General features: G+C 42.6%; 1 pseudogene; it reads left to right on the top strand.

Moving 5' to 3' along the window:
- Positions 1-17,244: 17,244 nt before the first annotated feature.
- Positions 17,245-45,416, top strand: LOC147692850 (uncharacterized; annotated as a pseudogene).
- Positions 45,417-72,089: the final 26,673 nt, after the last annotated feature.

Raw genomic sequence — 72,089 nt, 5'->3', positions numbered from 1 at the left:
CCTCAACCTACTGCTATAAATGTAATTGAACGGAACAGTAGAGGAATATGGTAAGGGTGAGTTAGAGAAAGGGAATGTCTTCATGATGGAGGGCATTTTTGTCAGCTTGTAGAAAACAAAACGCAAATGTTTTCATCCGAAGAACAGATGAGTTCATTTAAAAGTCCTGATATTACAGAAAGGCTATGGGGATACAAAATCAACAAGTTGTGAACAAGAAGTAAAACAACCTTTTTGACACAATGTTGTTAATATATTGTTTGACACTAATTTGGAAAAACACACGCTCTTTGGAATTTTAAAGCACGCTCAAATTTAAACTGTAAACTAGAAAGGGGCATTAGTTAACCTTCCGCAATGTCTAGCTTTAATTAAAATTAAAACAAGAATCATTTCAATACAAAGTATTAATATTTAGAATTAAAAAAAAATCTTGCGTAATGTCTTAGAAAGGACAGGCAGAATTTAATTTGAAGCGATGATGTGACCTATTTTGGTTTCTAAGTCGTGGGGCTTGGTAGATTTGGTGCACTTTTGAGACGCGTTTTTGCTTAAGTTAATTGTACTCCATTCACAAACATCAAAATGTACTTGTATATCTATGCACAGAGGTCTGTGCATGTACCTTTTTAACTAATTCACAACTCCTTAGTACGTAATTCTGCTTGCACAGGGAATTACAATGGGACACCCAAAACTTGCACACATAAAGCTTGCATCCAGGTTTACTGCCATAGATTTACGAATTTGAAGATCTATGCTCATTTAAAATTGTAAATGCATCAGTGAATAACATTACTAATGTAGCATATAAGAAAGCAAGTAATTTTGGGCTTATGTTTCATAAAAGTATTATTATGCTACATAAATGTATAAAATATAATATTACAAACAGTAGGAATAGGAATGTCAGTCAGTCAAAAAGCTTTATTCGGTTAAATGACAGCCATAAAAGAACAGATACAATTTTAACAATAATACACATAATACAATTTTAACCAACCCAGATGTTAGCCAGGAATAAATTTTCCAACAATATTACGAAGTCGAACTGCAGCAGAGATATACTTATAAACCATGAAACAAGTGAATTAATTGTTTAGTTCAAATTCATTCAAATTCAAATTCAAAAAAAGCTTTATTCGATTTCAGAATGAATTGCTAAAAGCATACAGATTAAAAGAACATACAATCGGAAAATGCCACGTGCATTGAATATGTTAAAAAAGGCAATGTTATTACAATCAAAAAAGATTCCTAGTTGATAAAGCTAATTGTTAAAAATTCTAAAATACAGTTATTTACAAAGAGTTTATTACATTGAGTTTCTAAACTTGACCAGTAATTTCAGAAAGCTGGATGTAGCGGGGGCCACAATGTCATTTTCTAGCTGTTGCAGTCTAACAAAAGCAATTCTGCATGAGCGGTGGGCCCACACTTTGAGGATTGGTTTCAGGATAATCCTCCTCGGAACAGTGTAAAATTTACAAAATAAAACACAGTGTAAATTGGATTGGAGAGATGAATCATCGCAGGGGCAGGTGGGGATTTCCTGATGAGTAAGCAGTAGGGGACTGCTTACGAAACATGTCGACTAGGTAGCAAGCTATTGCTCTACCTCACAATCCCCTTTTTAACGTTCCCAGCTAGAGAAGTGAATAAAATATATTTTTCTACTAAGCCAGGGAATTTTTAACTTTTTTGTATCTTTTCTTGCACTCACTTGTTAGGTCCCTACACTTTCACTGACACCCCTACACCTACACATAGCCTCTGTCACAACTTAAGTGCTCCCGCGTAGTTCGTTTGGTCGCAGCACGCCCCGCCCCGTTATAGGGACGGGAAGACCCCTATGATGAAGCATGACACTAAAGGACTTTTTAGTGTGTGAGGGGTATTTTAACAAGCACACTGTGCTCTCATCTTTCTATTCCTAAGAGAGAGCCGTATACCTCACCGGACCCCATAAGAAAAAAACATTATAAAAATGTATCACCTCTTCACATTGATAGAATCACATTATTTATACGATTTCCCTTGACCAGTTATTACAGGTTGGGAAGGTAATTATACGAAAAAAGGTTCCAAACCTGAGACGTGATAATAACATTCTCAAGTATCAGTTTAAATCGCTTACAAGGTACAGTTGGAGCACTGGCCTAATGGTGATTTGTTGAAAGGCCAGGACTGAGTTTTTAGATTTTTCTATGTGCCATCTTTGGTTAACTAGATGGTCCATAGCCAGTTTTTTCAATGTTTTCCTGGGAATCGCTTCCATAGTGGACAGGCTCAAAAAATACTCAGGATGGCCGATCTCGGTCATCAAATTTCAACATAGGACAGCCATTTGATATTCCTGACACCATCAAGAGTAAGACAGTCAGAGATTAACTTACAGTTAAGAGCTGTCTCGGAGGTGACCCACACCTTATGCCATAACGGAAAGGCACAATCTTGATGATATCTGAAATGTAGGGCAGACCCAATTCAATGTGAATGAGGTAATTTGCTGTAGATTTGGGGACCCCCAGCAAATATCTGAGGTATTGATTTTCAATTAATTGGATAGATGTTATATTTTCGATACCCCAGATGCCTGATCCGTAAATTTATTTATTTATTTATTTATTTATTTATATGCTTGTATAGCGCGGGAATTCGACCCCCGAAGGGGTATCTCCGCGCCTGTGTTCATACCAACGGCCATAAATAAGTAGAGGCTGTTGAAAACAGGATCAATTCAATGATTATATTGTCAAAAACAGATGAGTCTTTAGAGATTCCCTAAAGGCTCCAAGATTGGAGTCTTGCCTGAGAGAGAGGGGTAAAGTATTCCAGATGGTGGGACCCCTATAAGAGAGAGCTCGACCGCCCTGTCTTTCCCTTTACATCCGCGGCACCTGAAGCAATGATTGATTCTTAGATCGTAAGGATCGACATGGCTCATGCGGTTTAAATATTTCTGACAGGTATTTTGGACCAGAGCCAAACAGGCATTTATGGATGACACAGCATATTTTAAATTTCACCCACTGGCGGATAGGCAGCCAGTGGAGTTTGTTAAAGAGAGGCGGGGCAGGGGATGTAGCTGGAACATTCAGGATCAACCTGGCTGCAGTATTCTGGGCTACCTGTAGCCTATCGAGTTGTTCTTCATTGGCAGAAAGGAGCAATCTGTTACAATAATCTAATCTGCTAATTACAAGCGCTTGGACCAGCGTTTTTCTGTGACTGTCCGCCAGATACGGGAATACCCGCCTCAGGAGCCCAATGACTCTGAGACAGGTTCCTGCTACCTGGCTTACATGATCTTTTAGTAGTAAGGACTGATCTAACTGTAGCCCCTAGATTTTTTACTACCTGTTTGGGACATGGAGCAGGTCCTAGGTCAGGAGGCCACCACTCAGGTGACCAAAGAAGCGAGGCTGCTCCGAAGAGCATGACCTCCGTCTTGCCCACATTACATTGCAGGCAATTGGAGGTCATCCATTCGGATACAGCTCTCATGCCTGCAGCAAAGGTGTTTTTAACTGCTGGCGACAGTGTTTCGAAAGGAAACAAGGAAACAAAGGAAATGGCCGCGGATATACATTTGGCCTTGTATATTGAGATCAGTTTCTTAACTGGTCTGCCCCCAAGTTTTGCAGCAAAATTATGCAAGGCTCCAACCGCCCTAGAGAAAGCTAATTTTCTAGTTTTTACTGCAGTATGCCAAGTACATTTCCTATCAAATAATATTCTGAGATGGGGAATTGGTCTGTTGGCTCTATCCTCCTGCCCTCAAGGAATATCGGGCAGGGTGCTTTCTTGGTACCGAGCCCACAAGCCATAGTGTATGTTTTAGGAATGTTTACTTTTAGTCCTTTATCTTTCATATAGTTTGAGAATTTTGAGACTGCCCTCTGCAGACCTAGCCTGGTTTGCGACATGATGGAAGCGTCGTCAGCATATAGGAGTATGGGGACAGGGTGGCCCTGAGACGAGGGGTGATCATACTGGAGGCCCTTGAGGTGGTTGCCAATAGAGTTTATATATAGGGTAAAGATAAGGGGAGCTAAGATGCACCCCTGTCTCACGCCCCTTTTGATGGTAAATTTTGACGAGCACTCACCTCGTTGACTAAAGCGCACCCTGGCCCCGGCACCCCTATATAATTCCTTGATGAAGTTAAGTATTGTTTCATCAATGCCCAGGTCAGATAGTGTCGACCATAGTTGGTGGTGGTCGACACAATCGAAAGCAGAACTCAGATCGATAAAGGTAATAAAAAGATTCCCTTTCCTGGCCTGAGTGTACTTGCATATTAAAAGATACAGGTTTAAACTCTGCTCAATAGTTCCCATACCAGTGCGGAAACCATACTGGAGGTTAGATATAATGTTACCCTCCTCTGCCCAGAATTGGATTCGCTTTAGAATTTTGCGGCCTGCTACCTTCATTAAGACATCAAGGGGTGAGATGGGCCGGTAGCAGTTTGGGTCTTGTCTGTCCCCCTTTTTGAAGATAGGGACCACTATAGCCTCAGTCCAGGTTGGTATAAGCCCAACAGAATTAGCGCTATTCATGACGTTGGTTAAACAAAGGGGCCCAGAGATGGATTTCATTTTTAAAAACATCAATTGGAATTCCATCTGGGCCTGGCACCTTGCCTGAAGGGCTTTCTCTAAGTGCCACAATAACTTTGCCGCAAGTGAAAGAAATACCCAGTGGGAAAGCTCTCAGGCAAGAGGTTCCTTTGTCGTCAGAGATAGCACCGGATGGGGAAGTTACAGGGTCAGTAAAAAATTGCATTATCATAAAGATGTTGAAAATGGGTGACCCAAGTTTCCCCGTTAATGGCAATATCTATCACCGCCGCGTTATTATTCCGAAAAAAAGGGGGCGTTGACCGCCTTCCAGAAGGCGGTTCAATCCCTTTTTTTGGAGGCAGTAATCAAGGCCAGCCATGCCTCTTGCTTCAATACTTTTTCCCTATTTTTAATGGCTAGACGGTAAAGGTGACTTGCTTGTTGGATTTCACCCGGAGATCTAGGCGAAGCATGTAATACCTTTTTTAGGGTTTTTAATGCAGTAGTGCAATTATTATCAAACCAGCCTTTAGGGCGATTTGACTCTGGGCGATACTGTCTGGTCAGTAGCTGTTTTAAGGTTCCTTGTATCTTTAAAAAGGAGCCCAAGATTTTTGATGGCTCCTCAGTGGGAGACAGGCAGATATGAATTTCTTCCCTCATTGTCGAGATTAGATTTACTAGTAGCGCCGCAGGATCAATCCTATCCCATTTGAGGGTATAAACGTTGTTACAGGCAAGGGTGACCGGTTGTTGATATGAAATACTGTTGTCCTTCCGGGGCTGCTCTTGCTCGGACTTTAGTATCGAGAAAGAGATTGGTTAATTATCACCATAAATATCATCCAAAGTTTCCCATGATGTTACTAAGTGGGCATGTGTTCTGGAGAGGATTGGTAAAGTCTATTATTGAATTATACCCCCTCCCGTGATAGGTTTGCTGAAACTGTTTGGGTGGTGAGCAAAACTCGTTAATGAAGGACAGGTTAAAATAAAACAACAAGTTGTTCGATATATCTCCCGGTCTAGTGTGGGTGAAATGGCTCGAGTTGTCGTCATGTGTGATCCCGAGGCCGCATATGCCCTTCGGGCCATTCTGACAGACATTACAGTTAAAATCACCCACCCAAGCCAGGAAGATCTCCCCACCTAACCATTCCTTTAAGGTAGTGACACTGTAAATCAGTTTGTTTATGACTCTTTCCAAATTACCAATAGGCACATTATTATAAAAATTAATTAAGATCATGTTAATAAATTTGCCCCATCTAAGCACTAGAATCTGCTAATGTTCGGTGGGCAAATGTTTTAAAATTGTAAGCCCGCTGACAATGCTGACGTACATACACAAACCTCCACTGTTTCTACCCTGAGGGTTTTGCGAGGCTGGTGAGTGGAAGGTCTGGAACCCCAATAGGTGGGCAGGATCTAAAGCCCAAGTTTCCTGAAAACAGAGTATAGGGTAATTATCAACTAGGTCCCGCCATGACTGTTGACCAAGTTTGTTTACCAGGCCTGCCACATTCCAGGATAAAAATAAGTGGGAGGAGATTGTCAATTTGTGGATGGTATGAATGGGGATATCTCCATCTACCTCAGGTGTACCGGGGGAGAGAATATGATGGGAGGAAGTTCAGACTGTGTCCTAGCGTCCACTAGAAGTTTAGCTGGATCCTTCTCTAGCGGACAGTGGGACATCCCTTCGAGGAAGAATTCCCCGGATACAATGTTGGTGAAAGATCTAACAAGTGTTAATTGGGACCCATGACCAGCTTGATGATCGGAAATATAAGGTGATGATTCTAATACCTGACTCGGCTGGGTATCCATCAGCTGTCAATCTAGATTGTCCAGACCTGACAGTGGCTCAAATGGGTTACCAATAGGAATACTCCATCGCGAATTGTAATTCGGATGTTGATGATGACTAAAGTTGGGAAATGGGGGCCTATCTCTTCGGAATGAAGGAAATAGTGAGGGTATCCTAGGAATGACAGGTCTAGAGTTTAGGGGTCGGGGATTACAGTTAGAGCCATGTGGAATGTTGTGGACTTCTTGTGTTAGGATGGAAGTTGACTGGGTCAATAAAGCTTTAGGATAGAAGTAGCTCAAGTCACGGGCTGATATGACGCCTTCACCTCTCTCCGAAAACCAATCTGAAATATGGGTGACAACTCTAGGGGCCCGAAGTTGACTATTATGATATCCCCCTCAATATCTTTAGGACCCACCCAGCCACATCTCCTGACAGATAGTATATCCCCGTTGATGTTCGGGGGCAAAGGTCTATTGGTGCACAGCCAATGTATGACTTTGTTTTTGAGATTAGTGTGGCCTTCTTTTTTACCTTCCGCCAGCACTGGGACCCCGGTCAGAATATTAACCTAATGAGCTGCTACCGGGGGTAGATCTATGTAGTGTCCGCTGTTATTTGAACCCATGTGTGGTGGGGGTATCTTCCTCGCTGCTATCTTCTTACAAATGAGCGAATTTTGCGGATCTCGCGTTCGCGAATTTTGCGGATTTGCGGATTCGCAATCCGCAAAATCCGCGAATTCCCGCGAATTTGCGGATTTTTTTTTTTTTGTGTTCGCCCGTGTTTCTGCCAGTTCGCGAGGGTTTTGTACACTTTCGCAAATTGCGAACTTACCTGTCGGGTCGCAAGTTTCGCGAACTTGTTGTTTCTACGTGTCCAGCCTGTTTGGGACACTCTTCTTCATCACTGCCACTCTCTGTCACCACTGCCACTCTCTGACTACTCATGCCACCCTCTGGCCCACCCATGCCACCCTCTGTTTCATCACCACACCCTCTGGTTGTCCAGTGTACATTATTTTCGGCAAAGCAAAGCACACCTTCCCTGCCTCAAGTGACCTGAATTAATTTGGGGCTGATTAATGTGTCACAGAATATTTTTTTAGCTGGCACCTGCTTCCTTAGTGCGCCCTGATTAGTGATCTTTTGCACTTGCTAAGTGCTTTCATTGTTGCAAAATTAGTTACAACACCTGCCCTGCCCCAACTGACAATAATGAATTAGGGGCTGATTAATGGATTTTAACTTCCAGCCTGGCTCCTGCTTGTCTCCCTTAGCTGTAATTCAGGACCTTTGTGGCATATGTGTAACTATTCTGAGGTTCAGAGCAGGGTCACATAATAGTTTCAACTGGCAACTGAACTCTGGAGGGGCCCCTCAGGAAGCACTACAGGAAATGGCTACTAATGATGAGCCTGAACTTTTGAACCTGGTAAGTAGTTACTTTCAGTTTTGCTAAGATCGTATTTCTGCAATTTTGCACTTATTTGCGGGGCGCGAACTCACGCGAACTCACGCGAACAGTGCGAGCAGTGCGAGCAAAATCCGCTGCTCGCGGATTTGCGGATTTTGCGGGAGATTCGCAAATCTCGCGGATTGCGGATTTCCTGAAAATCCGCAAAATCCGCGAGCGGAACGGATTTTCCGCCCACCCCTACTTGGCGCGCTGATCCCCGGTGCGGCTTCCGGCCGCTAAGGCTGCTGGGATATGTAGTCTCCCCCCTCCGCTCGGCGGCCTCGCAGAGATGTCCTGGATGTGAGGCGGCGGGAGGCGGGAGGCGAGCTGTCTCGGTTGGTGTGGGCAGCGCGACCGTCAGGAACCAGGTAGCCAAGTCTTTTGCCAAAGTCTTTTGCCAAATAAACAATCAGGATTCCCCGCTCCACTGGAGATGGTGCCGTACTTTAAGCGCCGGTTGGCACGCTGATCCCCGGTGCGGCTTCCGGCCGCTAAGGCTGCTGGGATATGTAGTCTCCCCCCTCCGCTCGGCGGCCTTGCAGAGATGTCCTGGATGTGAGGCGGCGGGAGGCGGGAGGCGAGCTGTCTCGGTTGGTGTGGGCAGCGCGACCGTCAGGAACCAGGTAGCCAGGTCTTTTGCCAAAGTCTTTTGCCAAACAAACAATCAGGATTGTTTAAAAGAAGTAAATGACATCATGCAGGTTGACACTTTCTAATATTTAAAAATCTTAATAGTGGTTTTGAAAAGATACGTCTAGGATTAAGATACAATTTACAAAAAACATAAAGTGCAGAGTGCTTTGTGCTGAAGTTGAGTTACATGGGTACGGGTCTAAATTGGGGTCACAATATACATCGTGTGGGTATGAGACCAATAAGTAAACAATACCCATCCTGAACCTGATCAGATAAAACATCTTTGCTTGGTTGAAATGCAAAGAAAGATAGGATTCAATTTGTGGGGAGCTAATTAACAATAAATGCTCTACAACCCTTTCTTTTACCAACTCTAGGCTATCTCTTTCGTGCTTCAAGAGAAAAAGAAAATCACTTTTGAGCTTAACCCTAGGAATTACTGATATATTTCCTGGACGTCTAAAACAATCCTGCAATCCCAGCTTCTCCAATTAATCTTGCAGTTTAGAGAGCCATGGGATTTTTTTAGCATGGTCCAATTTCAAACAATCTAAAATTATCTCGCGATTCAGGGCTGGTTCTTCTTTTACCTAAATGCTGGGCCAAAGCATCAACGGTGCTAATTGTATACGAAAGGATAGTGGAGTGATGCCTAGTTCATTATGACACATAGTGGCAGGGGTGCTTTTGGGTAATGTCAACCCACGTTTTAGTGTTAAGTTCTCTGCACTTTGGAGGCCCGATGTGTTTGAGCAGCCCCAAACTCCAGCGCCATATAATGTAACAGCGCATGTTCGTGCCTTATAAATATCAACAATTACTTTTATGGGGCGAGAGCTTATCTTTTTTGTAAACCTAAAAATGGCCTCCATATTTTTATTAAAGCCCCCAATCCTGGCATTGACTAGGTGAGACCATGAATTTTTTTCATTAAAAAGGATAACCCAAATAAGAAAAGGTTGGCACCTGGCCTAATATTTCATTCTTTCTGTAGAAGGTTTTGATCCTAGAGGGAGCCTTTCCTGCTACCAAGACATGTGACTTGGCAACATTTGTTTTTAGCCGAAGATCACTCATAAATTCATTAAAACTGGTTAACAGCCTTTGTAAACCCACCCCAGTTCTTGACATTAGGACACAATCATCTACATATACCAAGGCTGGTAAAGTCCAGTGGCCTAATGTGGGGGCATTGACATTTCCAATTCTGATATGGCTTTCTAGGTCACCTAAATATAAGCAGCATTTGAAGGGGGCGAGTACGCATCCCTGTCGGACCCCACAGTCCATCTTTATGGATCCAGGAAGCTCTCCAGTTGTCCTTAGCTTACTCTCCCTGTGACACCTTGGTGCATTACAGCTAATAAATGGACGATTGAAAGGTTAATGCCCATGAGGAGCATTTTTTTCCACAGTTTCCCCTCTGAACCCAGTCAATGGCGGATTTCAGGTCAATAAATCCCAAGTATAGGTACCCTGATTTAGCCATGGTGTATTTACCGATGACCAGGTGCAGGTTAAGACACTGTTCTTCTAGAGTGCCCAGGCCTTTCATGAAGCCATACTGAACAGCGGAGAACTTCCCATTTTCTGTAACCCAAGTCTCAAATCTCTCCAGTATTACTCATCCCATAATCTTGCAGGTGCTGTCGATTAAAGACAAAGTTCAATAGCATTTTGGATCAGATCTATCACCCTTCTTGAATATGGGAACTATTGTGACTGATCTCCATGACTCTGGTGGGCCCTGAGCTGCAGAACATTGTAATATATTTGTTAGTAGCGGGAGCCACAGCAGGGTATTTGCTAAAAATAGGTGAGCGGGTACGCCGTCCGGCCCAGGAGCCTTATTCTTTACAGTCTGGGGATGCGCCCTATTTACCTTATCTAGATTTGGGGGTTCGAAGGGGCATGCCACAAGTTGGAAGTGGGCTCCACAATATTTCTCAATGCTGTTACTATAAAGGCCGGAAAAGTGTTTTACCCACAATTCTGGCATGATTGTTACATCAATTGTTGCCATTTGTTGTGTCACTCATCATTAACAGTTTTCAAAAAAAGTTTGGAATCTTAGCTCTGAGATGCAACATATAATTTGCCCCATGCCTCTTGCCTGATTTCCTTCTTACGTTTCTCCAGTACGCATTAATAATCTGTGCGGGCCTGTCTCACTCTCACCCTGTCTCGTGGTTTGATTTTTAAAATCTTGATTAGTTTACTGTGTAGTTGGGAGCATTCCCTATCAAACCACCTTTTGTTTTTCTGTAAGCTATTTGACTGATTTTTAGTTAAGAGTGCCTTTGTTGTCTCAATTATTGCATTATACGATCTGATCATGGATGTGACACTTACATTTTCATCCAGACAGTCCAGTACTTGCGCAAGATTACTCTTTATAATCTCTCCAGAATTGTATCAGGTTTGACAGTTAACCACTTCCGATTTAACCCCTTATTTTTAGGGTAAGATAAGGAGACTACCTTGACTGGTGTCGTGGGAGGATATAGTGGGGTCAATAATTGTGGTGTTAAAGGGTAGTGGTCACTAAAATGATTTTTAGATATGTTAAAAACCATAGTTTCAGACTTACAATGATCAGACAAAAAAATTAAATCAATCAACGTTCCCCGACCTCTTCCAACATAGGTTACCACATCACAGTTTAAAAGCTCAATAAGGTCTAAGGTTAAGAAAAGTGAACATTTTGACAATAAAAAATTCTAAATGTTTTCACAAGGAGTGTGCTCAAAGTGATAACCGCCCACCATATCCCCTATTTGATGATGGCAAGCCTCACGTTTAGACAATAATCACAATTTACAAGTAAAATCACCCCCGAAAGTATTACATTGTCCATTTTTAACTCTTCAATGTGTTTCGTAAGTGCAATTTCGAATTCCTGGGTAATAGTATTATTTGCACTGTTAAAATTGTTATGATAAAAGTTAATAACCACAAGGGTTAGGTTTCTCTTCAATATAATGATTATAATCTGGAAATGTGGGGAATCCAGCTGTAGTTTCCTAACTCTGTCATTTAATGTTGTAGAAATCAGAGTTAGCAGGCAACCTTTATCATGTTCACCTACAGATGGTCTAGCCGATGTGTGAACAGAGTAAAAACCATTTATATAAGCTGATTCCCGCATCCACGTTTCCTGAAGACAAATTATGCAAAATTTAGTGACAAACCCAGTCATGAATGCCTAATTTTTTTGACAAACCCACTACATTCCCGAAGAGATTACCATATGTAGATGTACTGATATGTGGAGTATCTTTATTCTCTACACAGCCAGTATCTATAACACAACCTTCTACTGTCATCATGTTTGTTATTATGGTGGGGTTCGCAGTATCAACTGGCTCAACAACAGGACATACTGGCACAACATCTAATATTCCATCATTAAATGGACTAAGGGAAATGGACCCTGAATAGTGGGTCAGGTTCAGTAAACATTCCTGATTGGGATGATACAGATTATTTGAGATATTAATATTAGGGAAAGACAGGGGGCTGCTTGAGCATGCAAGACAACTATCTCTTTCCATGTCGGTTAAGGCTTGCAAGGGGATTACATTTAAATCTTGATCACCAGGCTCTCTAAGCAACTGATCATTAGTCAATCCACTTATTCTAGAGGAGAAAAGGTATTAGAAGTTGGAATCTTGAATGGGGGAAATATAATGCCCACATTTGTCAATGGCCTATAGAAATAACCAAGTGGTACAGCTCCAATAGTTCCCCCCATGTTATTGCTCCAAGAGAGTTTATCCGTGAGCCAATGCACAACATTTTTATCTCTGAAATTTACAACAATCCAGTCACCCATTTCTGTTTTAGCCTGAGAGCCCACCCATGACACTCCTTCTACATTGTTAATTTTGCCATTTAGAACATCGCAGCCTGGCCAATCCAAAGTCTTCGCCAACCAGTACACCGTTTTGTTTTTAAGCTGTTTCCAATCTTCTGTCTTATTGTGAGACAGAGGTGGGACATTTTCAAGAACGACGACATAAAGAGTAGCTTCTGGAGGTAGGTGGAGTGTTCTTGGACTGTTATTTACACCAGCTGAGAGGGTGATGTGATTCCTGCCAGTGGGATTATTGTCGCTTCGTTCCATGTTTCGTTCCATGTCTGCTAATGAGGGTCCCGGCCGTACTTCATCAGGTTGTTTTGATAAATATCTTGTACTCTCTGCATTAGTTGCCACACCGACCCCAGGGCCCAGTGTCTGAGAGAGTGGAATAGCCTGAAAAAAGTCCAAGTTTGTATTCGAGACAGTATTTTTAAAGTCTCTGGGCCTGTGTTGACCTTTGAGATACTGGAACTGATTCATGCTTTTAGCAAAACATCAATGCTATTTAATACCCCTACCAAGGGTCTAAAATTGATTTGATAATAGCCTCCATCGAGCTTGTGTAATGGGTAAATAATACCTTTTCCCCCATGCACTCGGTGTTAGTACGGTCCTTACTAGCACCTGTTGCCCGTGTTGCTGGCTTGCATGTTGAGGCCAGTGTCATGGTGAGCCTTAGCTAGGCTTACCAGGGCTAGGGTTCGCCCTTCTCTGTACAAGTCCTCAGACCAATAGAATAGAAGTTGGCACAGAAACTGGAACATAAAACAAAGTATTTATTAACCTCATGAGGTGGAACTACATTCACACAACACCCTTCGGTAGTGTATGAAGTAGTACACTGAACAGAAGGAACATGGTCCGTTTATACCCACACAGGGGCTCAGAAGAAGGCGGTACAAGCACAGAAGAGAAGGTTTACATACATAAAAGGTCATAGAGAAATGCACAGTCAACACAAGGGCGGAGCTTAGCAGTTTGCTAATTGCGGTAAAAATACCCTGAAAGTTACAGACTAAGACATATATGAGCAGTTACTGTGTCTTCTGCGCAAGTGCAGAGTACCAGAGTCTAAATATAGTCTGTTCATAAGCAGAGTACATGAGTAAACAACAGTAAGGAAGGACAGAGCACATGGTGAGGACATGGCAGACAAGATGGCTGCCGAAAACAAGGGGGCTTCAGCTAAATGCTAACCCCAATCGCTGCCAAATTACAACAGACAACCCTTGTAGCATTATCTGAAGACATTTGTTTATTTAGAGTAATCTGGATTCACATTTTGTATGCTTATTTGCATCATTTTGGTAATCTGTTTATTCAGTATGTGTTGGGCTTTTATTTCTGCAACATTTCGCTTAGCAGGTGTACAGGCAGTGATGCAGATGGAGCAAAGCATTGGACCACATTGTATACATACACAACATGTAAATAGTATCACTAGTATTACACAAAGGATGGTCAATAGCTTCCAGCCCCAGGTGACAATCAATGTCCAAAACCAGCTGGCGAAAGTCCAGGTGCCAGTATCTGGGTGAATTTCAGCAGCAATCTTATGCAGTTTAGAGATTGCATCAAACACTGAAGGTGAGTGATCAGGAATGTAGACGCAGCAACTACTACCGATGATGCGACATGCACCACCTCGATCAGCCAAAACTACTTCTAAAACCATACGATTCTGGAGTGCTACAATCTTCGCAATTTGCAGCTCTTCTGTAATGTTCCCAGGTGCCATAGCTGTCTGATTGGTAACAGCTTCCACAACACAAGACAATTGTCTTATCTTTCTACTGTTTAATGCAGCACCCACAAAGAAAAACAAGCCCAAATTGAAATCAACGTATTGCTGCAAGGTTGTGTCAGTCTGGTCCACCTCATCAGTGCTTGTTGTCCTCTTATATCTGTTCTTAGAAATATCATTGTACAGGTTGAAATCCTAGTGATACGATGCAGGCACCAGAAACACTGGGGGCAACAGAAAGGACACACAGCATACTCCAGACCATCCAACAGGTAGTTGGTAATATCTAAGCGTGGGCAGAAAATCCGTTCCGCTCGCGGATTTTGCGGATTTTCAGTAAATTCGCAATCCGCGAACGCTTGCGAATTTACCGAAAATCCGCAAATTCGCACGCAGCGGATTTTTTTTTCTTGGTGATACAATTTTGCGGCGCGCAGCGTTCACTTACCATCATTCAACGTTTGTCGAGTTGTTTTTCTCGATATTTTGAGAGTGCTGCGCCATTTTGGATCTTGCTGCGAGATCCCGCGGGAGTTTGCCGACCGCGATTACCTCATCGCGCTCGCCACCTTGCACAGCGAGAGTTTGTCAACGCGAGTACGCCGTGATCACGTATCGCGGGAGTTCGCAATCGCAAACCCGTACATGCGGCGGGCAGCAACAATCTCGCACTCGCGAAAATACAAAATTTGCAATTCTGCACAAGAAATCCACCAGCAAGCAGCATAAACATTCTGAAAATGATGATTTTTATCAGAATAACTCCTCAAGTTGACATTTGCCTGCACTTTTTTTTGCAAGGAGTCAATTTTTGGGGGGGGGGTGGGAGGAAGGAAGTGCCCCACAGTCTCTAACTTCCTGTTCCTGTCCAGCAGGCTCCTCCCAGTGCTTTCTTCATGTGCTGGTCACTTTCTTTAGGATTCTTCACCTGGAAGGATTACTTTTTGTGGATGCTGTTGGATATTTGGATTTGAGGCCTTTTTGACTTTCTTTGGATCACTTTTGGATTAGAAATTTCAAAAGTAAGTTTCTTTGGGGCATTACAGTTGCTGCAACTACAATTTTGTAATTTTCGATTTTTGGGCTGTTGTTGGGGCCTTTTGCCCAGGGGTACTCAGTGGTGGGTGGACTGAGTCTTTCTGTGGGGTCTCTTTAATAAAAACATAATGGAGGGCCTGGATGACTTGGGATTGTGCTGATTTTTCTGTGATATTCGTTTTTTTGGGCTGTTGTTGTGGCCTTTTCACCAGGGGTACTGAGTGGTGCATGTGCCTAGTCTTTCTGTGGGGTGTCTTGAATTTAAACATCATGGAGGGCCTGGATGGCATGGGATTGTGCTGATTTTTCTGTGTTTTTGGATTTTTTGGGGTGTTCATGGAGACAGGCCATGTGGGTGGGGGCCATGTTGAGTGCTGCTACAGGCCCTGGCCATGTGCTGGGAGGGAGGGGGCCATTTTGAATGCAGGCAGTGTTCTTAGGTCTGCAACCATTTTGCCTAGCTTTCAACCTTTATGCCCAGGGGTAGTGAGTGGTGCATAGGCCTAGTCTTTCTGTGGGGTGTCTAGAATTTAAACATCATGGAGGGCTTGGGATTGTGCTGATTTTTCTGTGATTTTCGTTTTTTTGGGCTGTTGTTGTGGCCTTTTCACCAGGGTACTGAGTGGTGCATGTGCCTAGTCTTTCTGTGGGGTGTCTTGAATTTAAACATCATGGAGGGACTGGATGGCATGGGATTGCGCTGATTTTTCTGTGTTTTTCGATTTTTTGGGGTGTTCATGGGGACAGGCCATGTGGGTGGGGGCCATTTTGAGTGCTGCTACAGGCCCTGGCCATGTGCTGGGAGGGAGGGGGGCATTTTGAATGCAGGCAGAGTTCTTAGGTCTGCAACCACTTTGCCTAGCTTTCAACCTTTATGCCCAGGGGTAGTGAGTGGTGCATAGGCCTAGTCTTTCTGTGGGGTGTCTTGAATTTAAACATCATGGAGGGCTTGGGATTGTGCTGATTTTTCTGTGATATTCGTTTTTTTGGGCTGTTGTTGTGGCCTTTTCACCAGGGGTACTGAGTGGTGCATGTGCCTAGTCTTTCTGTGGGGTGTCTTGAATTTAAACATCATGGAGGGCCTGGATGGCATGGGATTGTGCTGATTTTTCTGTGTTTTTCGATTTTTTTGGGTGTTCATGGGGACAGGCCATGTGGGTGGGGGCCATTTTGAGTGCTGCTACAGGCCCTGGCCATGTGCTGGGAGGGAGGGGGCCATTTTGAATGCAGGCAGTGTTCTTAGGTCTGCAACCATTTTGCCTAGCTTTCAACCTTTATGCCCAGGGGTAGTGAGTGGTGCATAGGCCTAGTCTTTCTGTGGGGTGTCTTGAATTTAAACATCATGGAGGGCTTGGGATTGTGCTGATTTTTCTGTGATTTTCATTTTTTTGGGCTGTTGTTGTGGCCTTTTCACCAGGGGTACTGAGTGGTGCTTGTGCCTAGTCTTTCTGTGGGGTGTCTTGAATTTAAACATCATGGAGGGCCTGGATGGCATGGGATTGTGCTGATTTTTCTGTGTTTTTTGATTTTTTGGGGTGTTCATGGGGACAGGCCATGTGGGTGGGGGCCATTTTGAGTGCTGCTACAGGCCCTGGCCATGTGCTGGGAGGGAGGGGGCCATTTTGAATGCAGGCAGTGTTCTTAGGTCTGCAACCATTTTGCCTAGCTTTCAACCTTTATGCCCAGGGGTAGTGAGTGGTGCATAGGCCTAGTCTTTCTGTGGGGTGTCTTGAATTTAAACATCATGGAGGGCTTGGGATTGTGTTGATTTTTCTGTGATTTTCATTTTTTTGGGCTGTTGTTGTGGCCTTTTCACCAGGGGTACTGAGTGGTGCATGTGCCTAATCTTTCTGTGGGGTGTCTTGAATTTAAACATCATGGATGGCATGGGATTGTGCTGATTTTTCTGTGTTTTTCGATTTTTTTGGGGTGTATAATTGAACTGATGTTCCTCTGTCTTCCATTGCTTTTAGGTGCACAAGACTCAAGAGAACCACCAGTGCCAGGAAGAAGTCCTGCAGCGGTGTGTGTGTGCAGCATAACGTCACGCGACGTCACGTCTGGCCACAGACAACTCTGCAACTCGTGCAACTGCGGCCTGCTGTTCTGACCTGCTCTGAAGAAGATGGCCCCAAAAAAAGTTCCCCGTACCTCCTCTAGCAAGAAAGTTGCCAGTAAGAAGCAGAAGAAGCAAGTTACCAAGGAGACTGGTGTGCCGCCCGCCACATTTTTTGGGAGTAAAAAAAAAAGTACGCCTGCAGCAGCAGCGGATCTGCTGGGGACCAAGCTGGGAGCAGCACCCCCGCTCCATTGGGCTCAGTGCCACCACCACCACCACACCAACTTAAGTCCAAGCCCTTGAGTGCTGCAGAGGCACTTAGTCTAGTTGTTCAATCACCATCGACCAGTGAGGTTGGCTCATCGCAAGAAAGTAGCAGCAATGTCCCTCAATCAACACAGGTTGTTGTAACTCATCTGACGAGTGTTGAACAACCACAGCCGCAACAACAACAACCACATGTGCAAGTACAAGCCCAAGTACATGTGGAAGGAGAGGCAGCGCAAGGAGATGCGCAAGCAGAGGTGCATGGAGGGTCACAAGTGGCCGCAATAGTTGTTCCTCCCGAAGTAGGGGCACATCAGGAAATCGACAATGAAGCCGAGGTATCATTTGAGGAAGCCACTCCTCCTGATGATCATTCATTGTCTTCCACATCCCTAGCAAGGAAAAGATCAAGGCTGGTGTCTACATCTTCTTCAAGCCCACCTCCTTCTGATGATATGGATGAAAATTGGGAACCACCATGGCCGTCTGAGAGTGAGGCACACCATGATCTGACAAAGGTAGTTAAGCGTAAAAGGAAGGTCGTCGAAAAACTCATAGTTATGGAGTGTGATGAGGCTCAACAAGAAGTGGCGGATACTGCTGCTGATGAAGGCTCTCACGATGATGACCCAGTCATCATAAAGGTCACTGCAGCCCCAGCGGGCATGCAGCAAACAGACATTTTGACCCTAGCCCGAGAAGCTGCTGAGCGTGATGATGTTGTCGACGAGGAGGCAATGGAAGAAACACCACAATCATTGGAGTTACCTAGTACACCAACACGTACCGCTTCCATATTTCTTCCTCGCCAGAAGGGACCTCCATCCACCTCGACCTCAATTAGTGGTGGCGAAAGTGCAAAACGTACTAAAGTTCGGCAATCCACATCCTCCACCTCATCTGGCATTAGCAGCAGGACCACCACCACCAGTATCGCCGCCTCCTCCGGCCCCCAAAGACATTTCAAGTCAGCAGTTTGGGACTTCTTTAGTGTTTGCCCAAAAAAGGAAAACCTCGCCATTTGTAGCATTTGCAAGCATGCAGTTAGTCGTGGTAAGTTTGGTACCAACTATGGTACCGGAGGCCAGAGAGGTCATCTTGAGAGACAGCACGCTGTCCAATGGTTTGCGCACCTAAAGGAGATCAAGGAAGCCCGAAGTGCAAGTCAAGAAAGCGTTGATGTTTCATCTGATGATGACGAGGAGGAAGAAGACGTGTCAAACACTTCACTTACACCCAGTACCCCTGTCAGCAGCACACCCCATGTGAGCCACACTAAGAGTGTGGGAGACAGTGAGACACCAATGCGAAAAAGTTCATCAGCGAGCGTAACTGGGTCGAAGAAGTCATCATCATCATCCCGTAAATGCTTGGTCCAGGGCAACATTAGAGCCATGTTTACAGAAGCGCCGTATGACCGCATCCACCCACTGACGCGTCAGTATAACGCTAAGCTGGCTAAAATGCTAGCTCTGGACCTTCTCCCTTTTTCTTTTGTAGAAGGGATTGGTTTTCTAGAATTAGTGGCAGCGCTCTGCCCTAAATGGAAGGTTCCTAGCCGGTTCTATTTTGCCAGAGTTGCGGTTCCAGCACTACATGAAGATGTGCTGGAGGTGATTGGGGCAGCTTTGCAGAAGAGTGCTGTTCACACTATACATCTGACAACAGACATGTGGACCAGTGGCGCAGGCGCTGATTAGATGTGCATCACTGCACACTGGGTCTCTTTTTCAGGGGTTAAAGCAAAGCTGAACGCAGGTGTTGACCCGGACCAAGTTTTTAAAGCTGCTCGGAAACATGCAACACTAGCCATGTTTGGCTTGGAGAAACGTCACACAGCACAAAACATTTTGGATGAGTTTAACACAAAGGTCCTTCACTGGCTGTCCCCAAAAAAACGCCAGATTGGTTATGTTTCCACGGATAATGGCGCCAATGTAGTTAAGGCCATGGAGCTGGGTCACTATTTCAGAGTGCCGTGTTTGGCGCACAGTATAAACCTGGTTGTTAAAAAATCCTTGAGTGATAAAGACAGTCCAGCGTGCGAGGTAGTGGGCACCTGCCGAAAAATGTGCAACCATTTCAGCCATTCTTTTAAGGCCCGGAAGCATTTGAGGAGCCTGCTACATGAACGTCGAATGCCAGTGAAAGCACTCATCCAGGAGGTGGCAACACGTTGGAACTCAACCTTCTACATGCTTGAGCGTCTGTATTAGCAGTATTCGGTAGTCGATCAGTATTTCTTAACACAGGGTACAGCGCTGAAGGACCTGAGGCTAGATGTGGCGCAATGGGACCTAGTTAAAAGCCTGACAGACATGCTTCGTCCTTTTGAGGTCTTCACGCGTTCAGTCAGCAAGAAGGACTGTAATCTGGGAAAAGCTATCCCATTGTTGCGCATGCTAGAGCACCAACTGAAGGCGGTGTATTCTATGTTTGAAAAAGATGAAAAAAAGCAAGACGCTTTTCTTTTGGCGGAGAAATTATTAGAGCGCCTACTTGGTGATGAACGTCTTAAAATGATCCACTCAGAACAGCATTACATTTGTGCTACTATTCTGGATCCACGCTACAAAAAGGCGCTGTCAGGCCAAGCATTCTTTCCTTTTGGTGATCAAGATGTTACAAAGTACAAACGTTGGCTAGCCTTGTCAGCCAAGAGGTTTGAAAGAGAACGGCAGAAAATTGAAGGAAAAGGCAGTACATCAGCATCAGCAGGCCATCCCAAGTCAAAAGAATCCACTTCTGCACCTGTGGCTGTGGCACAAGTGACCTCTCAGCCGTTAAAGACACCGGCAACCGGATCATCTGCACCAGACACAACAGTAACATTGGATGCAGAAGAGGATTGGCTAACTCGGCTTGGGTTTGGTTCTCAAAAGGTCACAGCAAAAAGTAAGCCTAGTGGAGGAACCTCGGAGGACCTTGAGTCGATGGTGCAGGACTATCTGAATGACTCAACAGAGGTCTATGTTAATTCTGACCCATTGGCGTATTGGCATGGGAAAAAAGAATTGTGGGCACAGCTCTCCAACCTTGCTATAAACTACTTGTCTTGCCCACTCGCAAGCGTGTCTTCTGAACGTGTTTTCAGTGCTGCTGGTGGCATTGTAACGTCCAAACGGAGCCGCGTCTCGCCCAAAAATGTGGAGAGGTTAACAATGATCAAGATGAATCAGCACCTCATACCACCAGATTACAAAGTACGAGAAAGCACGCCGGATGAAGACGAGGTGGACAGCAACGTAGATGAGGGAATTTCTTCGCTGTTAGGTGACACTGAGCTCACCCTGCCTGAATTCGCAGAGTATGATGACGAAGCCTTATTCTTATTCACTGACACCGAGCCCTGAAAATGAGACAATGAATCAACAACTTTCTTTTTCGTCCTTATTCACTTTTATTCCTGTGTGTCTGTCTTTCTTGATTGTGCACAGTTAATATAGTTCAAACTTTAATCACCTAATCACAAAAACAAGCCCATCAGCAGAACTGTCTTCACTTGTTTGCTTATTGATTTGAAGGTGCCGCAGTCTGCATTCCTCAGGTTCACAAGTTCAGAAGAACATGCTCCTCTATCCTCCTCCTCCAGACTCCTATTTCCATCAAAGCAGAGGGCTGGATTACGCCCAATGAAGAAAGACTCAGCACTTGTGGGGGTGTTCTACTTCTTTGCGGGTGAGTTGACAGCTCTGGGGCCATTGCTGGGAAGCTCCAATACCGGATAAAAGTGGTATGGACCAAATCGGAGGCGGAATTCTTTTTGTGTTTTTGCTGACTTGCTTGCCTTTGAGGTGCTCTTTGGGGGGGTTCCGGGTGTTTGTGGGTGAGTTTTGGGGTCTGGGAGCACTGCTGGGACAGTCTAATCTTGATTGCATTTGCTTTTCAGGAAATCCGTGGTGGAAAACGGGAGTTATGGCCTAGCTGCACAGTGAGTTTGGACCGAAGGCTGAGAAATATTGTAAGTATGAGATTTTCCTTTTTGGCTGTTTGGGGGTGTTGTGCTTTTTGGCGGGTGGGTTGGCGGGTCTTGGGGCATTCCTGGGAAGGTGTAATACCGGATAGAAGTGGTTGGGACAAAATCCACGCAGAATTTCTTTTTGCTATTTCTGACATTTTGCTCAATGTAGCGTTTTTGGGGGCCTGTTTGGGGGCTTCCTGGTGTTTGTGGGTGGGTTTCGGGGTCTGGGAGCACTGCTGGCTATGGATACTTTAGTTTGCAAGAGGTTTGAAGCAAATCCATGGTGGCAGAGGGGAGTTAAGGCCTAGCTGCAGAGCGCGCGTGGAGTGATTTGGGAAATTGGCAAAAAAAATTACTAAGTCCCCATTTTTGTACTTTTGCTTTTTGGCTGTTTGGGGGTCTTCTACTAGTTTTCTCCTGGGTTGACGGCTCTGGGGCCATTGCTGGGAACCGGATAAAAGTGGTTTGGACCAAATCGGAGGCGGAATTTTTTGTGTGTTTTGCGTGACTTGCTTGCCTTTGAGGTGCTCTTTGGGTGGGTTCCGGGTGTTTGTGGGTGAGTTTTGGGGTCTGGGAGCACTGCTGGGACAGTCTAATCTTGATTGCATTTGCTTTTCAGGAAATCCGTGGTGGAAAACGGGAGTTATGGCTTAGCTGCACAGCGCGTTTGGACCGAAGGCCGAGAAATATTGTAAGTATGAGATTTTCCTTTTTGGCTGTTTGGGGGTGTTGTGCTTTTTGGCGGGTGGGTTGGCGGGTCTTGGGGCATTCCTGGGAAGGTCTAATACCGGATAGAAGTGGTTGGGACAAAATCCACGCTGATTTTTTTGTTGCTATTTCTGACATTTTGCTCAATGTAGCGTTTGTTTTCGGGGGCCTGTTTGGGGGCTTCCTGGTGTTTGTGGGTGGGTTTCGGGGTCTGGGAGCACTGCTGGCTACGGATACTTTAGTTTGCAAGAGGTTTGAAGCAAATCCATGGTGGCAGAGCGGAGTTAGGGACTAGCTGCAGAGCGCGCGCGGAGTGATTTGGGAAATTGGCAAAAAAATGACTAAGTCCCCATTTTTGTACTTTTGCTTTTTGGCTGTTTGGGGGTCTTCTACTAGTTTTCTCCTGGGTTGACGGCTCTGGGGCCATTGCTGGGAAGCTCCAATACCGGATAAAAGTGGTTTGGACCAAATCGGAGGCGGAATTTTTTGTGTCTTTTGCGTGACTTGCTTGCCTTTGAGGTGCTCTTTGGGGGTTTCCGGGTGTTTGTGGGTGAGTGTTGGGGTCTGGGAGCACTGCTGGGACAGTCTAATCTTGATTGCATTTGCTTTTCAGGAAATCCGTGGTGGAAAACGGGAGTTATGGCCTAGCTGCACAGCGCGTTTGGACCGAAGGCCGAGAAATATTGTATGAGATTTTCCTTTTTGGCTGTTTGGGGGTGTTGTGCTTTTTGGCGGGTGGGTTGGCGGGTCTTGGGGCATTCCTGGGAAGGTCTAATAGCGGATAGAAGTGGTTGGGACAAAATCCACGCTGATTTTTTTGTTGCTATTTCTGACATTTTGCTCAATGTAGCGTTTTCGGGGGCCTGTTTGGGGGGCTTCCTGGTGTTTGTGGGTGGGTTTCGGGGTCTGGGAGCACTGCTGGCTATGGATACTTTAGTTTGCAAGAGGTTTGAAGCAAATCCATGGTGGCAGAGGGGAGTTAGGGCCTAGCTGCAGAGCGCGCGCGGAGTGATTTGGGAAATTGGCAAAAAAATGACTAAGTCCCCATTTTTGTACTTTTGCTTTTTGGCTGTTTGGGGGTCTTCTACTAGTTTTCTCCTGGGTTGACGGCTCTGGGGCCATTGCTTGGAAGCTCCAATACCGGATAAAAGTGGTTTGGACCAAATCGGAGGCTGAATTTTTTTTGTGTTTTTGCTGACTTGCTTGCCTTTGAGGTGCTCTTTGGGGCGGTTCCGGGTGTTTGTGGGTGAGTTTTGGGGTCTGGGAGCACTGCTGGGACAGTCTAATCTTGATTGCATTTGCTTTTCAGGAAATCCGTGGTGGAAAACGGGAGTTATGGCCTAGCTGCACAGCGCGTTTGGACTGAAGGCCGAGAAATATTGTAAGTATGAGATTTTCCTTTTTGGCTGTTTGGGGGTGTTGTGCTTTTTGGCGGGTGGGTTGGCGGGTCTTGGGTCATTCCTGGGAAGGTCTAATATTGGATAGAAGTGGTCAGGACAAAATCCATGCAGATTTTTTTTTGCTATTTCTGATAATCTGCTCAATGTAGCGTTTTCGGGGGCCTGTTTGGGGGGCTTCCTGGTGTTTGTGGGTGGGTTTCGGGGACTGGGAGCACTGCTGGCTATGGATACTTTAGTTTGCAAGAGGTTTGAAGCAAATCCATGGTGGCAGAGGGGAGTTAGGGCCTAGCTGCAGAGCGCGCGCGGATTGATTAGGGAAATTGGCAAAAAAATTACTAAGTCCCCATTTTTGTACTTTTGCTTTTTGGCTGTTTGGGGGTCTTCTACTAGTTTTCTCCTGGGTTGGCGGCTCTGGGGCCATTGCTGGGAAGCTCCAATACCGGATAAAAGTGGTTTGGACCAAATCGGAGGCGGAATTTTTTTTGTGTTTTTGCTGACTTGCTTGCCTTTGAGGTGCTCTTTGGGGGGGTTCCGGGTGTTTGTGGGTGAGTTTTGGGGTCTGGGAGCACTGCTGGGACAGTCTAATCTTGATTGCATTTGCTTTTCAGGAAATCCGTGGTGGAAAACGGGAGTTATGGCCTAGCTGCACAGCGCGTTTGGACCGAAGGCCAAGAAATATTGTAAGTATGAGATTTTCCTTTTTGGCTGTTTGGGGGTGTTGTGCTTTTTGGCGGGTGGGTTGGCGGGTCTTGGGGCATTCCTGGGAAGGTCTAATACCAGATAGAAGTGGTTGGGACAAAATCCATAAGGAAAAGCCTTTTGACACTTTTTGTAACTTAGGGTTCGTTAGGGTTAGGCCTAGCAGCAGGATTGCATGTGTTTCGGGGTGTTCTAGATTTTTGCAACTGAGTTCTGGCGTCTTAGAGCACTCGTGAGAATGTGTAATTTTGGTTGCAAGTCATTTGAAGAAAATCCATGGTGGGAAAGGGGGGGATTTGGCATAGTTAAAGAAAGCCTTTGCCACTATTCTTAACTTAGGGCTCGTTAGGGTTAGCAGTATTTCTATTGCATGTGTTTGGGTGGGGGGGTTTTCGAGTCTTGGAGCGATGCTGGCTATGGATACTTGTGCTTGCTTGCAAGTGGTTTGAATACAATCCACGGTGGGTAAGGGGGTATTTGGGCCTACTTTTACTTTCAAAGTACGTTTTGTCACCAGTTTTCTGCTAGGCCTCGTTTTTTGAGATCTGATTGGGGGTCTTCTACATTTTTGCGACTGGCTTTAGTAAGGGTCTGGGTGGGAGCACTGCTGGGAAGGTCTAATTTTGTTCTAAAACACAGTTTACAGTACACCTAGCTTGAGGGGAAAGATCCGCTAAATTAATTTGCCCATACTTATTTATCCTTCAAAAGGTGACTCAGACAGAGTACGCACTTTCAAAAATATTGTACTGTCTATTAGCAAAATCAAAGTGTGACATTTTGCACTACACAGCGTACATACCTTATATTTATTTATCAGTGGTGTTGTAATATTATATCACTTCCTGTTTTTCGTTCAATAATTACAGGCTGGGTTTCAGTCTGTGCAATGGGGAAAAAAGGATGGAGTCAGGCTTCACATTAGCGAGCCGCAATTCAGCATCCGCCAGGCAGGCAGTGGACAGGGTGTCTTCTGGTCACCAACATTGATGGACGAAGCGTCATGCTGGAATGGAGGAGTGCTGCTAATAAGAGGAATTGTTTGCTGCATGCAACTTACTTACCAAATTCAACAGGACAACTACAACAATACAGATACAGTATCCATTCTTTTCTTCTATGAGTGTGTGTGACTGCATTTCTTGGATCTCTCTCTGCTTCTAAATTGATCCCTACAGCCATTCTATAGGTTTTACTTCGGCTATTTTTTAAAGCTAATTTAATGTAGTCCTGTACTGTCGCATTCTGTCATTCACGGTTGTCGAAAGTACTACTTACTTTTCAGTAACAATGCATTCAGTAGTGCATGCACTTCCTTTATGTCACGTAAAAGATTTATGGTTAGCTTTGTACCCACAAAATTTCTTTATGTTCAAATATTGTATGTCCATGCTGTGCTTTTTTTTTTCTCTCAACAAAACCTACCCAAAAAGAAACCCCCATTCCCATCCATTTTACAAACCCTAACCCTCTTCCCCCGGGCTGTGTGGTTTTGCTTGATGTGTGACTAAATGACATCAATAATTCCACACACTTGATGGGGAGGATAAGGTCATAGCAACAGGCTGGTGAAGGAATCCGAGGATATATTCTAGACTTACTCAGCTTCAGTACTATTTCTTGTAGTAGTAGTAGCCAATGTCAAAAATCCAACACAAGTACAAGTTATACTATCAATACTTTACCATTTGTTAGGCTACATTGTGGCACTGTTCTAGTGTACTGTCACCTGCTATATTCTCTATTGTACCGTTTTAATGCTACAGTAAGGACAAACCAGGTTTCATTTTCTTTTTTTTCATAGGCATGCAACTGCCACTGTGTCACACCACTAGTACCACCGCAATGAGGAGGAAATTTCATCCGCCCTGGATTGCCAAACTTAATAGCCGTTTCCCGTGGAGCCAGCCCTGGGCCTAGCCCTACTTTCAAACACAAATTACAGGTAAGATAAGGTAGTATAATGGAGTATTAGGAGAGATAAGAGATTGACGGTAGTACTACTTAAGTCCTAGGACTATTCAGGAAAACAAACTTACTGTTAAATCCCCACCCACCGGACTCAAAAGCAGTAAAAAACAGGTATGGTCAGATAAAGTTTCAAAAAGTATATTTTTATAGCCCTAACAAAATAATCTCCTGCAAAACCCTCCCTAACCCCAACGATTGTCCTTCAAAAGTACCAAAAAAAAACAACTCCCAATTCCCACCCCCCAAAAGTCTCTAAAAAAGGGGCAAGGGACACTACGGCAGGGTGCTGTGGACTTTAGCGGCCAGGGCATCATGCTCCTTCCGGAGGGTGGCATGGTCGAAGCGGAGGCCCTCCACCAGGTTCTTATAGCTTAGGACCTCCTGCTCCAGGTAGGACACTCTGAGGCATAAGCGGCGCTGGCGTGCCTTGCAAATCCTGTGGGGGGCAGCTGCTGTCTTTGCTGCTCGGCAGTGGCGTTTGGCTTTGGTAGCCCGGCTCCGTACCGCTGGAGCACTGCGCTGGCTGGCAGCCCGTAGGGGCACGGAGGAGGATGCAGCTGTCCCACTTTATGTTGTTGTAGTACCGGTAGACTGCGTCTCCTCCTCCTCCAGGGCCATCAGCCGCCGATATTCAGCGACAGTGGCATCCAGCCTCCGTTGCCGGGCCATTCGAGCCAGCTCCCTCCTCCTTGATGGTTTGTTGTATTTGGAAGGAGCAACTATATGAAGAAAGAAAGACATAGTCTGTAACCAATGCTCCTTAAGATTAACACAAAATGATTGAGCAGAAAGTTGTGTCACAGTAAAAGTAGCAAATTGAAAGCACAGTACATAACTATTGAGGACAGTATCTATGTAACCTCCGACTTCTTCATCCTTGCTCTAACATTAGTGGGAGTTTAAGGAACAAATTCTACGAGCACTATGGACTTCCATTACAGTTGACTATGACAGTACACCAGTCTTATTCTTCTTCTTCTCTCTTGTTTAGGAAAATTGGTACGTTATCTTATGCAAGCCGGCATAATGCCAGCGCACTGAACTTGCACCCGAGAAAAACAGAAGCACACCATGATGAGTGAGACAGACTTGCGTTACTGTACCGGTCCAGTACATGCAGGTGGATAAGCTCTTACTTTTCTATTACGGGTGGCACTGAGAATACTCTGTTAAAAGGGCTACTGCTTAATTAATTTAGCTTTCACCCTATAGTGCAAATGAGTATTAGAAAAGGAAAATGAAGAAGCTAAATAATCTGATTATCTATCACTTCACATTGGATGTATTTGATGACATATGGGATGACTTTAGGTGCTTTGCTTATTATTGAGTGAACAGTGATACACCCACACATGAATGACGTACTACTACTAAACTAAAGTTATTAAGAGAAGTAGGGAGTGTCCACCGTAATAACCGGATATATGCTGTGCTTGCAGTTGCAATACAAACTACTGCTACTATTCATGGTAGTATTTGGACAAAATTACAACTTCTTTTCCTTGCCTTTCCTACACTGGAACAGACGTGCGGGTGCGGTGTTACATGCTCTTCAAAGTAACACTTAGTTCATCCAGTGACCGTCTACTCTCTCTAGATACACATATGCTATCTAAGAGTCAGATAGTACCATGATCCAGGCATCCATCCATTCAAAGTATATGCACACATACAGTTTCTGTTTCACCCACCCAGGCTGTTCTCCTTCCACCCATCCTTGCTTCATCATTCACCCAGCCATGCACCATACCATATTCTTTCCTTCCCAGCCACCTCGGGGACCAAGCAAACACATATCATTCTTCTTTGCCAGTCCTTCCACACTTACTTACACCCTTCTTTCGCTTTTCGTTCATCACATCCATCAAGTTCATCTCAGATCTGATTGGGATTCTTGTCGCCAAAAACTTCACAGCTAAGTCGAAGTACATTTAGAGGAGGCTACTACCTGGTTGATTTATAATACACCCGTGCAGAAAGTACACTCTGCAGTCTTCAATCTCAATAAGTAAGGAATATATAGCTTACCTCTGCCCGCCACCACCGTGTTATCCCTCACAGGATTGTCCGGCACTTCCACCGCCTCCTCCCCAGAGTTGGTCCCCTCGTCCAATGCCACCACCTCCGCCCTGGCCCCGCCTCCAGATGTTCCACCTACAAAGTACATTTAATAATGTTAGAATACACCACTCACTACTATATAATATTTGGTCTAGGAGGAAGAAAGAAATGTGAAAAAAACAGAATACAATTTAATAATTTGTGACTGTCTACTCTAAAGTAAAAAAATCCCTTTTTCCAGGGAAGGCTGTTGTCTTGCTGCACTTTTTGGCACAACTGATGAATGCTTGCTTTTTATTTTTAACACGCACCACTTTTTCTCCTAACAGACAGAAGCTTGACTTCTAAGAACACGAGCAGGATCAAGTTCAAACCAGGTGAGAGCTCGGCTCGACCACAAGAAATGTGTCCAATTAATCGTCAGGACAGAGCACTTTTCCATTTTCAGTTAAACGTTTACTTTTATGACAAACTTGATTTTAATAAATGTGTTTACTTTTAATAAAGCTTTTAAACTTAAATAGACTCCGTGGTTTTTGGTCCTCCAGACTAGAGTGGATGAGCTAAAGGTTTTGGAATTTTTGCAAGCATGAGTCCGTGCCTCTGACATCATTGGGGTTCAATCATCGGTGACTTTGGGAGCTAAATGACACTGCCACACTATCTAGTCAGTAAGGAGATTGGGGGTTCAACTACTAAGTCTGTTATCACTGAGGTATATGGAAAGTCTAACAGCACCTATTATAATTGATAAGCTAAGCAATGCATAATTTAGTGTCCATAGTTCTGTTTGTGCAGATTTGTCCCTGCAACAGTAGTAGAATGGATTGTCCTACTATCCAAACCAAAAGTAAAGTAGTATCTTATTCTTTTTTGGTGGTCATTCACCTTTTTATTGTTGGCAATTGTCAAAGCATAAACATTTAGGAGACTTGAAAAGACATTATGGACAATCCCAGAGGACTGCACTCAGTGCATAGAGCTATTGCTGACTAGAATGGGAGTCCAATGGAATTGCCAAATGTGCAATCTTAGTTAGCTACACAGACAGACTAATAAGAATAATCTAGTAATACCACAGGGAGTCATAGTCGAGGCAGGATAAGAATTTAGATCCAGTCTACAAGAAGATCAAAGACGATTTAGAAAAAATCGAATGAGGAACGCTAGGAAAAAATAAGTACTCTACATTAAAATTAAAACTTACTGGGGCCAGCAAAGGAGCCCTCGCCTGCCCGATCCTGGCCTGCATCCTGAACAGCACCCTCCTCCTCCTCCTCCTGTGTCCTCTTGCCCCTGGGGGGAGCTAATGTACAACATGAAAGAAAGAAAGACCAGAAAACATGGATGATATTTGTCAACCAAATCAAACATTTCAAAAGAACAATAACAAAATATTTTGGCGAAATAGCAAATAGACAACTATTCCACGGGATATATTATTGACCGATCTCATGTGGTCTACTACGTTATTAGTATTGCTTGATTTGCAGACCGTCGAATTGGAAACTTCTTATGTAACTCACTAAACAAAGTACTAAAAAGGTTTGCCTAGGATTGGCAGGCAGCAGTCCGCAGCACGCGAAGTGACAGACAAAGTCCATCGTGATTGCAGATCAGCGACAACACTAAAGTTTATTACTACATTAACCTGTCATTAAAATACTCAAACTATCAATCCACCACCACTATTTCTTCTTATCGCCATGTGTACAAAGGAAGGACTGGACTTGAGTCTGTAGGGGCTGATTTAGAAGCCCCTTGTGGCTCTTTTGCTCCAATGTTGCGTGACTTTTATGACGCAGCGGCAGAACAAAAGAGACGCAATGGTGCAGCGTATATTAACAACGTGACGCATATGGGAGATGCATCACGTTGTAAAGCCCTGCGCCATCAGGGGGCGTTCCGGCGCAAGGGAGGGCGTTCCTGCGCAGGAACGCATCCTAAAAGTGGCTGAGGGAAATCTACAAGATTTCAATCACTCACTTTAACGACAATGATGCGTGACTCAAACCCTGCACCTGCTTGAAGCAGACGTACGGCTTGACGCAGCATTGGGGAGATAGGGCACCCCAGAGCATTGATGGAGCTGCGCCATCGTTGCGACGCAACTCCAGCAATGCGCAGCCTTTACGGCACAGATGCGTAACACTTTGGTGACGTTTTGGGCCCATGGTGCGCCGCACTGTAAGTACGGCGCACCATGGGTGATGGTGGCGTGGCGCACAATTACTGGCGCATCCCTGCTACTTTGCAGGGATGCGCCGGTAATTAAAAATCTGAACCTTAGTGTCTAGCATTACGCAGTTCTTTAAACTACACTCATACATAATTTCACAGGCCAATGAAATTAACACAAAATCGAAAACAAATAAACATAGTAGCAACACTACTGAAAAGGAGAGCAGTGCACCTGAAATGCACAGAAGATTTTGAAATATAATTTACCTACAATGTAATGAGCAGCATTATTGCTCTTGGTAAAAAACAAAAATTTGCAATATAATAACACACAGAGCAGGTGAAAACAGAGTAGTAAAGAAATAGCTACTACTACTCACCAAGACCGGGGATCTCAAGGCCAAGCAGGTCGAGCAGATCTCGTTCACGGTCCAGGACATCCATCCAGCGGTGGGTGGCCTGGTTGTAGGTGCGTCGGACCCGAGAGTGGTGGTACATGGCCCGGCACACCTTCTCCCACCGCTTCCGGCGCTTCCGGATCCCGTACCCGACACCGATCCTGCCGCCTGCCATGATGGTCCTAGGGAGGCAGCGCTGAACATAAAAAATGAGTGCGGCCACCTCCTCTGGGCTAAATATCTCCCGGGGTACGACCTGCTCCCCCCTCAAACGCCCGCACGGGAGCCGGGCACGGGGTGCGGGACCCTTCCCCTTCTCGGGATGCTTCCCGGCTCCCTTCACCATGGTCTGGGCAGAAAGGAAGCTAAATAATAAAGAAAATAGAATAGGGAAGAGAAGAAAAGTAAAGAGTTGAAAAAAGTAGTTTAAAATTAACCAAAAGTAGCAGAAAACACAAAAATATAGAGCAAGAAAAATAGAGAGATAGGTAATAAGTAAAATAGATTAAAAAAAACTTCAAACAAGCAAAGGATGGCAGAGATACAGAGAGGATACCAAAAGCATGCCCAGAACCATAGCAATGAATGAGAAACAAGATGGTCGCGCCCGTTCACGACCGCGCGGGTAAGTTCGCGCGAGATTTTCCACGCGAACAACCGCGAAATTGTACTGGCGAGCCGCACACTTTGCGAGATTACACTTCGCGCCCGGAAACGGAAATACATCATGCAAACAAGATGGCCACGCCCTTGAACGACCGCGAGGGTAACTTCGCGCCTTGCGCTACAAGCGGCTCGCGAAAACGCACAAAACCTTGCGAACTAACACGCCGCAAAAAAACAAATCGCTTATTCGCACGAATTCGCGGCTTCTGAATCCGATCTCGCGCGTGTTCGTGCTCCGCGAATCCCGCGAAATTGCAGAAAAACGAGTTTTGCAAAACTGAAAGCACTCAGCAGGTGCAAGAGTTCAAACTCATCATTAGTAACCATTCCCTGTAGTGCTTCCTGACTGGGGCCCTTCCAGAGTTCAGTTGCTAGTTGCAACAATTATATGACCCTGCTCTGACCCTCACAGCAGGCTCATAGAATAGCTACAAGTAGGCCACAAAGGTCCTGGAAAAAAAAATGCACTGCAACAGAAAGCAAATTGCCAGACCTGGAATTTTAAAACAGTGACACATTAATAAACTAACCCCAAAATAATTCATGTCAGTTGAAGCAGGGCAGGTGTGCTTGCTTTTCCCCCCCATAATCTACAGTGATGATGAACCAGAGGGTGGCATTGATGTAACAGAGGGTGGCATGGGTGAAACAGAGGGTGGCAGTGGTGAAACAGAGGGTGCTGGGAACCTGTGATGATGAACCAGACGTAGAAACAACATAGTTGCGACCGTTGCGAGCCGACAAGTAAGTTCGCAATTGCGAACTGGTACCAAACCCTCGCGAACAGGCAGAAACCCTTGCGAACACACAAAAAAAAAATTCTGCAAATTCGCGAGAATTCGCGGATTTTGCGGATTGCAAGTTCGCAAATTCTCAAAATTCGCGAATGCCAGATTCGCAAAATTCGCCCATGCTTAGTGAATATATATATACACATACATATATGCTAAAGGAAACCCTACCAGGGTAAGGTAAGAAGATGAGCCACTAAATTACTATTAACAATTAAATAACAAATTATAAATCACTTAAAATTTCAAACTATATTTAAAAATATTATTAACAATTATACAAGCATAACACATAAAGTTAATATATGAACTAAAACACAACAAAGGAATTAAAAAACTATATTTTTTACAACTATATTATTGTAAACTCTATTAACAACATTATTCTTGACAACAATATTACTTACCTAAAAACATCGATATTATTAACAAAGATATTTCTGCATCACAATATTTTTTATTACAATATTTTCAGATATCCGTATCCCAATATTTAGAGTAAATACCATTGAGATTCTACCAATGTGTGACAAGATATGCGCAACTGTCACTGTGAGTATGCAAGAAGAAACTTGTCCATGCCGGCGAGCTGCAAAAGTGACATAGAATTGAACAACAACACAACCTCTCTCACACCTTTCTAAGAAATGTTGAACTTCCTGGCAGTTGATTTTTATTATTCTTTGACACCTGGGACATGTAGGTTGTTTCTGTAATATGATGACTCTTTCTAATGGTAACAGGATTACTTAACCTTCTCACTTGAACTTATCTGATTCTACCAAGAAAGAAACAGCACTTAGATTTCGATCTATGTCATATGCTCTGTGTATCGTTATATATCACACTTAAATCGTTTACGTTAATGAAACAATGCCTTGATTTCTAATGCACCCACAATAATAAGTCCTGTTTTATATGTCTTCACCAAATTGTTTTTTACTTGCTTGCATCAAAAAGCAAATGTTTCTTCCTTGATTTTAGATTCCTTTAGAGTTACATAACTCTTGTTATTGTTCCTTTGCTGCGAACGGTTTATTCCCAGAGTTTGTTTACTTGAAGAATGATGCCTTGCTAGCCTTTACAAAAAAACTCAAGTTGCTATTTCAGAAGGTCATAATTAGTCCCACATGAATATTACTTGCACGTGCAAGTCTTTTCCAGAAACAGATGTGTTTCATTATCCTTATCTCTTTTTTCTTTTTCAGAAGTGTTCTTGTCTTTTTGTACAAAAAAATTTTGGGGGCAAGTTCAAGGTGACTCAAAATAGAAGGATCTGAAGCCAAAGGAACTTCCAGATAATGTACAGATGTTCCTTGGAAATGAGAGAACCATAAAATCCTACCACTCTGGAAGAACAATGAAGATCAAGTCACTGGGAGCTGCTTGCATAGTCTCCTGGCCAAAGTGGCCAACTCCCCATGAAATATCATGAGATCTTTTTGTGGAATTCCTTGATTCTATAGACACTACCTGGGTGTGTTTTCCTAGATTCCGCATTAGTCTTGGTTCATTAGTCTTGGTATCATGGGCTTAGGGTTTACCAAAATGAACATTAAAGAACTTTTCTGTGGCTTCATTGTTTGTTTGTTATTTATGTCAATAGTTGAATTTCTTGGAACAATATTTTATTCATTGTTTGCAATTGACTAGGTAGCTGGTTGGTGAAAAGGTTTTTCCTGAGTGAATAGTGACACAATGATGGCTGTATGAATGAATTGGTGGGGATGTTACCTCTGTTATTGGGCATTTCCAAATTGAAAGAGAACATGTTAAGGGTCTCCTTTGTGCCTCCAAGTTTTAAGAGGGCTGTGATTGAAAACGCCCCTGCCTTCCTGTTACCAGTGTAAAAGCCATTGTTTGCTTGAAGCTTGGTAAAGAACTCTTATCCAGAAATGTTTACTGAGTCTATGGAATGGGGCTGAGTGATAAACTGGTTCTAAACCAATTTTGTCTCACACAACCCAAAGCACACTTTTTTCAAACTGCTTTTCACAGTTCAATCAATTTTCACCACTGAGCTAGAATTTTGAATCTAAGTGTAAAAAACACGAACTATTTTGCTATCATTTTCTGAAATTAAGATGTGAATTAAATATTTTAATCACTCCATGGCCTGTTCATTGAAAGCCAAACTTAACCTATAATGTGAAAACTGCTTTTGTTTACTCATTTTGGAGCATTCTATCCCAATATTTGTGATACATTTTTATATATGGGAAGCACCTAACCCCAGTCAACAAGTCACACTTTAGGGGTAATTTATCTAATATATAAAAATAAGTTTGTTTTCCTACATGGCAAGTGCACACTTCCATGACATTTGTTACTGCAGTACTTTTAAATTGTGGTGCTCCTGTCAGACACATATTTCCATCATACAGGTGGGTGGTTTAAAAACACACTGCAGCCTACATAGGACATGCACATTTCATGCCTTCGGTACATTTTCCGTATGATCCATCATGGTCATACTGGACAGTTAAATAAATCAATTGGGATCCATGACCGTTGTACCTATTATAAACATTTCTCAGTCTCTTTATGAGAAATAGAATGTTGGAGATACCACAGCACTTTTCGCAACACCACTGCAGCCACACATGTGCTATGTTTTTTTGTTCTTCGTGCTGGGCCATTTTATAATGTTGGAACAATAACAAGTGGTGTTGATGGCTTCAAATATCGGATTTGTATTGTGCAGTGTGAACCATGGACATGCTGCAATTATAGCTTTTTGAGTGCACCTGTGTTGCATATCATAACATATAAAACAGAAGTACACATAAAAAGGTAAGGCGGTGATTATGTATGGCATTTAGATGAAAATGGGCAGACACGGTTGGCAATACTCACATCAATAGGAATGTTGCATGCTTGTGAACTTGTGTTTTTCTATGGATGATGTATGCCAAAGCACTGAATGTAAGCAGTATGTTCCTATGTTGAAAATGCCACTTATCATATATAATGGTGTGGTTGCCCATGAACTTCAGTTTTGACTAGTTCATTACAAATCGAGGCTTGTGGCTATTTTGAGCCTCCCACTAAAAGAAGATGACCTGAACTGTGGGTGTATATATTTATCCGTTATCCTCTTCCCAAACATCTGCCAGAAAATGTCCTGGATTCTGTTAATCATTGTGCATCAGCAAACCACAAACATATTGGCATTGAACATCATAAATTACATTTTAAGGCATCTGAACGAAATGTAGCAAAACAAAAGCAAATGTGCAATGTTGTATTTATTTCTTGATGAACTTAGTCACTCCCTCACAAACATCGTTCACATCCATGGTGAGTGTTTACTCACATGCCTGCAGATTGTTACCTTATGACACCATCTCCTATATACATAACTGTTCCTTTTACAATTAATTAGCCATATTTCATAGATAACTGCATCTTTTTTCACGTCTGGTTAGTTGCAATTTAACCTGGATCCAGAGACTTGGTTCACCATTAACACTACTAGTGTTTGGTAAGGCAAGAATATACAACCTACTGTTTAGACGATATAAGTGTCTGTAATGTTGGGATAGCATTTGACACTAATGCCCCTCTCCCAGACTTTGGCCAGCCTAATAAAGGATCATCTATCAATGTTTATGAGAAGAGGAATTCTCACACCACTCACAAACCAGAAGTCACTCTAACAGAAGTGCTCATATTACCCCAGAATACCGGTCATAACCTACCAAGCATATTGGCATTCCTCAAATTATAGCAGTCTTGTATTACAGAGCCCTAACAGAAATAAGAGTAGAGGTTACATAGTGCCAGAATCGCTCTCATACCCCTAGCAGAGACGTAGTCTCAGATCATTGCCAGCTCTGCCAAACTACTCAGATGTAACGAGTGGCACACAACTGGAAATCCACAGATTAGCAGCAAAGTTAATGTCTGACTTACAACTGAAAGTGTGTCATTATTGATTGATGTGTTTTTGTATTTGTATTGTTGATATGACTTGCATGAACTATTGTAATGGATTCCTATCTTTACAAGGCATGAGGTCCTATTTTACCTATTTACATCTCAAACATACATTGAGTTATCACACATTACATTCTTTCTCTCAGTCATGGATTGTATAGAGGGGGCAATCATTTTTTAGGTCTGGCTTGACAGCACAGCTGTTTGCAATGAAAAATAGCAGTGTTGGCTCAGCATTGTAAGTTGTTGGCGTGTTTAAGTCAGTCCCTTTCTTTTTGACTTTGTCAATCATGATGATCATTTATATTGGTTGTATGATAGAAGCATGAATGGTTTTACCAAGTGTGCCTCTACCATATGCCCAGTCACAAATGTTTCTTTACCACACATTCCATTACCGGGCATGCCTTTACCATGAAGTATTGTGGTATAGGCATGGATGGTAAAGGGGTATGTGTGGCAAACCACCCTGCCCCCCTGCGCTGTCCCTTCAACTACCCCAACCTCTTCCACTGCTCTAAAACATACCCGATGCCCTCTCATCCCTAAAAACTACCCCAGCCACATATTCCCCTACCACTGCCCTAAGGTCTAAAAACCAACACTACCCTGACCCCGCCACCATGCCCTAAAACCTACCCAACCCGCCCTAAAAAAACGAATCCAAATACCCCAACCCCTTCCACTGTCCTAAAACCTCCCTGACTCCCTTCCAGCCCTAAACAGTACTCCAACTACCCATTCCCCCCCCTCTGCCCTAAGGCTTAGATCTCTGCACTACCCCGCCCACCGCCCGCATTGTCCCTTTTACAACCCCAATCCCTTCCACTACCCTAAAACCTACCCAACCCCCTCCCAGCCCTAAAACTTACCCATTCCCCTCCCACTGCCGTAAGGCCTAAAACCCTGCACTAGCCCGTGCTGTTTCTTTAACTACCTAAAGCCATTCCACTGCCCTAAAACGTCCCCGATACCCCCACCCTAAAAATTAACCAAGCTACACATTCCCCTCCCACTTACTTAAGGCCTAAAACCATGCACCCTAACTTGCACTACCTTGGCCCCCCTTCACTGACCCTTAAATCACCCCAACCCCTTTCAGTGCCCTAAAACCTGGCCCACCCACAATAAAAAACCAGCTCCACGTACCTCACCGCGGCATCTTCCTGCTTCTGTCGTCCTGCAGCTAGACCGCATACTGCCTTATCCATGCATATGTGGTGTTAAGGCATGCGTGGGATAGCTTGCATAGTTGGAACACTCATGGTTGAGACCACAGTGTTCTGACTGTTTACCATATTTGTTTAGTCGCCTTTATTCTCATTCTAAATTGAAACCTGAGCATCTTATTATGATTCATAAAATCTATTCAAGGGATAGTAGCAAGCAAAATTAGGACGCCTTGCATGTAAGACTGATTTCTGTGTGCGTCTTACTGTTCCAATAAGACAGCAACAGTTGATCACATTTGCAAGTAATATTGTTATTGAAAGTATTTTTTCTAAAGAGAAAGTACAATATGTTTTCATGATTGTTATAAGGTTTCTTAGTATGCAGATATTGTGTCCAGGCCAGTGGTTCTGTCAAGGCCTTACCTGCATTGCCTCCCCTATAGAATAAACTGTCTCTTCATTCTTTCATTTTCTGCACAAAAACACTCGTTTCCAAGGTACAAGGCCATACTTTGTGATCACTCCATTGACATAATACAAAACGCATCTTTCTTTCTTGTTCACGCCTCCCCCTTCTTTGAAAGTGACTGTTCTGAAACATACTGCATAATTGTTTTCATATATTATGCAGGGAATGCTTACACAGTCAGTTAAGTCTTCTTTAGTATTACAGGAGTAATTATGCACCATGCTCTTCATCAAAACCAATAAAACATCAGAAGTTGAAAATATTTCCTGCTACTACATGCTATAAAGGAATGTATTTTTAATGGGAATGAAAAATATGTCGCTCGGATTTTGTAAAGAATTTTGGGTATGACTATATTGTACAATGGATTTTGTGTCTTCAGGCATTCTGTCATGGTCTTGCCTGCACTTTCTTTCTTATAGAGAAGTTTGTCTCCAACTCTTTCTGGCATTACCTTCAAAAACAGCCACTGGCTGTGCTGCACCCAGAACTCCATATCGGCAATGAACATCAAAAAATACAATTAAAACATCTTCGGTATTAGGTAAGTCTTTACGGACCATGCTCTATTCCAAAAACAATAAGACTGCGAAAACTGAAAAGCTTTTCAAATACTTAGGGACATATTTATCATGATATCATGCAGAGCAGCAAGTCGCCTTGCTGCGCAGCCTGATAGGAAAAAGGCAGGCATGTGCCATACTTAACATTGCATGGGGCATTCCTTCCTTTTCCCAGCACTGGCACACAATGTGCTGCCTAGTGCAAATGCAGGCACTATTGTACCATGGTGCAAGGGAGCCTGTGTTGTTAGCAGGATTGTTTTTGTGCAGGAAGAGTCATCTTCCTGGACAAAAACAAACCCCTGAGGCAATATCCTTATTCTGCAGCACATATAGAAAGAGGAAACATTGAGGAGAATTAACCATATTTCTCCTCGTTGTACCTCACCTGTGGATTCGTAGCAGTTTTATTGCATTCCCAGGTCTTCCACTTATGGAAAATATGGGAATGCATGAAAAATCCAATGGTTTGCACTGGAACACCCATGCACCATCCATGGAAGCCTCCCTGGGCACAGTAACGCACCGCAGTGGTTTCGCAGTGTTGTGCTACTCTAGATTTATCAAGCGACTTGGGGCCATCAAGGTGAGCTTGCGTAGCTTGATAATGACACCTCAAGGTGCCTTGATCTCCCTTTTGGGCCCCTTTGGTCCTCCCTTAGTTTCATGTATTAGCTGTTGTATCCTGCCACTGCTTTGCACAGCCACACATAATACATTTGTTTTTGAGCCATGATACTTTTTAGAGTTACGTTGTAAATATTAGGTACAATTTTTTTTTTTGTGACTCTTCTTGGGATTCAGTCTAAACATTTCTTACAAGGTAGAAACATATGGTGTACTGTTTTCTTGTGCCCAGTCAGCAACATCTCCTAACGTTTTTAAACATAACATGGTAGCACAGTTGCAGTTTTCCAACACTGTAGTTCTTATCATATAAACATTTCTTGCCCCCTTGGGTAGCAGAGTGGAGAATTCCAACAGAGAAACTGGTCCTGGAATGGAGGCGACAGCCTTGCATAAATGTACACCTAACTACGCACACCAGTCTGGGGTCTGTTGCTAATCCAAGAGATCACTAATATATTCCTATGCTCACATAGTCAGGATAGGCCTATTTAGATATATTAGTTGCCACTTTTGGGCTGTTCATTTTATACAGCCTGCTAGTAATGCTGATTATGTTTCTCAGTTGTATTTGTTTACTTATCGCAGCACACCTGCGTCAAAACAGACTGCAACAGTTTCAATAAATATATTGTAAACTTCCTTTGTGTCTTTCTTTTGTTTACTATGGGCATGCATGAGCGGGAAACAAAAGGTGATAATCTGTTTCCAGGGTTCCCTTGGGGACAAGAGTTTCCTGTTCTAGGTTTGCCAAAATCATCCTCTACTCTGGAAAGGTTAAGAGCTGAGCTAGTTGGATTTGGGCCTACAGGTGCTGACATGATAGAGAGACTCAGTCCTACATTCAGATATCCTGTTCTTTCAAGGCACAGATCTGCTTCCAAGCAGAATCCCTGCAACAAAGGGTTGCATTGCTTTTGCACCCCTTTGCATGGTGCAAAAACGACACATCTTGATTAATATGGCCATTAATATTGTTAAAGAATGACATTTTCTGTGAGAATGAATTAAAAGTGTTTGGTAGTGTACAAATCATTTTGTGTTTACAGATATTGTTAAGAGAATGTGGGATTTCAGACTCACTACATTCAGTGCATTCAAGGACAGCAAAGGCCATGCCTGCACTGTCTTCCCATAGAGGAATCTTGCCTGATTTAGTTGCTTGTAAACATGTTTGTCTGTGTTTATTAAGAGTTTCATGAACCACAAATAAAATATTCTTCAAACATGTTTAGAGTTTGCTTTTATGCTGTTTAAAAAAAGGTGCTCAATGTCAACAGGGAGATCTAGTAGCAGCCTATAGGTTTGCATCTAGTACATCTAGGACTGAGTTGTGCCACTCCAACATTGTGCTGCTGACTCAACAGGGACATCTTGTATCAGCCTTTAGAAATGCACCCTTGTATTTTTGTCTCCAATGAGGCATCTGCTAACCACTTGAGCTACCAATTAAGATATCAAAACAAGGCTTATTGACTTTGTCAACATTATTTTGATTCCCGTTTGCTGTTTTTGTAATGTGAGAGCAAAAGTGCATTTTACCTCTAGATCATATCAACATTTCCCCTTCAAATAATATTGTGTGAAGGAAATGTTCTGCTACTGGGGATAGTGCATGCAAGCAAAGTTCTGTGACATACTAGTAGCACTACACTGAAGATTTTATGCAGTTGTTACTTTCAGTTTTCTAGATTTGTGTATATTATGACAATGAACATAATACTATAGCATGCCTATTAAATATAGTTAAATGGTTCTCCAAGCATAGTGACAATGTCAATGACTAGAAACCAAGCGCAACACTAGGAAATGTTGAAAAAGCTGTCCCATATTGTATCATACAATAAAAGCAAGCGAGCTGTAGGGATTATTGATTTGTGTTATTTTCCACACTAGCTGTGATATAAGTATTTGTATATTGAATTCATGAGTATGACCATTCCTGTATCCTTATTTGGGCTAGAGCACCTAATAGGTGAATCCAAATATTGACAATATCTAAAATGAACCATAACCAGCTGTTCTCAGAAGGACACAGCAAGTTCCTTTCACTGTCAGCTTAAGAGGTCATTGGGACCATATCACGAACATGTGCAAACAAAACAAATCTTGGTGCTTACTTCTGAATCTGATCACACTATCTACAACACATACTCATACAGTTTCTTAAAATTTGTCTGAAACACAGAAACCTTACAGCCTCACCCTATATTCAAATGGAAATGGAAATATTTCTTCTTGCATGCCCAATTACATTTTAAGGCCTGCTCGGGACATCGCCACTTTATTAAAGGTCCTGATTTTTACATCCTAACTCTGCACAGATAACAGACCAAGTTAGACTGTGGTTCCACTCACTTAAGCAGCACACAGGTGTACAGGCCTGTACATGCATGTAATTAGCACATTGACTTTAACCTATCCAATTTATAAAAAAGTTGGAAATAGAGGTGAGAAGTCAAATCCTTACTAACTAGAGCTTACATTGGATGCTACCAGTTAAACTCCCAGCAGGAATCCAAAAACCATGTTGTCCAGAATAAAAAAAATCTAAGCGGGATACAGTGGGTCAGAAGTCACTCTCACCCCTACCCACCACCATTGTATAAGGTAGTTTTTTGTTCTTTCATTCCTTTTCAGTCTGCTTTCCCAAAGTTGGGTCCTATAGGCTCAATGGTTGTGATTGGGAAGAAGCAAGATTTGCTAGTGCAACAACCATTACTGGATGTAGGGATCAGTGCATGCATCCTGAAAAATATTTGATAAGAGTAGAGGATACAGAAAGAATCACCTGACACACTGGCAGTCCCAAAAGGCCTAAAAAAATGGTCTCCCACTTATTTAAAATAATTTAAAAGATGAGATTTTTTTTCTGGATCAGAATCTGGAAGTGATTAGGAACCCATAAGCAGGTTTCCCAAATCTACTACACATTAAAAAATTGGATGGGTAGATCGAACCTAGCAAAGACAGATCAGTACTAGGCAGTTTAGATGCATTCATCTAAGCAGACTGAGTTCACTGCTCAAAGTAAAGACATAAAAACTGCTTCAGTAATTGTCCAGTATTGCATGATCTGTGGATATTGTTAATTATTACACTATAGTCATCACCAATGCACAGTTATAGTTAGGTTATAGCTTCCATAGGAAGAGTGTTTTATGTGTTGCTAATAACGTTGGCGCCATTTGAAAAATCTCCACAAACCTTTTTAAAAGAGTTCATCCACCTCAGCTCCTACCTAGAACCCATCACACAGTGGTGGTGACAAAAGGCGAGAGGGTGCAAAAATATGTCTCATGTGCAAGTACCTGTTTCATTTTAAATAAGGGTCTGAGAAAAACAGCTAAACAGAATTACACCAATTTTACAGAAAGCTAGATCTTTACTCTCTGAAAGCATGCTTTTTTATGGTCTGGCTTGGTAGTGCAGCTGTTCCTAGACAATTAATGAGGAAAACTAAAGAGGGGTTTTGGCTCCAACCACATTTTGGCAGCCAGGAGTACATATTTTGATTGGGCAGAAATTGTGCGCTTCCCCAAAAAAGTGATTGCCCTTCACACAGCTGTGATCATTTTGCTCATTTATGCAGCTGCATAAGTCTGAAGTTTTAGGGGCACACACACATGGCCTTAAAAAGCTATTAAAGTGTCTTATATAACTAAAACAAGTATGGTCTTTTTGTCTGGCAGCAGCAAAGATGTGAGGTCTGGCTTGAAATTTCAACTTGCACCGGACCTTTTAACCTTAACCAATAATATTCTATTGTTCTTTGGTTCCACACAAATACATATCCATTCCCATGCTATTTACTTCTAATGCTTCACTTTACCATACACCATTTTTTTAAAGCCAGGCCAACGCTTGTTGTAATTTGGTGTAAACTTGTTCGGCTGTTTTTGAGAAATTAAGGTTGTAAAGCTAATGATATATGGATGGTTAGTCCTGCAGAAGCACTGTAGTACTGCAAATTAAAAAAGAGAGAGATTTGATTGGCCAAGAAAGCTTTTTTATCATTAGCGATCCTGAGTCACCATGACAATGCCAGTCTTATGGGACTGAATAATTTGATTTGCAGGCCGCAACAAAAACTGAGATTTTGCAGGCACCATTACAGGACACAGGAAACTGGTACCCATGTCCTGAAACATAAAAAAATATAAAATAGAGTAGTGCTACTCTGTAAATGTAAATGTATTTGAGCTTATATAGCGCACAGCTACCCACAAAGGGTTTCCCGGCGCTTGCTTAGGGAACCCGTCCTGGTATTCCCCTGTGAGATAACCCCGGCAGGGTATCCACAAGGTGAAAGCCAGGCATCACGCCGCGAGGGGCCGTTGTGGAGATTAAGCAAGCTATTGCCCAGAGTCGCAGAGTGTGAACCCGTGAGTCGAGAAGGCACCGGAGCGAGAATTATCGAGTAAGTGGAATTTTTGAGCCCAAGACCCACCGAGGCGGGGAATTGAACCCTGGTCCAGGGACAATCTCAGCTTCCGGGTCTGCTGCCTCTAACCCCTGAGCCACACTTCTCCACTACTCTGACTTTCTTACTGTTGTAAGGTGATCTTAGAGGGAATTCCTGAGCCCAAACATTTGCTCTGAAGGTCATGCGGTATGCTCAGGAGAACCAGAATGGACTCCCTTTTGCTCCTATGGGACTGCCACAATATTACATAGGGGTTCACCCTTTGTCCTGTGGGAGTATTGTGGGACATTTGAAAAAGTAAAAAAAAATTCATTCTTCTGTGAGATTAAGTTACGGACAACCTGCTCCATCTAGGCAACCACGCCCATTTAGGAAACCAAGCCCCTTCTATACTCAGCCTTTGGCCTGTACCGAAACATTTTGCAGAGATCTGACCTTTCATGGGCAACCAACCACAAACGGGTGCGATGTACCTATAGGGAAGCGGCTAAGTAGCTGATGTACATTGCCTTCCCCAAGGCTCTAGACACTCAATACCCTTAAGGTGACTAGGTCACTACTACGCACACTCTTCACCATGTACAAAATGGTTCACAGAGAGCATACTCCCTCTAAACTCCCAAGATCCAATTAGGTGGCCAAGCTCCTTCTACACAAGCCTTTGTCCTCCACTGAGCCTTTTGCAGCTAGCCATCCTCTCATGGGGAATCAACCACATACTGGCGGGAAAGTATCTGTTGCACATGGTGCTCGCCCAGTTCACAGCCCCTTAACTTATTCTAGACACCCAGGGCCCTTTAGGTGGGTAAGCCTCTAGTCTGAGAACCATCTTGGTGTTGTTGAAGATAGGGGGCTTCTCATTTCAATAAAAATACTCTGTGCAGGCACAGCAGCAGCCTCCAAGGGAAGACAAGGACTGTTACCATCAATTCCCCTAAAAAAAAGCAAACTTTTGAGTAGTTGCAGCGATGCACAGGATTTATCACTACCCAGTGACTAGTGAAACTTACAAAACTGTAATCTGAGCTGCAGCTCATCAGAAAACTTTCTGGACCTGTGGGTGAACAGACACAGACTAGCCATGCAATTTTATACATGTATGTAGAATCGAACTGGTGCCCCCAGGACAAAAAATTGGATTCTAAGGCTCAGTTGGCGGACTTCCAGTGTGGTTAAGAAGAAATAACAACCTGTAATAGGCCTTTTTCCTTAAGAGTCCATCTGACGAGTAACAGCTGAGCCTGAATTGGACCCTGCTGGTGGCATCAGCTGAAGTGAGCTTTGGCCCCTATGTTCTGTCCCTTAGGTCCTGAGTGCCTTCAAAGTGGCCAAGATTAGATGCTTCAGAAAGTCTGAAAAGTTGAGACTTAGCACATTGTTGGACTTCCTGGACCTCCAGTGGGAAATTGCAGCAAAAGTGTCCAATTTTGAATGGATTTTGCCAGATACAGCTTCAGGGTAGCCTCACTGGAAGAGCCATTAAAAGACTTGACTGGATGAAGGCACGGACATTATTTACCTGATGTGAGGAGTTTGGCAGCTGCTAAATTTGTATTTTTGCCAAAGTGAACTTTTCCTGCTAAAACCGCTTCAGCAGGACCTTGTCTGGTTTAGAGGACTTTGTCAATGATAGCCTTCAATTTGGCCCCACTGAAGGATTTTGACTTTCATGTCATAAAGTAAAAAAATGTATGGGGACAACCGACTTGGTGTTCTTGGCCCTTGGCCTATCACAGATGTCTGAAATTGTTCCTAGGTCCCGCTCATTCACAAACAGTGACTTCTAATTGACACTTCATCTTTTTTGGTTGCTTTAACCTTAGATGACATAAAAATTATAGAGCACAAAAATAGCAAAACAGTCGTCAATGCACTAAAGCAGGAAGAGCTCATGAGAGAAAGACCCAAAAAGGGCATCAATCCCTATGGAAAGCACTGACAAGAAGGTAAAGAGTGAAAAGCCAAGTCTTCAATGCTTTCCAAACACTGATATGTTCCTGGGGACTACTCATATTGAGATGGAACAAATTCCAAAGTTTTGCTACTGCCATGGAAAATGCCCTACCACCCCACCTGGTTTTCCTAAATTTAGGCACAACTACAAGATTATAGCTAGCCAAGCGAAGATGTCTGGTAGGCGTGTGTCTCAGGAACAGCTTAGGCAGTCCTCTGGGACCGAGGTTGTGCACTAGCCAGTGAACAATGCAAAAGGTCTAAAAGGTTAACAGGTAGCAAAGGAAATTCAGAGATCCCCACTGAGACTAATTCCGATTTGGGAATTTCAAGTAACAGTTTTGCTGCCACATTTTGAACTAACTGAAGTTTGGCCATTAAAGGTTTGTTGATCCCTAAACAAAGTGCATTACAGTATTCTAGCCTAGAATAAATCAAGGCCAGAACTACCTGCTTGCAGACTTACAGAGAGAAAAAAGGAGCATCTTCCACAGGGTCCTGAAAGTCAAGAAACAAGTGGATGCCTTACGATTAACCTGGAAGTCAAATGATAGCTTGATATCCACATTTACACCAAGATTTATGGTGTATTTTTTTGAGGCAAGATGGCGGCCGCACCAGCGGCTGAGTGAGAGGTGGTGCGTGAGTGGTCCCTACCTGATGCTGAACTACCTGTAATTGCCTGCTGTTTCTGCCCCCCAGTGGAGCTCTGAGCTGAAGTCTTTGTGCTTTCGAGGTGCTGTGGTCGGGAAAGCTGTAGTCGGGCTGCGGCGGTCAAACTCGGCGGTCTCTGCTCAGCTCCGGTCCTCACCTGCTGCGGTGTTCGAGTGCCGCTGGGAGTTGCTCCGTGTGCGGCGGGCGCCAGTGTCCCTTTCCGTAGCTGTTCCGCGAGGTCAAGGCGGTCGGAGCATTCGGAGCCCCACGTGTACTGTCTTGGTGCCGGTCTTTCCTTGAGGGAGAGACATTCTTCAGAGAAGAGCGCGAAGCTCCTCTCCACAAGTGAAAGCCCATCCCATCACCCGCTGGGCTCACCTGAGTTGAAGTAGCTAGAGCAACGGCTCACTGGCGCGGGAGTGCGCTGTGTTGACTGTGGAGGGTCAGATAATGCTGCAGGGCCGGTACGTTTAAACACGGTAGGAATTAACCGCTTTTTGAGACTGTCTTGGTGGTGATTTTCTGTCAAGGGAGCGATATTGTGAGGGTGATAGCGGAACGGACTGTGTGCGAGCTACAGTTCCCCAGGTGGAAAAAACCTTCTTTTTTCCTTCTTCGCAGTGGAGTCGTGTGGTAATTGGGAGGCAGGCCCTGCTCGAGGCGGGCTGGGGAGAGAAGCTTCATTGCTCTGGGTTTGCTCTGGGCCTGCCAAATTGAAGTAGCGGTGAAGTTGTTTTCGAGGCGCCCTGGCTCTCTTGATTTGGAGGCATTGAGGCTGAAGCATATTAATATCCTGGTTTCCATGAAAGCGGACTTTGATGCAGCTGCATGAGCATTTGAATTTTTATTCACTAAGATATATTACTAAGTCATTCCAAGAGACATATCAAGGGATAATTTTATCTCTAAAGCGTTTAAAAAAGGAATTTTATGGCTCCAAAGGAAAGGGGGGCCAAAGCATAGGCCGTTGCAGCTGCGGCAGCAGCAGCTATAAGTGGAACTCCGACTCCGACTACAATGGCTTCTGGTCTTCTAACTAATGACGCAAGTGCAGCTTGTACTCCAGAGGTGATAGATAGCAGCTCACGTATGGCTCTTAATGGGCATTCGATATCTCAGCTAGATATGGGTACAAAGGAGCGCACTGCATCTGACTTTTTCAAGAAAAGGAACGTGTCCGGCGCTAAAAATGCTACTCAAATTGCCCTGACCCAGGTGAAGGGATTAGAAATAAAACGGCTATGGGGCCAAGCATGGGGAAGAGTATGGGCCAAAGCCCGTCTCCATTGTTGGTCCCAGTAACAGTAGCAATGTCAAAACCTGGTGAATCCGGAGTGTCCGGACTATCTCTTGAGATGGACATGGATGAAGAGTTGGCAGAGCTTTGTCTGGCGGTGGGAGAGGTCAGAGTTTCACCTAAGGCAAACATTAATCCTATCCAACCTTCTACAAATATGACTCTCTGCCCAGCTTCTAAGACTCCTGGCATTTCCGGCGCTTCTGTACCCTCTGGAGTGGCTCCCCAAGTGATTAAAAATCAGCCTATTAATAGTCTGGATAAAGGCAAAGACAAAGATAAAGATAAAGATACAGGAAAGGCATCTGTGAATGATGGAGAATCTGTTGGCTCTGAGGGTCAATTTTACTCCATGTCGGACGTCCCTCATATGTCAGAGGGGGAGAACGATAATGATAGGTTATCCTTCTCAGGTGACTGGGAGGATGATGGCAATCTATCTCTGGAAGACGACATCTTAAGCCTAGATTCCGCTGCAAATGCTGAGACCCTCGGTACAGTTCGTAAGGTGCCTGACTCGCTGAATGCACCTCCCAATGCCAGACCAAGTATGATGGAACAGCCTCATTGGGATGCCGTGACTGGCCTGCAGGCCATCCAAGGAGAAACCTCTGATAATCCTGAATCAGAATGTGAGGGCGAAATTACGCTCAAGTCTATTTACAACTTACAGTCCTCAATTTATAAAATCATTATGGCTCATAGAGAGGAGACCAAAGCGGAAGGACTCCGGACCCAGGGAGCAGTTCGTAAGTTGCAGAATGCTGTCCGTCGCATCGCTAAGTCATGCACAGAAGCCACCACCAGAGTACAGGAAGCAGAAGAGCGGATCTCTTCTGTCGAGGATGAACTTTCCACTCAAAAATCTTCTATTAATGTATTACAGAAGACTGGTCAGGACATTGATTGGAGACTCACCGACCTAGAAAACAACTTACGTGCTCTAGGTATACCGGAAGGTGTCGAGGGAAAGGATGTTCGACGTTTTGGTGTGGAACTTTTTACAACGGCGTTCCCAGACTTGAAGGAGTGGGACTGGGAGAAGGAGATTATAAGGGCTCACCGGTTCCCATTTATGCAGAGATAAAATGCAGGAGAAGGGGATGGTAAACCAAGAGCAATTCTGATTTGTCTTCACAACTACCTCCTTCGTGAAATCCTATATGACATAGCCAGGCCTACACGGCCTAGGAAAGGCAATAGCTGGGAATTCTTTGTTCGCCCGGACTTTTGTCAGGTGACTGTGCACCAACGATGGCGACTTAGGCAGTTAATATCGCCTATTCAAGCAAAAGGGGGGCAGGTGTTTTTATTAAACCTCGCCAAACTCAAGGTCCTGTATAAAGGGAAAACGATTTATTTCTTGTCTGAAATTAAGGCACAGGAATTTTTTGATAACATGTGATATAGGTGTAGCAAGTGACATTGTGAAAATTTTCAAAGATTCTTTGTTTTTGTTGTAGTCTGCAGATATGTGTTTTTTTTTTTTAGAAAATAAGTAATGGATTTTTGCATCTATATGTGGTTTTTTTTTCACAAACACTGTAAATCAGGACATAGGGGGTTAGGACGGCACAGGTGGGGACCTTTTTTCACTACACAACTACTCACCATCACTGAGGACCTGGGGAACGATTCACAGAACTAACTTAAGACAAAATCTTAAACTTACTACCATTTTCGTATTCACAGAACACACTTACTCATTATGGTATTCACAGAAGACACTTACTCCTTTCGGTATTCAGAGAAGTTAGGAGTCCTAACTTTAGGACTCCTAAATGCCTTCTGTGAATACCGAAAGTCTTAAAATTAGGAGTTTTCCCAATTTAGTAGTAGTAAAGTTAGGAGTCCTAACTTTAGGACTCCTAAATGCCTTCTGTGAATACCGAGAGTCTTAAAATTTGGAGTTTTCTCAGTTTAGTAGTAGTAAAGTTAGGACTCCTAACTTTAGAACTCCTAAATGCCTTCTGTGAATACCTAAAGTCTTAAAATTAGGATTTTTCTCAATTTAGTAGTAGTAAAGTTAGGACACCTAACTTTAGGACTCCTAAATGCCTTCTGTGAATACCGAAAGTCTTAAAATTAGGATTTTTCTCAATTCAGTAGTAGTAAAGTTAGGACTCCTAACTTTAGGACTCCTAAATGCCTTCTATGAATACTGAAAGTCCTAAAATTAGGATTCTTCTCAGTTTAGTAGTAGTAAAGTTGAGGAAAATCCTAATTTTAAGACTTTCGGTATTCACAGAAGGCATTTAGAAGTCCTAAAGTTAGGAGTCCCAACTTTACTACTACTAAACTGAGACAAATCCTAATTTTAAGACTTTCGGTATTCACAGAAGGCAATTAGGAGTCCGAAAGTTAGGAGTCTGAACTTTACTACTAATAAACTGAGAAAAATCCTAACTTTAAGACTTTCGGTATTCACAGAAGGCATTTAGGAGTCCTAACGTTAGGACTCATAACTTCTGTGAATACCAAAATGAGTAAGTGCCTTCTGTGAATACCAAAATGAGTAAGTGCCCACTGTGATTACCAAAATGGTAGTAAGTTTAGAATTTTGTCTTAAGTTAGTTCTGTGAATCGGGCCCAGAGCCCTTTCGCCTCTTTTGGGTGGGTTCACTGAGGGTGGGGGGGTATTCTGGAGGAAAAGGGAGGGGGGTGGGAGAGAGGGGCTGGGTGTTGGGGGCAAGGAAAAACAGTAAAAGAATGGTATATGCAAATTAAGGTTTAAAAGTTGTCAAGTTTGTTATTATGTGATATGGTTTATTCAGTGTTGGTGGGTTCGCTCTGTTCCCTGTTTTCTGTTAAGTTTTTTTTAATCAGACTGGAAGATGGGTAAGATCAATGTTTGTTCTTGGAATGTCTGTGGACTTAATGATAAAAGAAAAAGGGGTATATTGGCTCAAATTTTGAAATCTATGAGAACGGATGTATTATGTATTCAAAAAACCCATATAACCTGGAAAAATAGAGGCTGGCTTAGGGATCTTGGTTTAGAAGTAGTGGGATGTTCTCGTCAGGGATCCACTATAAGAGGAGTAGCTATTTTAAAATGGTTCGGGCTGGGGAAGATCAGAAGAGTTAAAGAGGATCCGCTGGGTTGATGGGTCATCGCTGAATTGCGACTAGATGTTGTAACTATGACTATATGCTCGGTCTATGGATCCAACGCTGATGACCCTGCAGTCCTGAACCATTTAAGTATTGAGTTAGCGTTATGGCCCCGATGTAAATTCTGTGTGGGGATTTTAATTTACATCTGGATGGGACTTTTGATATATCCCGTAATACTCCTTATGTAGGCAGGAAGAAAAATGTGTTTAAGGCCATTAGAGCTATCTTTCAGGAATTTGGATTAGTAGATGTTGGGTTTCTTAGATCTGGGGGTACTTCTGGGAGCACTTTTTTTTCTGCTCCACACCAGAAGCATTGTAGGCTGGATTATTTTTTTGTTTCCGGCGCACTTACTAATACTTCTGGAAATCTAGGCTTCAATAATATTCCTAAATTGATCGCGGGCCATAATCCCATTATTCTTAGTTTAGACATCAATTCTCCACAATCTTATAAATCTTGGTCTTTTGAATGAAAACTTCTATTTTCTCCCTGCTATATTGATCATATGAGTAAGTGGATACTGGAGTTTTTCAAAAATAATAAAGGGTCTTCGTCAGCAGGGATTATATGGAATGCATTTAAGTCTGAAGTCCGGGGTGAAACCTTAAGTTACTCAATAGGAAAACAGAGGGAAAATAGGAAGATGGAAGACGGAGAGATGGGTAAGCTGAGAGATTTAGAGATTAAATTAATGTTGGTGTGTAGCAGAGGCACTGGCATGGAGGGAATTTTAAGGGATATAGCGGTTCAGAAAGCGAAGATCTGCCAAGGTTTTGCCACAAAACTTGCCCAGCAGCTAGCCGCTTACAGATCTGAAGTGTACGAAGTTGGGGAAAATTCTGGAAAGCACCTGGCTAAAAGATTGAGACAAAAGGCAGTCGCAGCTAACATAGATAAAATAATGGATGAATCAGGGAAATTATATGATAATACAGCCGAAATTTTGGGGGGTTTTCGTGAATTTTATTGTAAACTTTATATGGACGATGTTACCAGAGATATTAAAGGAAGGGTAACTGATTTAATGGAGTCCCTATCTAACTCCGCTTTATCACTAGAAGAGGCAGAACATCTGGAGTCACCTATCACTTGGGAAGAAATAGAACTGTCCCTTCTCTCGCTGTCCTCGGGTAAAGCCGCTGGACCTGATGCAATCCCTCTTGAGTTTTTTAGGGTGTTTTGTTCAGTTTTAAAATCTGAGTTAATCAATGTATGCACAACCGCTCAAAAAGGAATGGCCCCAGCATCTTGGCAGGTATCAATAATCACGGATTTCCTCAAAAAGGATAAACCTCCTCTCTCTCTATCTTCATTTCGCCCAATTTCATTAATCAATGCAGATAGTAAAGTTTATTCTAAGATCCTGGCCTCTCGACTTTCAAAATATCAGCATGGATTCATCCCTGCATGAGATACGGCTGATCACATACATCGCCTCATTACTTTTCTACACTGGGCCCAGGCTTCGCGGTCAAATATTGGCCTAACCCTGTTGGATCCTGAAAAAGCATTCGACAGGGTGGCCTGGGCTTACTTATGGGACATCTTATCTAGAAAGGGATTTAGTCCAGGATTCTTAACCACGCTTACAACTATGTATATTGCTCCTAAAGCATCTATTCGTATAAATACTGAAATCTCGGCTCCTTTCCCACTTACTCGTGGAACCCGACAAGGGCGTCCATGTTCCCCTTTACTTTTTGCATTTTATATAAATCCTTTAGTCAATCGCCTTAATATGGAAGAAATATTAAAGCCGATTTTTCTAGCCCATACTAGTTATCGAGCGCTAGCATATGCTTACGATATCGTTGTCGCTACAACAGACGTTGAACTGGCACTACCTGCAATTAATGACTTAGCTTTACAGTTTAGGCTGTTCTCTGGATATATACTAAATCTTTCAAAAACTCAGATTTTGTATTCCGGGGATAGCCCCCCGGCTAATATCCTACTTGCTTCTGAAGTCACGTATCTTGGAATTAAGATCTCACTCCCGATAGCCAAAATTCCTGAATTGAACTTTAATCCAGCTCTGGCCAAAGTTCATTTGTTGCTAGAACATTAAGATCACTTGCATTTATCCTTACATGGAAGAGTGAATGTCCTAAAAATGCTAATCCTGCCAAAATTCTTGTTTATGTTCCGCACAATACCTCTAGAATTTCCACCTATTTGTTTTAAAAACTTAAAAAAGGGCAGCCTCCAGATTTTTGTGGGGATATAAACGTCAACGGAAAACCTATAAAAAAATGATTCTTGCTAAAGAGTGTGGTGGCTGGAATGTCCCCTATTTCTATTATATTGCAGCGACTCTTGAGGTTATCAGTCCGCTTATGATGGGGGACAAAACTAGAATTCCCTATTGCAATACCCCATCAATCTATGAACTACTCATGGGTGAAGGAATGAAGGCCTGCTTAATGAAAGTGATTGAACCAAGTTATTATAAAAAGACGAGATTTAAGACGGTCAAAGCAGCATTCGGTGTGTGGCAAAAGGTTCAACGACATCTGGGTATTGCAAAATGTAATAAGTATACACCTATTGCCGCACCCGGTCTATTACCCTCTTCCATATTTTGTGACTTAGTAGCGATTAGATGGGGCACAAAAGGAATACACTTCTTAGGTGACTTGTTTGTCGATGGCTTGCTGGCTTCCTTTCAAGAGTTACAGATTAAGTTCTCCTTGACAAAAAATGATTTCTTTAAGTTTCTGCAAATTCGCAGTTTTTTACAAAGCCCAAGATACATAGCAGACATACGAATGAACAAAATTCCCCTTTTGGAGTATTTAGGGAAAAAACATCAATTGGTACTTTGTATTTATGCTTGATGCAAGAATTCCCTGATGATGTGGAAAATTGTCAAGTAAAATGGATAAATAAGTTGGGGGTACCCAAAATCAATATGCATGAGTCGGTTATGCTTGCTAATAGAATTCTTATAACTGGGATGATGAAATCACAATACTTTGTGTGTATACGGGATCTATATTATACACCCAATAAGGTGGCTAAATGGAGCACAACAACTGGGACTCAATGTAATCGCTGCGGTCTTTATGCTGCTGATGCAATACACATGTTTTTTCAGTGTTCCAAGCTTGGGAAATTCTTCAAGCAAATTGAGCTTTTCTTGGGGGCTGTCTTAAAGAATAATATTAATATAACGGCTGAGATGGTTTTGATTGGCGTGAGCTCAGGTACCGTGGGCTTTCCAAGACCGAAAGCTGTAACTTGTTTTATTTTTATATGCATGGCTGTAATACAAGTCTGCATTACTAGAGACTGGATCAGCCCAGACCCTCCGTCTTTTTGTAATTGGCGGGAAGATTACTTTCAATGTATAATTTAGAACTAGCTATATATAAAACTAAAGGAGTGAAAAGGAGGGGTATTGGAACAAAGATTTGGGCACCAATTACTGAATGGATCTAGAATTGTTTTTCTTTGGTGTGAAATTCATGTTTTGCTGAGTTTGATACTTGACTATACTGTATGATTCTGTGTAAAATTTGACCTGCTTTTTCTGTTTTTTTTCTTGCATAAAACAATAAAAAGTAAAAAATAAAAAAAAAGATTTATGGTGTAGTCTTCATGGGTAGACAATATCCTCAGTCTTTATGGCCACTAGGAATTGTTCCAGATGGAAGGCTGGTTGCCAAAATCAAGACCTCAGTTTTGTCTCAATTTAGTCTCAGGCAATTGGTGCTCATCCAAGTTGCTACTGCTTGCATGCAGTTCTTTTAAAGTTGGCAGCTGCAGGCTCTAGGGGCCAGATGTAGGTCACCAATTACCGGCCGGTAACGGCCGATTTCAGCCGTTACCGACCGGTATTTGGGATTTGGCATGTAGTGGGCATTTTATTTACAGAATCAGTATATTTACCGATTCGGTAAATTTACAGAATCGGTTTAATACCGAAGCAGTAAATTTACAGATTCTGTAAATCAAGATGTAGGTGTCACTGTAATCAGTGCCACAGGCCCTTACCGAATCGTTATTTACCATGGAATACTATTCCATGGTAAATAACAAACTCCAGTGTACATGCACATCTGTGCATGTACACCTCTGCCATGTGGCACACAGACATGCCCTAAGGGCATGCCTGTGTGTCACATGGCACTCAAGCCAGAAAAAGGGGTGCAACAGGGTGTCAAAGTGACACCCTGTCACCCTTGCAAATTCAGTAATTTATTTGCCATTGATTCCTATGGGCTTCAAGGCCCACAGGAATCAATGGCAAATACTGATTCTGTAATTACAGAATCGGTAATTACGGAATCTTACAGATACGGTATTTTTACCGAATATTTTACCTACATAGCAATTACCGAATAGTGAATACCGAATCGGTAAAATTTGGTATTTACCATTCGGTAATTTGCTATTACCTACATCTAGGCCTATGTCCTTAGTGATGGACATGATCATTTGTGTGTCATCAGCATAGGATAGGGCCTGCAATCCAAAAGACCATATAGGTTTAGACAGCAGGGCTATGTAAAGATTAAAAAAAGTTGGGCTCAAGAAAAAGCACTGTGGTATACCAAATGGCATAAGGATTATATCAGAATTCAATTGGTTCATAACAGCCATCTGGGATCTATCCTTTAAAATATAGGCTAACAGGTCCCCCAAGTTCTGCAGCCGGTCTGCCAACAAAGCAGAAGAGATAGTATCAAAGGCTGCAGAGAAATACAACAGGACCAATGCATTAGTCTGCCCTTCATCAACCAACACTCAGATATTATCAATAGCTGAGACCAGAGCAGTTCTCGTCCCATGATTAGTTCTGGAACTGCATCAAGAGGAATCACGCAGATCATACTCCTCCAGATAGCCACTAGTTGAAAATGGAGGTGCTTCTCAAAGATTTTTGCTGATGTAGGCAGAAAAGAAATGGGCCTATAATTTTTCAAATCAGTAGGATCCAGGTTGGGTTTTATTATGAGAAGCTTAACAACTGCAATTTTCCACAATTCAAGGCAGATTCCAGAGCTGATAGATTTATTGATAGTGATTGTTAACTGAGAAGCAACCATCTTGGCAACTAACTGAAGGGTTTTAGGAGGGCATGGTTCGAGAAGAGAGCCCGCTTTCAGACCGAAGAGATAAACTTCAACTTGCTCTGAAGACAGACAAGAGAAACTCGACAGTGCTCCAATCAGATTTTAGGACTCTAAAGAGTTATTATCCCGCTGCGTATTCTCACAAATTAAAATACTGGAGTCTTCATTGAGAGACTCCAGTTCTCTATTGATATTTAAAATTTTGGTCTGAAAAACGCTTGCCAGCTTACTACAAAATTCTTGAGTGTCTTCTATTCTAGCAGAGGGGATAGAGGGCAAATTGTTCACATTATAAAGCTCTCTTCAGGACTTGGCAGACTCTATTTTGTTAGTACAGAAGTGTTTTCTCTATTTTAGTAGCTGCTAGGTAATCTTTACTAAAGGTCCAGTAAAGATGTTTCTCCTGTAGGTCATAGTTTTTAGACTGCAACCTGCTGTCAGAGCCAAATGGGAAATGAGGCTGACGTTCCGTCTGCTCAAATGATAAAGCGAAGCCCTTACAGATCAAGCAAAACTACATGAGCCCAATAAGCTACATGAAGAGAAACAAATAAAAGCAGAAATATCGGCACAGAAATAAAACTATGTCCAGGAGGTTAAAATGTTGATTAATATCATACACAATCTCTCTGGGTCCACTTTTTGGATTTTTGCTTATTAAGTTTGCTCTAATTTTATAAATGAAGGTCGTGATTTTTATTGTGTTGTGTTTTGAACTTTACATTTTACATTTTTTGTTACTGCTAATATCATCACTGTGCCATTAATACCACGGGCGAGTCAAGGTTTAAATTATAAAATTTTTTACTTTTGTGGCCTTATTGCTTGTGGCTGACTCACATCTGACTCAATTAATAACCCACTCTCTTAGAAAGACATATTCCATTGTAAATCACCTAAAGGGAATTTTGCCACACATTAGCAATACAACTGTTGTATGGAGAGACATCTTCAACATACATTACCTATTGATAAACTCTGAGATGATAAAAAAAGGCCCCCACACAACACCCCAATGACCTGAAATATTTATCTTAAAACTGAAACATTGTAGAATCCTTAATGAATTAACCTGATGCATCAGTGTACTCACATATTATACCACACAGCTTACAATATATTAAAAGCAGGTATCTCCTCTATGTTACAATATGGCAATGCTGAGTATATCTGCACAGACCTGTTCTACACAAACTTCAATTCATGGTTGCTGTAATGCTCCCAAATAAAGTCTTATTGATTGATGATTGATAATCTTCAACTCATTCAAAACTATTATTCCTAAGTGGGAGCATATTGCAGGACATGCTAGGAACCTTCTTTGGTTAAAGACACAAAATGATGACATTTAAGAGTTGGCGCATTGGTCATTTACGAAAGGATTATTTAATTCTCTTGGTGATGACTACCATGTGACCTGTGGTATAATAATGCTTTTTAGTTAACTCATCACACATTTGTTATGTAAGAACAGCCAGCAGATCTTTCTCTTTCTCTTATGTGGTAAGTAATTCAGAAATTGTCCTCTTCTCAGTATAAGGGCTACACCACCTGTTCTGTAAAAACATTTGAAAACATACATGTTCCCTAACAACCTCAAAGTCTAGGAAGTTCAGGATAATTGTATATCTCTTATGCAGCTAACCTGTTCTAGTCCCTGCCACTGACATGCCTTACATAGTCACTGTGCACCACAGATGTTCATTCATTAATTAAGCTTTCATCAAACTGGCCTATAAATCAAAGTACCCAACCTACTCATTCATAATACCTGTTAGCATGCCTCAAAGAACTCTTACTAATACTCACAAACCAATTAAATCCATCCATGTTAGAATGGGAGTCAGTAGATCAAGACAAAGCTAGGTATGAACTGGTCAACTGATCCTTTCAAAAGAGAGAAACCCCTTCTTTAGTATTTTCAGTCAGAAACAAAATGGATGGCCAATTTCTGCAACCATTGAGAGCACCTTCATATTTTAGGTACAAGAAGAAACACATTCAGGCCTAAGATAGACATACATCTTTGGTTCATCTAGTCTCTTTCACATCCTTGAGCTAGTGGTGGGGGAAACAATTTATGTATGCACATTAATTAGTGTCTGGTTAAAATTCATGATCTATCTTTAAAAAAAAAATCCACAGTCCAGTCTGACTATTTTAACAATATTCCTAAGTGGTTTAAAATAAATTCCTTTTAGGCAATATACAAAGCTCCTAATATCCTTCCGTATGCTGTATTTTAGTATTGAGTCAATATCCCTTAAAATCAATCCTGATTACTTGGGAAGGGAGATCCAGCCCAATTAAAAATGTATGCAGGATATCTACAAAGGGTCTTCCTTCTAGGGTCTTCCTCACACAAGAGTCTCTTTGGAATAAACATAAAAATAGGCTGACCAGAGCTGATTTATTTGTGACAATATCAGTTCCTATTAACTACCTTGTCTCATATCCCAAAACAAGTGGCTAGCGATTATTCACCCGAGGCTTCCTGCCGGCAGAGTCAGATCTATTCTCTCCAAATTATTCTTTTTCATACCTTCTCTGTATGTTTTATATTTCATCTTTGCAGTACATTGAACAAACTTTATAGTCAGCCCCCAATTAGAATTTCAACAAACACTTTATTAAGTACAGATCATTTCTGTAGTAATTTATGAAAAAATAGACTGTTACTCGGAAGCAGAATTTTATCAAACAGAAAGATACCTCAGACTATGCTATGAAAGGAGCTTTTACTGAAGTGTCATACCACAGTAAATTTAAGTTATATCCAAATTTTGCATATTAGTCTCCCAGGTTTTTAAACATGTTATAACGTTGTCCTTAGACATGAGCTGGTTAGACATTAAACTCCCCCGAATAGAGCTTTCAAAGCAATACTGAAGCCAATCTTTTGAAAGTCACTGATGTGGCTAATATATATCTACCCTGCAGCTCACATGTTAAATGTTGACCAATTCTTTGATCATGTGTAAGTCTTAACAGGTGTCTCTCAGTGTCTAGTCAAAATATAACAGTACATCTTATCTAGAAAATAGCAAAAACCGCTGGTGAGTTCATGTGAAAAGGGCAGTTCCCTAAAAGTCCTTCATCAAGTGAAATATATTGATTGTTTCAAAATTGTTGTTCGTTTGTTGAAATACTTTAACATGAAAACAAACCAAAAAATGTGGCCAACAATAAATCCATGTTCAATCTCCTTTCATGTAGAAACATTCTGGAAGATGAGATGATAAGTCTTAGACAAGAGAAAATGTAACTTTAATATTAGATAAATGACTTCCCATTGTAATTTATATGACTAGTGATGGAACAGAAACTTCTCATTATGATAGATAAATACCTAGCCCATACCACTTCTATAAGATGCAGATTTACATCCAGCCAGAAAAGATAGGAAGGACTAAAGTGAGATACAAAGGGCCCGATTCACAGAACTAACTTAAGACAAAATCCTAAACTTACTACTTTTGGTATTCACAGAAGTTAGGATTTTGTCTTAAGACAGACTTAAGTTAGGATTCTATCTTAAGTCTGTCTTAAGTCTGTCTTGATGACATTTCCTTTTCCTCAGTCTGATTGGAGGGTGTGTTAAACAAAGCTGTGTTCCTTACCATGTTTCCCAGCTCCCTCAATTTGCTAATACAGACTCTTCACAGTTGAGACTTCCTTTCCTTGATTACTGACTCCTGGGTCTCTTCGATCCTGTAAAGGCTTAATCCCAAGCAGGTTCTAATCACCTTTTGCCATTTAATTCTGAAAATATGCCAGTTTCTTGAGAACACTTCCCTACCTCATATTCCAATGTGTGATGACTTTCCCTTACCTTGCCTTTACCTCAGACATTGGAAGCCCCAGATCAGAAATATAGGTTAGCGCCACATCGTGAACACAAAGAAGGCTAATGGAGTAAACACCTCACATTTGCAGATCATATATTGTGAGGTCAGTTCGCTTCACTTCAAAAGAATTTACTGATCACTCAAGCCACTTACCTGCTTACCAGCGACCATGTACAAATACAGAATATCTGACATTGACCCTAGAACAATTGAATGTTCATAAAATAATAAAGCAATTCCTCTTAATTGTTGGTGACTTCTGCTTTAACTACTGAAATTGAAATTTAAGTTGTGAAAAGGTGACATATTAATGAAAAAACTATTTAAATAAATAATTATAATTCCAAACCTTATTTTTGGAGATTAAAATTATTGTGTGTAAGTAGAGTTACCTGAATGTTTTAACATGTTTAATTTCAGTAGACTTTCAAATTAGACTCTCACATCTTTTAAACTGGTAATGGTCCAAGATCCATCGTATGCATTGGTGGGGGAGGTAATTTTCTGGTTGATAATGTTGAAACCTTATCAGAGATTACAGCCACCCCAAAAGCAGTGTTCACTTGTTATTGCCCTCACACTTGTGGGAGTGAGGATTCCCTTAGGAGGCACTTTAAAACAAGCCAAATACATTCCTGAAGCTTTATCTATATCCATCCTGCCCTGCTCCTGCTGATCCTCTGAGGGATCTATGTGGCTTACACAAGACTACTTTATGCAAAGCTCTGGTCATGGATCCACCTCAGCAGATATAGTTCAGCCCCCTTCCTGGTTGCGCGAGGCACGCATCAAGTATGCCCTCTTTTCCCCACCTCTTTGCCTTAGTGATGGCGCCCCTAGCAGTTCATCTCCATGGCGAGTGTAGAGATTGCTGTATCTTGCTAATGGGAGTAACTCATTGAGTGTCTCTGTACGCAGATGACCTGTTGCTTTATGTTTAGGACATTATAGTGAACCTTGATCCTCTCTGGGCCACACTGTTTTCTGCTGTGGACATGTTGAGACTCAACTGGGCAAAAACCACTATTTAGCCCCTCAGTCCCAACGCACCCCACATGAGGTGTACGTGGGAGACACCCAACTCACACGGAGCGCACAAACCCCCGGATATCCGGGAGAGAACCTTTACCACTCTCCTGTTGACTTTTATGAGGGCAATCACCGCAACGCCCTAGCTGGCATAAGAACTGAGGTTGGCTTCTGGAAGACTTTTCCTTTGGCGCCTATTGGGAGAATAGCCCTGGTGCAGATGGTTATAGTACCTCGTCTCTTCTACCACTCCACAAACCTCCCAGTCATTCCCCTCCGCTCCTTTTTCTAAGAAGTTGACCCTCCCTTATTTGGGGCAACGGACAATGAAGAGTCACCCTAACTAAGATGTAGTTGTCAACCAACATAGGAGGGCTCGGAGCCCTGTCACTTGAAACATATTTCCTTGCAGCGCAGCTTCAATGGCTGTCGTGATGGAACGCAGGATGGCGCTTTGGGCAGACCAGATCAGAAGCTGCACCCATATCAGTACCGGCACCTTGTCGGCTGCTCCTGCCAGGAACTTGCCCAGCCTCGCTGGAGCAGAATAGACATAACTGAAACATGATGGATAGTCATTGAATCGTCAGTTTCCATGTTTTTTGTTATGCTCCAAACCACTTGAAATGAATACTTTGAACCTTTGTAATTTCTATTAGTGATATATGTAAATAATCTATGTAAACAACGGTGTACAATGATCCTACAATGTGGAATTCTTAATAAAATGGTTTTTGAAAAAAAGTGTACAAGCATGCACCAGGTGCTCTGTTATACAAGGGGCCCTGGGCTTAAACTGTCTGGGATAACAATCCCACAACCCCAATGTCTGATGAGGGCAGTTTTAAACAGGACTTGTAAATACTGAAACTGAAACCGCACAGTTTCGAGTGGAAGACAACCCAGCCAATAGAGAATACAAAGTATTCATGATGCTGTCGATCAAATGGAATTAAAAGTTTGTAGGCTATGTAGCAAATTTGTTCACATTTTATAGACAACATGACACCAGGGAAGTCACATGCCTTCCAGGTGAGGAAGGAGCGTTGCTCACATATAAAGAAGGTCGCAAAAGGGTACCGCAACATGGCACAGAGGTACCAGGATGACCTGGCGGCTGCTACGTGGAAATCAGTGACCAAGGTGGCAACACGTGGCAGACGCAGTGGCATAAAGACCATTCCAGGCCCCTCTGACATCAGTGGTGGGTATCAGCATGGATAGTTAGTGTCCCATCCCCCTACAACACACCCCACCCAAGGGACAATCCAACCTGCCCCTGTGGATCAGGTGATTTCATTTACTGTCTGGCACAGCAGGCTCATTATGGACAATAACGTGCTGCAGGCCGAGGTGAGGCGGGAAATGGACGAGCAGACAAGGCACCTTGAGGACATAAAAAAACACCTTGGACTACAATAATGCCTGGGCATGTTGTGCCCCATCCCCCTCTTCTCTCTTCCACCAATGTTTTAACTTGTATTTTAGGTAGTGTTAGGTAAGTATTTTGAGTGTTAGGTAGTGTAGTTTTAGTGTAGTGTTTGATTTAAAGGTAGTTTTAGATTTGTATTACTGAATAGTATTTGGAGATAAGTTTCCTTTTCCTTTGGGTGGGGGGGTTGATGTCTTTTTGGAAAAAATAAACAAAATAAACAAAAAATAAATAAATAAATAAACAAAACAATATATTTTTGTGTAGGTTAAATGTGTAGTTAGTTCATGTATAGCTTAGAAGTCTTTGTCTTGTCTCATGATGTGCCTGAAGTCTGTGCCCTCCATCTCACATGCTCCTTGCACAGTCGATCTACATTGGACAGACCCTGGACACTTGCTGTGTCGTACAAGTGTGCCAGATTATTTTGAAAATATATGTTCCTGTGCATGGAGGTTGAACCTCCAGAGCAGGCAAGTAGTAGTCTTTCTGTGGGCCCATTTGGAAATGCATATGGCAGAACAATGAGCCTGATTCGCAAATAAGTCATCTGAGAGTAAGTCATGAGTTTACGTTTTCAGATATTTCCAACAGACATTTAGGAGTAGTAGTTAGATGTACTGACTTCACTTCTCCTATATGCCTTTTATGAATCACTGAAGTTGGAAAGTCATGAATTTGTCACCTTTAACGTTTTTTGGGCATGCATACAGTTTTTCTGCCCACAAAATGTGAAATGCTGCATTGCTCCCTCTTGTGCCAGTGCCATGGCATATTCTCACAGCTGTTACCTTTTAGCTTATAGTGATGCCACCCTTGAAATGGTGGCACTGCTTCTGACTATATGGTCAGTGCAGTGCACCACGCATCCCTTGTCACATTGCCCTATCCGGTCACAGTGGTCACACCATGTGAGGTTTCCAAAGTCAGTAAGCATTGTTTGTCCACAGGAAGGGGCTGACTGATGCCTTACATGTTTGCGTGAGTCCCTATTGCCAAATCTACTTCACTGAGGCAGACTTTGTGGTTCAATTAGTGGCTGGTAGACATGTGCCCTTACGTATCTTCATCAATGTGTATATGGTGTGCACCATCTTGGGATGTGAAATGCAATGTGCACTTTCACAACAGGCTTTTTCCATCCTGTAGGGTGTGAGTAGATATGACAGGAGATTTTCTTTCAGCAGTTGTAAAGGGTGAAACTACTTGTGCCCTACAACAGACTTTGCCTTTTTTAAAACATTCCCATTTCCTTCATGGATGTGGGGCTAAGTTGGGATATTGCTAGAATGGTGTATTGGAGCAATGGGGCCTGCTGGTCCACACATGCCCTACCCGGTCCTCTCACTGCCTAGCAGGATCAAAGTAAAACATTGACATTTGTATTATTTCCCTGGGTGTACCTTTTGGTGGAGTCACTGCTCTTACATTTTGAGAGACTGCTATACTGGATTGGTCATGAACAACAGACATTTGTGTGATTTGAAATTATTTATTCACATGTGTGTTGACATAGTTGGAGACTGGACCAATACTTGGCCATGGAATCCCCACATTACATTGCTGTACAGTGGAGGGCCAGACAGAGTCCATTAGGGTTGACAAGTACAAAGGATGAGGAAGAGTTCAGTCAGTAGTCTGATTGCTGTATCATTGGTAACCAAACAAAATATGGCATTCCATGTCGAGGTCCAAGGTGAGTGTCACAGAGTGTATCGGGGACAGTGGAAGGTGATATTGCGGGGCATGATGCTTAGCCCAGTGCCAAGTAGAAACTGACCATTTGGCATAGAGGAATGCTACCGCTTTCTTCTTTGCAATAATGCAGATTCATCCTCATCTTCGTCCTTTGATGTGTCATGTGCCTGGCATGTGGGTGGTGGTAGATTGGCTACAGCACTGTGAGGAACTGACACATCAGGGGGCGGAGATATGGATTTAGAAGGAGCAGCAGCATTCATCTGAACCAGACCTTGCTGCAGCAATGCAGTGATGATCTGCAGGGCATGGAAGATTCCCGCTAAATCTCACTGGTGTGCAGCTGTGGCAGCCATTTGTTCCACCTGTATCCGTTCCATGTTCTCCATTATCCTCCACATGCTGCCCAACTCCTGGCTGCCATCGCTGGAGCCAATCTGACTGGGCAGTTGTTCCTGTCTCTGAGTCATGACTCCAGCAATGTCAGCCAGGGAGTTTTGGAGAGCATTGAGCGGACTGTGTATGTCTGAGATGTTTAGTATGTGGTTCCGGATGGAACTCAGACACCCACATACGGAATTATGTTTGGCTACCAGGCTGTCAAACCCCACCCGCACCTGATGAGAAATCTCATGTTGGACCTCTAACACATAGCTTTGGAATGCCAGATTTGGGTACTGGAGGTCCTGGGAAACAGCCGTGGTGGTAGGTGCTTGCTGCTGTGTGGTTTGTGCAGAGGGGTGGGGTTTGGGTTGCCCTGCTCCTGGAGGTGGGGTGCTGATGGAGTCTAGCAGCTGTTGAAGTGTGTCCGTGTTGATGGTGGAGAATTCATCCTCTTCATCAGTGAAGAGTGGGACAGGCTGCTGTTCAGAAGGTGATGTTTGTACATTAGCAATGTAAATGGGAGATGCAGATTAACTGTGGGTTTAATGTGTGCTCATGCATTGGATGAGTTTACAAGCAGACTGCATGACAATGTACATTGTGACTGTTTGGGAGGGACTGCCTATTTGTTGCAGGATGTTGACTTTTCCCACTACGTCATGGATATGAAGTTGTACTTGTACATTGTCATCTCACAGTTACAGCTACGACTAATGTGATTGGCCAGTTTATACACACAAGCATCACCAGTTGTGTCCTCTGTTCAGTTGTGAAGGTGATGCAGTTTGTCACACATTGTAGTCAATGTTGATGTGCTCCAATGTGTATGCATTTGCACTGCATTGTGGGATACTTGCCCATGCAGCTTTGGTTTTAATGCCCCTTTACCGTTCAGACAGTGGGCCTCTACTTCTGTGCATTTACAATGCTGAGGTGTTGCAAGCTGGGGTAAATATGTGTCATGGTCAGAGTTGGGACACATGTGAATTGTTTTCAAGCAGATGTCTTGGTTACGTCAGGGGTTGTATGTACATAAGGATGTGTCAGAGTGTGACCTGCTCCTCTAAGGATGTGGTCCACACTCAGCCACCTCAGTGAAGTGACCTGCACCATGTGAAGATGTTTGGGGTGCAGGCATCATATTCATCATGCACTGTCACTTGCATTGTCAGTGTGTCTCACACACCCACATCTTTGCTGTGTACTGCAAATGTGCATGTGTTTGTACTGAGATTAGTTATTTGTGAGGAGGGCCCCAATTAGGCGCATTGACTAATGAGGCATACTTGCCGTTTCAATGTGGCTGCTCTATGCTGTGCACATGTGCATCCAAGTAGCTTTGTCTATTGTGTTTTTTTTTGTGTGCATTTCTTACTGCCCTCCTGTTCGCTTACCCGCTGTAAGTATGGTGCTTTGTGAGTTTCTTTTGTTGTTGCTGGCTAGACAGACCGTGTCAACAACCATTGCCCTCAACGTTTACCCCACGTGTGATGTGTAAGTGGCCCTGTATTAGATGGATGTGGATTTCCAATGCATATTTGTGGTGCTCAGGCCTTGTCACCGCCACCTAACTGACAGCTGCAAATGGCAGGGTGATGTGTGTTTAGGTATTTGCCATGCAGCTGGTCACATGGATGATACATGGTGTCCTGGTTACGGTGTGCACCTGTTACAACGCATTTTTTACAACGCACTACTTTTACAACGCATCTATTACAACGCAGATACTGTTACAACTCATGTTTTTACAACGCATTTTTTTACAACGCAGGTACCTTTACAACGCATACCATTACAACGTAAGTATTGGTAAGTATATAGTTATATTTTAAATGTTATATGTTTGTGGTAAAGGGGTATTTTTAGGGTTCAGGGTCAGTTTTGGGTTTTAGGGTAAAGGGGTATTTTTAGGGTTCAGGGTCAGTTTTCTTTTTTGGGTAAAGGGGTATTTTTAGGGTTCAGGGTCAGTTTTTAGTTTTTGGGTAAAGGGGTATTTTTAGGGTTCAGGGTCAGTTTTTAGTTTTTGGGTAAAGGGGTATTTTTAGGGTTCAGGGTCAGTTTTCAGTTTTTGGGTAAAGGGTTTTTTTTAGGGTTCAGGGTCAGTTTTCAGTTTTTGGGTAAAGGGGTATTTTTAGGCTTCAGGGTCAGTTTTCAGTTTTTGGGTAAAGGGGTATTTTTAGGGTTCAGGGTCAGTTTTTAGTTTTGGGGTAAAGGGGTATTTTTAGGGTTCAGGGTCAGTTTTCAGTTTTTGGGTAAAGGGGTATTTTTAGGGTTCAGGGTCAGTTTTCAGTTTTTGGGTAAAGGGGTATTTTTAGGGTTCAGGGTCAGTTTTCAGTTTTTGGGTAAAGGGGTATTTTTAGGGTTCAGGGTCAGTTTTCAGTTTTTGGGTAAAGGGGTATTTTTAGGGTTCAGGATCAGTTTTCAGTTTTTGGGTAAAGGGGTATTTTTAGGGTTCAGGGTCAGTTTTCAGTTTTTGGGTAAAGGGGTATTTTTAGGGTTCAGGGTCAGTTTTTAGTTTTTGGGTAAAGGGGTATTTTTAGGGTTCAGGGTCAGTTTTCAGTTTTTGGGTAAAGGGGTATTTTTAGGGTTCAGGGTCAGTTTTCAGTTTTTGGGGTTCAGGGTAAAAATAAATTAAAATTAATTTTAAATTAAATTATTTAATAGAAAATAAATTAAATTATATTACATTGCATTATTTTTGGGGTTGAGGGTCAGTTTTGAGTTTTTGGGGTACAGGGGTACAGGGTAAAAATAAAGTTATAATTTTTTTAATTTACAATAATTAATTTAAATTATATTTAATAAAATTACTTTAATTTATTTTTGGGGTTTAGGGTCAGTTTTGAGTTTCTGGGGTACAGGGGTACAGGGTAAAAATAAAGTAATATTAATTTAAATTTAAATTTATTAACGGAAATTAAATTATTTAAAATTACATTAAATTATATGTTTAAAAATTAAGTTACTATTATAATATTAATATTAATATATACTTACCAATACTTACGTTGTAATGGTCTGCGTTGTAAAGGTACCTGCGTTGTAAAAAAATGCGTTGTAAATACATGCGTTGTTACAGTATCCGCGTTGTAAAATCCGCGTTGTAACGGTATGCGTTGTAATAGTCCGCGTTGTAACATCATATATCCCCTGGTTACAGATATTCAATGTATGACTTTGCGTGTGGGTGATAACAAACATCACTGCATATTTATTCACTGACACAGTTGACTTAACAAACACATAGGTTTATATGCACATAATGGTGTCATGAGCAGCTAACACCAGGACTGGGTCGGAATGGTGTTTTCTGTATGACAGATGTGTATACTTGGGAGTAGAGGTGTGCAATTTGACCTAAGGTGTGTGGGTGCCATTTGGCTAGTTGTCATTATTTGTAACAACTTTGACATCCTTGCTTGTTGCCATACTTTGGTTATCTTACTTCTTTACAGGGACATTGTAGTTCTGTGAGTCTGGCATACAGACAAGTAATGCAGTACAGATTTGGTTGACACATTCCTGATATGCATTGTCCCCACAATGTGGTGTTGTAGCCATAGCCCCCCTGCTCATTGTATCACATCACCTTTTCAGTAAAGTCTGCTGTTTGTGTTCATTGTGGGATATGCATGTTTGAGCCAGTAGGCAGAATGATCAGTTTGTTGTGACATTGCATGTGTTTCTGGTATGCAGGCTCACTAGATGGTTTCTCACTAGGTGTACACACAGTGATGACTCGCAGTATGAGTTCTGCAGGGCGGTGGTGTGGGGGCTGGTCTGGGGTGAGTGAGGGGCAGGATGGTTTAGTGGAGTTGGACACACAACGGGCTAGAGCTAGGTGAATAAATAAAATAATTGAACTATTTACCTTGCACTTGGTGCATTTCTGAGTTTGTGATGTGGTAAGCGCAAGGTAAATAGTAAGAATTATTTATTTACTTACCTAACTCCAGTCTGGCATGTGTCCAACTCCACTACCCCATCCTACCATTCCCCGCTCCACTCCACTGCCCCACACCACCGCACTGCAGCACTCCCACTGCGAGCCATCACTCTGTACACAGGACTGCATCTCATGGACAAGCAGGTGGACACATTTACAGGAGATGTGGCAAGATGTCTATATGGCCCCCTTGCCTCAACACATGCATATATAAATCATCTGCACAGGTCCGAATCTCTCTAATACTAAACATGAGGATACACTGTGTGACTGATCATGTGCATGAGTGCCACCACCAATGTCAGTAAAACATGCAGCATTGTGCAAGTGTGTCTGCGTTGTGTGCAAGATTGTGTATGTGCAGTTGAGTCACCCTTGATGCACATGCACATTCTTGCACACATGCATTAGTGTGGTGTTGAGGCAAGGGGGACATTTTGACAGCCTACCGCATTTCCAATCAATGCGGACCTTTGCTCTTTCATGTAGACCTTGGGGCATATTCACAAGCCCATATCGCCACCAAAACATCACTTTCAGTGATGTTGTGGTGGCAATAGGGGCCTCGTCTTATTCACAAGGCATCGCTAAGCCACTTAACGTCGCTTAAAGCTGCCTTGTGAATAGGCTCTCTTTCACTCTGTGTTTAACGTGGAAGGGGCATGCAGTTGGTGTTGTGGTTGGCGTTCCACCACAACACCGATTGATAGATATGATGTAAATAGGAGCTAACGCCTATATTAAGACCAGGAAAACCCTGGTCTTAAGTTGGGGATACGAGGAGCAATGCTTTATTTCTCCTCGCTTTTGCATTTTCCATGTGTGCTGCCTTGTGCAGCACACATGGAAAATGCAAAATGCCAAGGTTTGTTTATGTAAAGGAAAATGTCCCTTCCTGTACATAAAAAAAACATTTTTTTAAAATGCTGTTTTGTAACTTACATGTGTGCTGCTCGAAGCAGCAAACATGTAAGTTACAAACTGGCATTTTAGGCTTGTTTATGTGCAACAAACCTCCCTGCTTGCAGACACCCTTGTACTCTGATGCAAGGGTGCCTGCGTTGGTGCTAAGTTGTGAAACTTAGCGCCATCGCAGGGGGAAAGCAAGGTTGCTCCTTGTCCTTGTGAATGTGGTGCAGCCTTGCTTTCCCGAAGTGGCGTAGAGAAGCGTTATGCCAAGAAGGCTAACATCTCTTTCCACCACTTGTGAATATCCCCCCTCATTTTGTGCTCTGATTTGCTACTTGGACTATATTTGTTTGACTTTTCTGTGCACATTTCCAGGTCTGTGAGCCCACCAATATGTGTCTTTCAATGTACTGGTTGAGTAGTGTGATATGTGTCTATGCCACCAGGGCCAAGGGGATCTGGGACATGATCCACAGTCATTGTGGGTGTGCATTGCAATTTATTTAATTGTGCATAAGTGCCATTTGGCCTATCTCCCCCCGTCCCCCCGGTCCATGGTTGGTACTCACCCTGGTGCTGTTGTGTCTGGTCATGTTGAGCAGTATCCTGTCCCAGAACTTCTACCACCATCTCCTCGCTGATGACTTGGGACATCTGTTCTCTCAACTCATCCAGCTACTCCTGTGGTGCTGGACTCCCACCTCCAGTCTGCATTGCTGCTTTCAGATAGTCTGCAAGGTTCTGCTTTGTCTTGCGCTTAGCATCATGCCAGCGCTTCTTGAAGTCGCCCACTGTCCTCCTCATCTCTCCGACAGCATTCACCTTGGCCGCGATGGACTGCCATATTGCGTATTTGGTTGCCAATGACACAGTGGAGCTGACAAACAGTTGTTGGTGGTGTTCTGTCACTTCCGCAATCAGGACCTGGCTTTCCTGTTGACTGAACAGCGTCTTCCTCTTCTTCTTTCCCTTGGCCTTCCCTTGGGTCTTAGGCTGGTCCTCCTGGGTGTTCGTGGGGTGGTTGTGCAAGGTCCAGCTCCTCCATGGTTTGTCTCAATTGTTTCTTCTTTTTTTCTGTGATTTTATAGTGATTTTCCCACCTAACGTGAAATAAGGTGCACTCACACTAATTAGCGTGCAGGTCCTGGTCGCTAATTGGCCCTTCGCCACTTTTTTCACGTTAGCGTGATGAATTTTATCGCCGTGAAGCTAACCTTATCACCTGACATTTGACCCGTTAGGGGAAACTATCACCTGTTAGCACTGTGTTGTGAATATGCCGCTAACACTGCGTTAATTTTCCGCGGTACACGACGATAAGAAAACGCACGCTAACAGAGGTTAGCGGTAGTTTTCGCCGGTTGTTGAGATTATAACCCACAATATCTTAAATTAGCTAGTACACTGCCTTTAGGGTATGGAGACAATGATTCCATTACAAAATATGCACCCTTTCATTTGATTAAGACTTAGGACCCCGATTTTTAAAGGCAGTTTCAAAGTTACAATATACAGCAGAAAATAAACGTTACCTTCCTTTGATATTTTCTCATTGCACAAAATAATTTCCTGAAATAAGTGTTTTAGATTGGAATCTACAAATGAAAGCCCATTTTTCAGGTTAGTGGCATCAGCATTTTTGTATGAAGCGTAATTTACAATATACTCATGGCCTTTCATAATATTTTCGATTAAATGTTTAAATGATAGCACATTTGTTTATACTATTACAGAATACAAATAGGTGTGTTCATCTTTCCAGTAACTCTTTAGCGCGTCTTTGTTACTTCCAGTTAATTGACTCTGTATAGATTGCACTCTACAAAGGAAAGCTGAAAGAAATGTAGACGTCTATGACTCCTGTAATACTGTGAACCTTAAAAACAGATATGTCACATGGCTGATAAGTCTGCCCTTAAACAAAACAAACGAAGTCAAAAATGATTAGAAAAAAATATCAGCAATCCTTTGGGTTTTGAAGCAATCTAATTAGGTTGCCTGAGACTACATTTTGTCAGAAACTTCTGACAACCCAATAACTAGCTTGTCATCCCAAAGACATTGAAAAATGATACTGTGCTAAATAGTATTAAAATACTTCAGTGTTCACTGTCTTGCTTGTGCTGAGAAATAGGACTATCTGGATAACTGGAAACAGCCAGGAGAGACGCTTAAATTCATTGCAATGCCAAAGAATATGACTAATAAATTTGTCACATAAAATGTAATAATGATTTTTGCATGAAGTTAGACTCTACAATATGGAATGTACATAGATTAGGTATATTTAGTTTCAGAGAATTGGAGCAGATTTGCAGATGTTAGTGGGATAAATACGAGAGTCTATGATCAACTTCTTCCTTAATAAAGTGACGTTTACTTATTGGGTAACAAAACCAGAAGTGAACAAGAGTGACATTTGCTTATTTGAATGGCGAACAACTAAAATGCAAGGACTGATGATAAAGCAGGAGCCAGGGCATAAGAGTCACCCTTTGACTCTGTGATTCAAATTTATCCAGAAAAACAAATGGCCTCCACACACTGGGACTTTTTCAAAGAGGGGCATGAGGTTATTATTGTTTTTTTCCTCTACCTCACTGGCAATTTTTTTTATGGTGGTAACAGACAGGGAAAAAGCAATTTTACCATCCACCATACAATAAGCAAAGTTCTACATTTATGCCTCATTTGGTGTAATTCTTTAGGACATTTCTTCTTATTCGAGAGGAAATATTTCAATTGTGTAGTCCTATAAAATTGACTTCCAGGCACAGTCTTGTCATCAATGATGTTATTTCAAATGTTGTGGTCATGATGATGTCATAGATCATTTCATGAGTAATGTAATATGTGGGATAATTAGCAGTGCAGTGCTAGGGTGCATGTTTTAGTTATCTTAGGGAACATGATATAGTTACTTGAGAGCTAAAACAACTGAATTTCTATGGTTTTGTTTCAAACGCTATGTTTTAAATGACATTTACACCTTACTATATTGGCAGTTTAATCTTTGTTTTTTCAATGGCTTTCTCTGGCTATCTAACTATAACATCCCTTTACACTTTACCCTTTCATAACATCACTTTATCCTATGCTTTTATTTCAGTGAATTTCTTTTTTATTTTTTAAATATGGAGTTGGGGCAAGGGACTGGCCTTTGGCCAGGGACTGCGACCAACCACTCATTGGCGGCCAACCCCCCACTCTGTGCAGGCAAAGGCCAGGACCTATGTAAAACTCCCAGCGGATAGCCAACTCCAT

This window comes from Lissotriton vulgaris, chromosome 9 (genome assembly GCF_964263255.1).
Source record: "Lissotriton vulgaris chromosome 9, aLisVul1.2, whole genome shotgun sequence".
NCBI classification, from domain to species: domain Eukaryota; kingdom Metazoa; phylum Chordata; class Amphibia; order Caudata; family Salamandridae; genus Lissotriton; species Lissotriton vulgaris.
Note: the sequence above shows the minus strand (reverse complement) of the source record. Positions and strands in the feature narration are given on the sequence as shown.